This window comes from Salvelinus alpinus, chromosome 18 (genome assembly GCF_045679555.1).
Source record: "Salvelinus alpinus chromosome 18, SLU_Salpinus.1, whole genome shotgun sequence".
In the NCBI taxonomy this organism is placed as follows: domain Eukaryota; kingdom Metazoa; phylum Chordata; class Actinopteri; order Salmoniformes; family Salmonidae; genus Salvelinus; species Salvelinus alpinus.
In genome coordinates, this window is record NC_092103.1 from 6,936,421 (window position 1) to 7,007,677 (window position 71,257).

The 71,257-nt window shown below is 43.1% G+C and overlaps 4 protein-coding genes across 7 annotated transcripts in view; all 4 read right to left on the bottom strand.

The window, feature by feature from the left end:
* The window catches only part of ambp (alpha-1-microglobulin/bikunin precursor), a 6,267-nt gene extending 1,653 nt beyond the window's left edge, over positions 1–4,614 (bottom strand). Inside the window, exons 1-8 of the mRNA XM_071349875.1 lie at positions 4,402–4,614; positions 3,600–3,742; positions 3,395–3,471; positions 3,021–3,137; positions 1,183–1,284; positions 837–898; positions 481–568; positions 1–102 (exon numbers count right to left, since the gene is read on the bottom strand). The exon at positions 1–102 is cut by the window's left edge and continues 66 nt beyond it. Of these exons, the coding sequence (XP_071205976.1) occupies positions 1–102; positions 481–568; positions 837–898; positions 1,183–1,284; positions 3,021–3,137; positions 3,395–3,471; positions 3,600–3,742; positions 4,402–4,515 (805 nt within the window). The 5' untranslated portion in view covers positions 4,516–4,614. The remainder of the gene's footprint in view (positions 103–480; positions 569–836; positions 899–1,182; positions 1,285–3,020; positions 3,138–3,394; positions 3,472–3,599; positions 3,743–4,401) is intronic.
* A 1,004-nt stretch (positions 4,615–5,618) lies between these two features.
* On the bottom strand, positions 5,619–11,763 carry ptgdsa (prostaglandin D2 synthase a). 4 transcript variants are annotated; one of them, XM_071349879.1, is made up of 7 exons: positions 11,521–11,763; positions 7,649–7,791; positions 7,417–7,493; positions 7,090–7,200; positions 6,272–6,373; positions 6,116–6,141; positions 5,619–5,999 (listed from the first exon to the last, which is right to left on the bottom strand). In XM_071349879.1, the coding sequence occupies exons 1-6, from the start codon at positions 11,614–11,616 to the stop codon at positions 6,116–6,118; spliced, it is 555 nt and encodes a 184-aa protein (XP_071205980.1). In that variant the 5' UTR covers positions 11,617–11,763; the 3' UTR covers positions 5,619–5,999. The 4 variants fall into 4 exon arrangements, with proteins under 4 accessions (XP_071205980.1, XP_071205981.1, XP_071205978.1 ...); XM_071349880.1 differs by having other exon boundaries at positions 5,619–6,024; positions 11,521–11,720; XM_071349877.1 differs by having other exon boundaries at positions 6,260–6,373; positions 11,521–11,720.
* Positions 11,764–21,410: 9,647 nt separating this feature from the next.
* On the bottom strand, positions 21,411–54,529 carry LOC139543617 (long-chain fatty acid transport protein 4-like). Its single transcript, XM_071349881.1, has 13 exons — positions 54,193–54,529; positions 50,698–50,859; positions 44,276–44,670; positions 39,140–39,298; positions 38,764–38,833; positions 36,152–36,243; positions 35,641–35,750; positions 29,766–29,975; positions 29,195–29,321; positions 28,692–28,829; positions 28,147–28,311; positions 25,771–25,917; positions 21,411–25,478 (listed from the first exon to the last, which is right to left on the bottom strand). Exons 2-13 carry the CDS (start codon positions 50,856–50,858, stop codon positions 25,321–25,323), a joined length of 1,932 nt encoding a protein of 643 aa, XP_071205982.1. The 5' UTR covers position 50,859; positions 54,193–54,529; the 3' UTR covers positions 21,411–25,320.
* Positions 54,530–56,649: 2,120 nt separating this feature from the next.
* On the bottom strand, positions 56,650–59,338 carry swi5 (SWI5 homologous recombination repair protein). Its single transcript, XM_071349873.1, has 5 exons — positions 59,072–59,338; positions 58,292–58,337; positions 58,012–58,115; positions 57,651–57,745; positions 56,650–57,336 (listed from the first exon to the last, which is right to left on the bottom strand). The coding sequence occupies exons 1-5, from the start codon at positions 59,173–59,175 to the stop codon at positions 57,272–57,274; spliced, it is 414 nt and encodes a 137-aa protein (XP_071205974.1). The 5' UTR covers positions 59,176–59,338; the 3' UTR covers positions 56,650–57,271.
* Between the last annotated feature and the right edge of the window lie 11,919 nt (positions 59,339–71,257).

Consider the following 71,257-nt stretch of genomic DNA (forward strand, 5'->3'; position numbering starts at 1 on the left):
CTCCATAGGTGAACAGCTGACAGCCCATACTGGTGGAGTTGTAGAAGTAGCGCTCCACCATCCCGAAACAGGGACCTGCGTCCGGCTCTGCCTTACAGGACTCTGAGGAGAGGTGTACAGTAGCAGTGTAGCACTGTTAGTCAGACAGCCTGGTAAGTGCAGTGCATTGTTGGTGCTAACCATAGACACAGGGATGGACTGGGACCAGAAATCTGGAATTTCAAAACACCGGATTTTCCCCCCTGAGGACCCTGTTATTAGCCAAATAATTATAATTTGCCAGAATTTCCCTATGGCCAGTCCATCCCTGCATAGACATACGTTATGTAAGTCACTGTATGGAATATACGGTATATGTAATATACATAATTGGTTCTATCAGCTTCCAGGGATTCACTGACTAGACCCACACAAAGCGTAGGCTAAACCTTACATTTAGAGGTCAATGGTATAGCTAGCAGGCCCATCATGCACTCTCACCTGCACTCCGGAAGACCATGGTGTCATCACCCATACCGGAGCCCTCTACAGGGGCAGGATCAGGGAGGACTATGTTCCTCTTAGCTCTCTGGAGACAGACAGGTGAGTAGTTAGCATTGTTGGGGTCAATTCCCTTTCAATTCCAGTCAATTCAGGAAGTTTCCTGAAATTCCAAATCCAATTCAAATGATCTTCCATGCTTTTCAATTAAGAAAATGTGGAATTGGAATTGGAATTGGAATTTGATCAAATTTCTTCAATGCCTTTCACCAAATCCACTTTTTAATTAAATCTCCGTCTCTGATACGGGGTACAGCCTCAACATTGAAACTTGAATCATTGAATACAGGAAGTACCGGTGCCGTAATCTCAGACTGAGACTCTGCTGCTACAGGCTCTGCTCCTGGTATACACTCGCCTGTGGAGAGAGACAGCAGGGGTTCAAAGGTCAAAGAATGTTCAGACACATAGTGGATGTCACAGGTGTGTTTGTGTGTGTGTGTTTGTGTGTGTGTGCCTGCCTGTGTGTGTGTGTGTGTGTGTGTGTGTGTGTGTGTGTGTGTGTGTGTGTGTGTGTGTGTGTGTGTGTGTGTGTGTGTGTGTGTGTGTGTGTGTGTGTGTGTGTGTGTGTGTGTGTGTGTGTGTGTGTGTGTGTGTGTGTGTGTGTACATGTGTGTTTTGCTCACGTTTGTTTGCCTGTACCTTTGTTCTGTTTGATGATGACTGTGTCATCAGCCATGCCCTGCTCCCTCACCAGCCTCCTGAAGTCGTCCAAGATAGTGGTCCGCAGTTCCATGGTGCGGCCTGAAGGAGGCAGCATTTTAATTTAGTTCTGCTGCAGAATATATAGTACTAACCATAAAAATAAAATCTATTTTGACGATAATAACATTATAGCTGTGAATGGCCTGGTCCCAGATCTGTTTGTGGTCCTGCCAACTCCTATAGTCATTGTCATATTTCTGTTTGTGCTGCTTCATGCCAAACCACAGGTGAACAGGTTGATTCGGTCCCCCCAATAATTTCTTAAAAAATAAATAATAATTATATATCAGGACCAGTCAAAGGTTTGGACACACCTACTCATTCAAGGGTTTTTCTGTATTTTTACTATTTTCTAAATGGTAGAATAATAGCTAATACATATTATTTCTGGGGGTTGGGGGGGACACCTGGAGGTCGGGGGCCCCCGAGATAGCATATGAACACATCATCAGCAATGGCAAAATCTGTAGAATTGCAGGAAATTTGCTTTAACGGTCGATTTTGGGCACAAAAAAACCATTCCAACTCCTCCTCTTTCTCAATTTTCTAATAGAAATGGGGTGTGCCTTTGGTGCTTCATTGATGTGTCTGTCTGGTCATGTGCTACCCAGTAGCTCCTCCAATATTTGTTGACCTCATTTCACAGGATTTGTTTTTGTACGGAAGCTGTAGAGATCGGTAAGAAATGGCACTTCTGTATCCATATATCTGATTCATCACATGTTTTTTTTAAGCATTAAATTACCTGGTATGATGGTGCATTAACAGTTATACAGTTTAAAGCCGTTATTTATGTGTTTTTGCCCAAAGTTGACCTGTATAGTAACTGTCCAGTTCTTCCAGATCTCTATGGAATATGACCTATAGTTAATTACAATAGGAGTGAAAAAGTTTTCCATCCAAAAAATGATAATTAAGTATGTTAAAAAGCAACTTTTCTGTGTTGGAATGGTGTGGGCATACCCCAACCACCCATTGGTGTGGGCTTATACCAGTCATTAAAAATATCTATGCGAGTAGACCACTGATTGGCCAGCTCATCCTCCTCAGCAGGATGACATCATCCTCTATGAGGAAATAGAAAGCATTTTTTAAACGGTCTGCTTGAGGTGTTTTTTTTAAAGTGTTTTTATTTCTCCAATTTATGCTTTGGCCAGAAATACGAGTTTAGGATGAGTCAACAACATTATTTGGGTTTGAGTTAACAGAATATGAACTTTTAAAAGTTATATTATTACTGGACAGTTACAAAATTTTCTCTCATCCTCATGGCAAAATATGAAGAATAGCATGAGATGAGCTATACATTTTCTCTCTTCCCCATGGCAAAATGTGTAGAATTGCAGGAAGGTTGCAGTTTTCCCTCAGAATCATGACAAAATGTGTAGAATAGCATTAAAAAAAAACTCCCCCTCAAAATCTTTTTTCGTAATACGGCATAATAAGTCATGCCAAACTGTGTAGAATTGCAGGAAATGCATTTTAAAATGTCAGAAGAAAACCTGGTCCCACCATCTACTGTTAGACCCATCCAATATCTGCAACACAATTTTGCCCTTGCACAAAACATGACAAACGACCACCATAGCTGGAACCAGGCTAATAAAGGGGTTTGATTAATCTCACCCGGGCGCACGTGTAGGGTTAGTTAGGGTTAGGGTTAGGTCAAGGGAACATCGACAGATTTGTACGGATATTTGTACCAGCAACCTGTCGGGCTACTGGCCCAACACTAACCGCTAGGCTATCTGCTCCATATTAGTAATGACACTCACTGTATAACTTGGCAGACTTGGTCTTCTCGCCACCTGTCTTCTGTTTACTCATCATGACGATGGCATACTCATCATAGTTAGTGTGAACGACATAGGCATCAACATCAGCCCCCCACTCTGCATGGAGGAGAACACAAACATACAGTACATACTGTCAATGACCTGCCATCTTTGACTTCATAAATATGGTTGGTGAGACAGTGGTATCATTTTTCACCTCCCAGTCTGAGAGTATTAGAACAGTGTAAGCCATTGGCTGCAATTCTATCTTGCATATCAGAGGGGACACGTTTTTTCAGATCTACAAGTGCCCAGGAGGTAAGGGATATGACTTGATTTGGGATTCAGGGTACGAACAGACATTAAAGACTCACTGGCAACGTGGTAGGTGAATCTTCCAGGTGTGTCTGTTAGCTCATAATCACCAGAGATCTGCTTACATGTCCCGTGCCTACACACACACACGCACACACACACACACGTACGTACATAATATATTTAGTTAAGCTATGGTGAATCCAGTAGCAATATTAGAGGCAGTTCAGAGACACACGCATATGTGTGTGTGTGTAACCTCACTTTTTCATGCTGCGTTTCATGCTGACTTTGCCTTCAGTGTCTCCTGCCTGCAGCTCCAGTATGCCGATAGCTGCGTCTCCTCTGTGGCGCTGCATCCAGGGACAGGTGGACGCTACCGCAATATCATGCCACTTCCCCATGAACTGACCCATGAAAAGAGAGAGAGAGAGAGAGAGAGAGAGAGAGAGAGAGAGAGAGAGAGAGAGAGAGAGAGAGAGAGAGAGAGAGAGAGAGAGAGAGAGAGAGAGAGAGAGAGAGAGAGAGAGAGAGAGAGAGAGAGAGAGAGAATTAAGACAGACAGAGAATATATATGCACTACTAGTCTCTCATGACTAGTCTCACATGACCTGGATTTGAACCATATTTAAAGCTTTTTTATCAAACTGTCCCCATTTCTTGTTATCCTCAGACAAATTATTGCTTTAATTTTTGGTCTAATTCTCATTTCTGGAAAAGGCTTAAAATAAAGGTTCAAATCCAGGTCATGTGGCATGATTAACCAAAACGTAATTTGGTTCTGGGTTCCAAGATGGAGTTTTTTTACAGACCAACAATGCAGTATTTACAGATGTTAACAGGCACCCATAGAAACACTTTAGACCGTACAAGCTGACCAAAAGCAAACACATTTTGACCTCTCAACTGAATCATCCAGTACACACCATTTTTAAACCCGCAACTGGTTATGGCTATGCTATTGAAGAATATTTGAGAGAAAGCAAGAGAGACAGAGCAAACTCCTTGGGAAGGCTACGAGAAAGGGAGAAAGAGCAACCTCGATGACTAAGAGACTAACTCTTACCTTGCTCAGGTCAAAGTTCTCCTGTGTGGGGAAGAGAGGTTCGGCAAGCACTGGCACCCCATGGAGGGGGTCCACCAGGACCAAAAGGACCACAAGTATGACACCCTGCTGCATTCTGTCTGTGTGTCTCCGATACGAACCTCCGACTGAGTTTCCTCTGAGCTCCTGGATCTGCTGGGAGAGCACACCCACCCCTCCAACCCTCCACCTCTGATCCCTCCATCCCTCCACTGGACTATTCTAGCAAACCAGAGAGCATTGACCCATATGTATTTACCCCTTTCTATACCCCATCAAACTCCAGCAGAAAACAAACAGCAAATAGAGCAAAGTTCTCCTTATCTGACTGTTTGTCCCTTTTTCTGAAACATTGGACATCAAAGTGGAATTTAACAGGGGGAAAAATCATTACATTTCAGCGCCACAGAGTTGTAGCATGTATAGCGAAATCAATTATTGCTCAAGGACTGAACCCTGTGGGACCCTGTAGTTACCTTAGTGTTCTGAAAGTTCTTCATCACAAAAACATGTAACCTGTTATGTATGTGGTATGAACATGAGTTTGCTCAGATAAACATATGGAACTAAACCCATATAAACACACCTACCATACCAACACACTCACACATACAGCCATGCACGCGCAAACTCTCTCTCTCTCTCTCTCTCACACACACACACACACACACACACACACACACACACACACACACACACACACACACACACACACACACACACACACACACACACACACACACACACACACACACACACACACACACACACACACACACACACACACACACACACACACACACACACACACACACACACACACACACACACTCTCCCTCCATGGGTAACAATATTGATTATTGGGTTCTGGATCCTGATTGGCCCGCTCTGATTGATCGATGTCCCAAGCAGCAGTAGAGCATGGCAGAAATTTAAATCAGTGTTGAACTATACTCTGAATATATGTCGCCCAAACTTGAAAGAGACTGACGTTTCTTCTGTATCTATCTCACCTTCTCTCCAATTATATCTATCTCTCTCAGTATCTCCTTTTCAGTCAGAGTCTCTCTCCCCAATTTTACATTTGTCTCTCTCTCTCTCTCTCTCTTTAATCCCTCTAACACTCTTATGCGTTGAGGGCTGCGATCCAACAGGCAGGGAAAAAGACAAAGAGGTCACAGACACCACGTAGCACCATAGGCAGAGGAACACTAGCATTTATTCAGCCATAGCAGTGTTATACAAGACAATGATGTCCCTTGTTTATCGGATTCAGAAAGGAAAAAACGAATTTAACAGTCCGTTGTACTGAGGGGACAAGAGACGGACAGACATCAGAGAGGACGTTGGTAATCAAATAAGACGGACTGTCTAAAAGCGCATCTGGCATTAGTCGTTATACTATTTCACCCTTGTGAGGTAAAGCGTGTTGAGGTTCTGCTGTTGCCCTGTGAAACGGTGTGGTGTAAAGGTGAAACCAATCCCGATGCTGTGCTCCGATGGAGAGACAAATGTCTAATAAGTGCTGGGAAACCGGTGCGGCGAAGCAAACCAATGAGTAATCACCATGTTGCTCGGATCTGACGGAGAGCACAAGAACAAAACCTGCGGTTTATTGAAATATCAAGAGTTCCGGTAATTGTAGTCAGTCGTCAACAACATAGATTGTCTGTAGAAAGGATGTCCAGTGACTCACCTAGCGTCCAGAAGGAGGGCAGTTCTCTGCAAACAACAAAGAGCACGACAATGTTGTGACACACTGTCTGCTTTCAGTCGTACAGCTTAGAGACGAGAAATGTAGGGACTCTGGGTGTCTGTGTGTCTGTGCGTGTGTCCATACTTAGGCTACTACCTGCAGGTGGTGGGGTCAGAATGGCGTCCTTGGGAAATCCATGAGATGTGGCAAAGTCTCGAAATTTCTGAATCACTTCAGGCTTTACCTTCTGAGAACGGCCTGCAGGCAGACAGACGAATGGCAACGTTTAATGCAAGCTAACATGCATTTCAACAAATACAATGTACAGTCTCACTCCAGAATTAGACATTCCATGTTTCTCCAAGCGTCAAATTTTGAAGTTGCTCCAAATTTCGAGGTATAGGGTTAAGGTTTTGGATAAGGTTAAAACAGTATGTTTAGGCACTCATTCAGAATGGTTAAGGTAAGGGTTAAGGTTAAGGGTTAAGGTTTGGAATAGGAAACGTTTTGAAATAAATACGAGTGTCCACTACTGGGATTGAACACCTGACCTTCTGATCTGGAGTCATGCGATTACATCTAAAGTTATGGGATTACGCTCGTCCACCACCCTGGTCCACAATGCCCTCGCAAAACCCAAGCCTACTTGATGGTAATAGTTGCCAAAAGTGGCCGGTTTTGAAGGCATTTTCCCTCAGGACATGGCTAGACGTCCAATTTCGAATGTGCCTGATTTATGAGCATATTGCCCCATTCTAAGCCTATGTAACCGAGAAGGTTAGGTGTACCTTGCCCTCCGGTCTTTGCGATAAGCTAACAATAAGCTAACTTAAACGATCTTCAAACTTCACATAGAGACGTACAAAAAGAGTTCATCTGACACTGGGTAAGTAGGAAAAAAATGGTATTTTGGCGCATGAGAGACCCTGGTTTAAAGCTGGTGAGTCACACCTCTACCTGAAGAGCAGACGTACCATAGAGGGCCACCTGTGTGTACTCTCTGTCCATCTTCTTGTGCTTCAGGACCAGTGCATATTCATTATAGTTGGTCTCCACTACTGTGATGTCCTTTACTTTGTTATGGCCTTGAAAAACCACAAATATATTCTCTCATTATTTTCAACAACAACAAAAAAGAAGACTTTACAATACCAACGCAATGATCACCGACTCCGTACAGCAGGGGTCCCCAACTACATTCAGCCATGGGCCGAGTTTGTCTGGATGGGATGGTCGGGGGGTATAATTACTGGTTTGTCATTGAGATGCACAGCATTACTGCTGGCAGGCAGAGGACTCACGGGTGCTGAAATAGGTGAAGGCGCCAGGTATCGCTGTCTTCTCATACGTGTAAAGCTTACTGCGGCATCCTGATGATCTTCACACAAGCAAAAAAGAACATATGATATGAATGTGCATTCCCCTTTTAAGTACATGTTCAATGCCCTGACCAGGATGTCAATCCCGTAGTTATTTTTGCCAGAATGCCAATGTCCATTCTAGTGTTGTGTTTAATGATGTCTTCCTGCCCACCTCTGGGTCCACATGGTGAGGTTGACGTTGCCGTTGGTCTGTGGATTCAGGATGCCCATGGACACTCTCAACTTGTCTCTGTATGGGGCAGTAAACCCTGGGGAGTCATACGCCAGGCCCACACGGAACCACTTCCCTGCAAACTGAATACACAGAGAGAGAGAGTAGAAACCATCGAGAAACCTAGATATAGAGAAAAAACAGACCGACAGAGAAGGTAGAACGGGTACTATATATGTAGGAAGTGAAGCCTGGGGAGTCATACGCCAGGCCCACATGGTACCACTTCCCTGCAAACTGAACACATAGACAGAGTCAAACCCACAAGTCAACCGACCAGAGTGGCTGTACCAGAGCCCTACCTAAGCCTGAGGAGTCATACACCAGGCCAACACGCAGACAGTACTGTTTGTATTGCTTGCTGATTTTGTGATCAAGGGCTCCCTTACAAAAGAGACATGGGTCTCAATGGGACCTGCCTGCCTAAATACAGGTTCAATAGATAAAGAAACACACAAATGGAGTCAAACCCACTGGAGTTGCTCTATCAGAGATACTCTATAAGAGTAACCCTACCCAGTCATACGGCATTTAGTGCAAACTGAACATAACATACAGACAGTAGGCTACACATGGGGAGTCAAACCTGTCTGAAGAATACGTGGATAGAATAGTATATGTACAGCAATAGTTGAACAGGATGTACTTGACTAGAACACAGTATATAAATATGAAATGGGTAAAACAGTATGTAAACATTCTTAAAGTGACCCTTATTAAAGTGTTCCATGTCTATGTATATAGGCCAGCAGCAATTTGTCTCTTTTAACAGTGTGAACAACAGGAAGAGTTTCTAAGTCATTTACAGTACCAGTCAAAAGTTTGAACACACCTACTCATTCATGTTTTTTCTTTATTTTTACTATTTTCTACATTGTAGAATAATAGTGAAGACATCAAAACTATGAAATAACACATATGGAATCATAAGGTAACCAAAAAAGTGTTAAACAAATCAAAATATATTTTATATTTTAGAATCTTCAAAGTAGCCACCCTTTGCCTTCATGACCGCTTTGCACACTCTTGGCATTCTCTCAACCAGCTTCACCTGGAATGCTTTTCCAACTGTCTTGAAGGAGTTCCCACATATGCTGAGCGCTTGTTAGCTGATTTTCCTTCACTCTGCGGTCCAGCTCATCCCAAACCATCTCAATTGGGTTGAGGTCGGGTGATTGTGGAGGCCAGGTCATCTGATGCAGCACTCCATCACTCTCCTTCTTGGTCAAAAAGTCCTTACACATCCTGGAGGGGTGTTGGGTCATTGTCCTGTTGGAAAACAAATGATAGTCCCACTAAGCGCAAACCAGATGGGATGGTATATTGCTGCAGAATGCTGTGGTAGCCATGCTGGTTAAGTGTGCCTTGAATTCTAAATAAATCACAGACAGTGTCACAAGCAAACATCCCCACACCATCACACCTCCTCCTCCATGGTTCACGGTGGGAACCACACATGCAGAGATAATCCGTTTACCTACTCTGCGTCTCACAAGACACGGCGGTTGGAACCAAAAATGGCAAATTTGTACTCATCAGACCAGCAGACACATTTCCACCGATCTAATGTCCATTGCTCGTGTTTCTTGGCCCAAGCAAGTCTCTTATTATTATTGGTGTCCTTTAGTACGGATTTCTTTGCAGCAATTCGACCATGAAGGCCTGATTCACGCAGTCTCCTCTGAACAGTTGATTTTGAAATGTGTCTGTTACTTGAACTCTGTGAGGCATTTATTTGGGCTGCAATTTCTGAGGCTGGTAACTCTAATGCACTTATTCTCTGCAGCAGAGGTAACTCTGGGTCTTCCATTCCTGTGGCGGTCCTCATGAGAGCCAGTTTCATCATAGTGCTTGATGATTTTTGCGACTGCACTTGAAGAAACTTTCAAAGTTCTTGACATTTTCCGGATTGGCTGACCTTCATGTTTTAAAGTAATGATGGACTGTTGTTTCACTTTGTTTATTTGAGCTGTTCTTGCCATAATATGGACTTGGTCTTTTACCAAATAGGGCTATCTCGGGTATACCACCCCTACCATGTCACAACACAACTGATTGGCTGAAACGCATTAAGAAGGAAAGAAATTCCACAAATTAACTTTTAACAAGGCACACCTGTTAATTGAAATGCATTCCAGGTGACTACCTCATGAAGCTGGTTGAGGGAATGCCAAGAGTGTGCAAAGCTGTCATCAAGGAAAAGGGTGGCTACTTTGATGAATCTCAGATATAACATATATTTTGATTTGTTTAACACTTTTTTGGTTACTACATTATTCCGTATGTGTTAATATTTTAGTTTTGATGTCTTCACTATCATTCTACAATGTAGAAAATAGTAAAAATAAAGAAAACCCCTTCAATGAGTAGGTGAGTCCAAACTTTTGACTGGTACTGTAGATAATTATCTCATAAGGAAGTTAGTTCTATATCTGTGTCTGTCCATGGGCCATGGGCCGAGGGAACTTGGCGTGCATTGCTAGTCATTCTATCTGTTTTGCAACCCTGCTGTCTGCCTGACCTTTGACCCTAGCACTGTTTGCTTTGGGTTCAGCCTCAGCCTCTGTCCTAATGCGGTCCCGTCCCGACCACACGGATACAACGTTCCGTTCCCTATCAGACAGCCAATGAGTACTGAACATGTGGGGTCGGGGAACATGTCTATGACTTATTTAAATAATAGACTCACGGACTAGAGGTCCAGGTTAAAGAGAAACTGCCCCTAAAAACAACTTCTCATTTAGAAAACAGACTACGTAGCATTGATATGAGTCAAACATTTATTCCACTGTCAAAATTAAGTATAACGTGTAAATAGGATAATTTTGGTCATAAATTCAGTGTTGTAAAAAAAAATGTTTTGTGAGTTTTGTGGTCGGGAATGAATCACAACATAAATGAAGTTTAGGTTTGTTTCAATCCTGCCCACAAGCCCACAGCTGGCAGCACACAAGTAATCATCAATTCGGAGTGCAGCTGCACACAACCCGATTGTAATGCCTGTGGAACAATATGTTAATAATCCAATAGCTCCAAATTTCAATGACTTAAAACCTCAAACCAATTATAAATTGTAGAAATTAATATACACATTTTGAAAGCATTTAAATGAGAAAACTCAAAGCTGTCCATCATGAAAACATTGACACATTTATATTTTGTAATTTATTGACGGCCCCTAACAAGCCCCGTATATAGGCTATCCAAAGTCAAACCAATTTTGCCACGCTTGCACACCAGCCGCATGAAGCTAATCGGCTAAATAATAAGGAAAACTCTTCCCACCTGCGAACACACACGAGACACCACATCAAACCACACCCTGAAAGCAACTCATGTTTGAATTCAGTCATGACCGCTAGCATTTCTTAATTAACCAAATCTAAAACAGGAAGTGCAGTTGCCCTTTAAAGTTATGCGTCACCTAATGAAAAACCAATACAACAGTATGCCAAGAGGGTTTACTAATTCCCTCTAAAAATGTGCTTAATTATTTCCCACAAAGATTAGATTACCCAGCTAGTGTGATGTGAAATGTCTTGTGGAAGCAGAGCAGGCCCTTCACTGATGCACCCTGGGTAATTAAAGCAAGCAGTTGAAAGAAGGAAGCAGCATGGACTCTGATATTGCTCCTTCTGACATTGCTCCTTCTGATATTTCTTGTTTCTTTTTGTTGTCGTTGATTATTTGTGTATTAGTATTGTACTGTTAGATATTTACTGCACTGCTGGAGATAGAAGCACAAGTGTTTCACTGCACCTGCTTTAACATTGCAATAAATAAACTTTGATTTGATTTGAGTCTGGTCTCACCCTCTGCAGGTCGAAGTCTCTCTGAGGCTGCACGTCTCCATGGACACCCATCAAACACACCATCGCCGTGGCCATTGTCACAAAGGTGATCCACATGGTTGGTTGCAGAGGAAGAGAAGGAAGGAGAGAGAGGAGGAGCGAAAGACAAGTACCCTGTTCTGGAACCAAACTGAACTGTAAAAGAGTCAAAAGCTGGACTGGAGCTGGACTACAGTGGCAATGCCAATTTTTTTCCTCAAGTCCGCCCATTATTTGCCCAGCCAATCATTGATCAGAAGCTGAAGACAGTGCTCTGCTGCAGCAGGCAGAGAGGGAATGATGCCACGTTCACGTGCTAGTCGGAACTAGAAAACACAGACATTTCAGACTTGCTAACCGGTTGTAGTTATAAATGTGTCGCGTTCAACCAGTTAGCAAGTTGGACATTTGTGAGTTTCCTAGTTCCCGACAAGCACGTGAATGCGGAATGATAGACAAGTTGGCTCCTGAAACCTTGTTGAGCATTCCTGAAGGACATTGAATTCCTGAATTCCTGACAGGACAGAGGAGTGCTTCAAATACCATCCTTCAAATACATCAGTTAAACTATTCAGACAGATAAAGGGGCATTTGTGCTTTTTTAAACAATTATTCAATTCACTGTTTGTCTTTTTACCAACCAAGAAGCCTTTGTTTTTGACCGAGTCATACACTGGGCAACACTGTCAGAAGAGCAACATGTCATTTTACAATATTAAAGAAAAACTAAAAAGACAACAGTTTAAAGGTCCAAAGCAGCCATGTTTATCTCAATATCAAATCATTTCTGGGTAACAATTAAGTACCTGACTGTGATTGTTTTCAAATAAAATGGTCACAAAGAAACAAAAGTAGCTTCTTAGCAAAGATAAATTTCTCAAGCAAGAATTTAGCTAGGACTGTCTGGGGGTGGTCTGAGTGGGAATGAAAAAACTGAAAACTAGCTGCTATTGGCAGAGAGGTTTGGAACTCTCTTTTTATTGGTCTATTAACTAATTTACCGCCTGATGATGTCACCAGGCAGGCCAAAACTCCATCCCACCAAAACAGGCAAAAATTTCAGGCGGTCTTTTCAAACAGCTCTTAGACTATCAGGGCATTATCAGAATTTTCACAATTTCACTGTATTATTCCAACCTCATAATGTAGATATATACCGTATATAACACACAGGACAATCACTTTTTTGACTGCACTGGGCCTTTAAATAATTTGTATTAATATTGATTAACCATTGCCAATGTTTTTGTATGCATGCTTTACAGCCAGACAGTACTACTTAAAGTGGCAAGAAAACTATTTGAACCCTTTGGAATTACCTGGATTTCTGCATTAAATGGTCATCAAATTTGATCAAATTTTCATCTAAGTCACAACAATAGACAAACACAGTCTGCTTAAACTAATAACACACAAACAATTATACGTTTTCAGGTCTTTATTGAACACACCGTGTAAACATTCACAGTGCAGGTTGGGAAAAGTATGTGAACCCTTGGATTTAATAACTGGTTGACCCTCCTCTGGCAGCAATAACCTCAACCAAACGTTTTCTGTAGTTGCGGATCAGACCTTCACAGCGGTCAGGAGGAATTTTGAACCATTCATCTTTACAAAACTGTTTCAGTTAAGCAATATTCTTAGGATGTCTGGTGTGAACTGCTCTCTTGAGGTCATGTCACAGCATCTCAATCGGGTTGAGTTCAGGACTCTGACTGGGCCACTCCAGAAGGAGTATTTTCTTCTGTTGAAGCCATTCTGTTGTTAATTTACTTCTGTGTTTTGGGTCGTTGTCTTGTTGCATCACCCAACTTCTGTTGATCTTTAATTGGCGGACAGATAGCCTAACATTCTCCTGCAAAATGTCTTGATAAACTTGGGAATTCATTTTTCTGTCGATGACAGCAAGCTGTCCAGGCCCTGAGGCAGCAAAGCAGCCCAAACCATGATGTTCCCTCCACCATACTTTACAGTTGGGATGAGTTTTTGATGTTGGTGTTCTGTGCCTTTTTTCTCTCCACACATAGTGTTGTTTGTTCCTTCCGAACAACTCAACTTTAATCTGTCCACAGAATATTTTGCCAGAAGTTCTGTGTAACATCTAGGTGCTCTTTTGCGAACTTCAGACGTTTAGCAATGTTTAAAAAAAAAAAAAAACTTCTTCCGTGGTGTCCTCCCATGAACACCATTATTGTTTAGTGTTTTATGTATCGTAGAATCGTCAACAGAGATGTTAGCATGTTCCAGAGATTTCTGTAAGTCTTTAGCTGACACTTTAGGAGCTGTTGGAAAAGTCATTAGCCTAGGGGTTCACATACTTTTTCCAACCTACACTGTGAATGTTTAAATTATGTATTAAATATAGAAAAGAAAAATACAATAATTTGTGTGTTATTAGTTTAAGCACACTGTGTTTGTCTATTGTTGTGACTAAGATGAAGATCAGATCAAATTTTATGACCAATTTATGCAGAAATCCAGGTAATTCCAAAGGGTTCACACACTTTTTCTTGCTACTTACTGTAATTCGTTTTTTGGAGTATCTGTACTTTAATTTACTATTTATATTTTTTACTTTTACTTCACTACATTCCTAAAGAAAATATTGTACTTTTTACTTCATACCTTTTCCCTGACAACCCAAAGTACTCCTTACATTTTGAATGCTTAGCAGAACAGGAACATTGTTAAATTCAGGCACTTATCAAGAGAACACGTGGACATCCCTACTGCCTATGCTCTGAGGGACTCACTAAACACAAAAGCATCTTCTCAGTGTTGGAGTGTGCCCCTGGCTATCCGTACACTTTAAAAAGAAGAACATGGTGCCGTCCGCTTTGCTTAAAATAAGGAATTTGAAATTACTCATACTTTTACTTTTACTTTTGATACTTAAGTATATTTGAGCCATTAAATGTACTTTTGATACTTAAGTATATTTAAAACCAAATACTTTTAGACTTTTACTCAAGTAGCATTTTACTGGGTGACTTTCACTTTTACTTGAGTAACTTTCTATTAAGGTATCTATACTTTTACTTAAGTGTGACAATTGGGTAGTTTTTTCACCACTGCTTCTCTGCCACACCACCTTCTCTGCCACACCACCTTCTCTGCCATTGCTTAATAATGTTGTTCCTAAATGCCACAACAGAACAGAAAAACAGAAGACAAATAATCTAATCAAATGTTATTTGTTACATGCTTCAAACAGTGGCTTGGGAAAGTATTCACCCCCATGGCATTTTTCCTGTTTTGCTGCCTTACAACCTGGAATTAAAATGTATTTTTCTGGGTTTTGTATCATTTGATTTACACAACATGCCTACCACTTTGAAGATGCACATTTTTTTTTATTGTGAAACAAACAAGAAATAAGACAAAAAAACAGAAAACTTGAGGGTGATAACTATTCACCGCCCCAAAGTCAATACTTTGTAGAGACAACTTTTGCAGCAATTACAGCTGCAAGTCTATTGGGGTATTTCTCTATAAGCTTGTCACATCTAGCCACTGGGATTTTTGCCCATTCTTCAAGGCAAAACTGCTCCAGCTCCTTCAAGTTGGATGGATTCTGTCACGTTCCTGACCTTATTTTCCTTGTTTTGAATTTTTTTAGTATGGTCAGGGCGTGAGTTGGGGTGGGTTGTCTATGTGTGTTTTCTATGTTGGGATTTTGGGTTCGGCCTGGTATGATTCTCAATCAGAGGCAGCTGTCAATCGTTGTCCCTGATTGAGAATCATACTTAGGCAGCTGGGGTTTCACGTTTGGTTTGTGGGTGTTTGTTCCTGTGTCAGTGTTTCGCCACACAGGACTGTTACGGTATGTTCGTTTGTTGTTTTGTATCGTGTATTGTTTTCGTGTCTATTAAATATCATGGAAACTTACCACTCTGCAAATTGGTCCTCCGATCCTTCTCGCCTCTCCTCGTCCGATGAGGAGGACGAAATAGACTGCCGATACAGATTCCACTGGTCTACTGCAATCTTTAAGTCATACCACAGATTCTCAATTGGATTGAGGTCTGGGCTTTGACTAGGCCATTCCAAGACATTTAAATGTTTCCCCTTAAACCACCCGAGTGTTGCTTTAGCAGTATGCTTAGGGTCAGTGTCCTGCTGGAAGGTGAACCTCCATCCCAGTCTCAAATCTCTGGAAGACTGAAACAGGTTTCCCTCAAGAATTTCCCTGTATTTAGCGCCATCCATCATTCCTTCAATTCTGACCAGTTTCCCAGACCCTACCGATGAAAAACATCACCACAGCATGATGCTGCCACCACCATGCTTCACTGTGGGGATGCTGTTCTCGGGGTGATGAGAGTTGTTGGGTTTGCACCAGACAGCGTTTTCCTTGATGGCCAAAAAGCTATATTTATGTCTCATCTGACCAGAGTACCTTCTTCCATATGTTTGGGGAGTCTCCCAAAAATGCCTTTTGGCAAACACCAAACGCGTTGGCTTTTTCTGGTCACTCTTCCGTAAATCCCAGCTCTGTGGAGTGTATGGCTTAAAGTGGTCCTATGGACAGATACTCCGATCTCCGCTGTGGAGCTTTGCAGCTCCTTCAGGGTTATCTTTGGTCTCTTTGTTGCCTCTCTGATTAATGCCCTCCTTACCTGGTCCGTGAGTTTTGGTGTGCGGCCCTCTCTTGGCAGGTTTGTTGTGGTGCCATATTCCATTTTTAATAATGGATTTAATGGCGCTCCGTGGGATGTTCAAAGTTTCTGATATATTTTTTTACCAAACGCTGATCTGTACTTCTCCACAACTTTGTCCCTGACCTGTTTGGAGAGCTCCTTGGTCTTCATGGTGCCGCTTGCTTGGTGGTGCCCCTTGCTTAGTGGTGTTGCAGACTCTCGGGCCTTTCAGAACAGGTGTATGTATACTGAGACCATGTGACAGATGATGTGACACTTAGATTGCACACAGGTGGACTATTTAACAAATTATGTGACTTCTGAAGGTAATAGGTTGCACCAGATCTTATTTAGGGGCTTCATAGCAAAGGGGTAAATACATATGCAAGCACCACTTTTCAGTTTTTTTATTTTTTGAAACAAGTTTTTTTCATTACACTTCACCAATTTGGACTATTTTGTGTATGTCCATGACATGAAATCCAAATAAAAATCAATTTAAATTACAGGTTGTAATGCAACAAAATAGGAAAAACGCCAAGGAGGATGAATACTTGTGCAAGGCACTGTAAACAACAGGTGTAGACTAACAGTGAAATGTTTATTTACAGGTCCTTTTCCAACAATGCAGAGTTAAAAAAGTAAAATAGAAACAGTGACACGAGGAATAAATGCACAGAAAATAACTAATAACAAAAACAAGTTTTGAAAAACACAGCTCTAGACAGGGAGTACCAGTACCGAGTCGATGTGCAGAGGTACTAGGTATTTGAGGTAGCTATGTACATATAGGTAAAGTAACTAGGCAACAGGATAGATAGACTGAGCAGTAGCAGCAGCGTATGTGGTGAGTTTGAAGGTGTGTGTGTGTGTGTGGCATCAGTGTGAATGTGAGCGCATGTTATATGTGTGGGGCGTATGCAGTGTGTCTGTGTGTGTGTGTGTGTTGGTGTGTTAGTGTAAGTCCAGTACCAGTCAAAAGTTTGAACACACCTACTCATTCAAGGGTTATTCTTTATTTTTACTATTTTCTACATTGTAGAATAATAGTGAAGATGTCAGAACTATGAAATAACCCACGTGGAATCATGTAGTAACCAAAAAAGTGTTAAACAAATCAAATATATTTTATATTTGAGATTCTTCAAAGTAGCCACCCTTTGCCTTGGTGACAGTTTTGCACATTCTTGGCATTCTCTCAACTAGCTTCACCTGGAATACTTTTCCAACAGTTTTGAAGGAGTTCCCACATACAGAACCAGTCAAAAGACTGGACACACCTACTCATTCTACAATGTAGAAAATAGTAAAAAATAAAGAAAAACCCTTGAATGAGTAGGTTTGTCCAATCTTTTGACTGGCGCTGTATGTGTGGGTGTGTGGGTAGAGTCCAGTGTGTGTAAATAGAGTCAGTGCAAAAAAAGGGTCAATGCAGGTACTCTGGGTAGCCATTTGACTAGCTATTTAACGGTCTTGTTTAGCAGTCTTGTGGCTTGTTCAGGGTCCTGTTGGTTCCAGACTTGGTGCACTGGTACCGCTTGCCGTGTGGTAGCAGAGAGAACAGTCAATGGCTTGGGTGGCTGCAGTCTTTGACAATCTTTTGTGCTTTCCTCTGACACCTGGCATAGAGAGAGGTCCTGGATGGCAGGGAGCTCGACCCCAGTGATGTACTGGGCCGTACTCACCACCCTCTGTAGCGCCTTGCAATCGAGTGGTTTCCGTTTTTGTACCAAGCGATGATGCAGCCAGTCTTGATGGTCTCAATAATGCAGCTGTATAGGTTTTTGAGGATCTGAGAACCCATGCCAAATCTTTTCAGCCCCCTGAGGGGGAAGAGGAGCTACCGTGCCATCTTCACAACTGTGTGGGTGTGTGGTGGACCATGCTAATTCCTTGGTGATGTGGACACAGAGGAACTTGAAGCTCTCGACCCGCTCCACTACAGCCCCATCGATGTGGATGGGGGGCGTGTTCGCCCCTCCATTTCCTGTAGCCCACGACCAGCTCCTTTGTCTTGCTGACGTTGAGGGAGAGGTTGTTGTCCTGGCAACACACTGCCAGGTCTCTGAACTCCTCCCTGTAGGCTGCCTCATCGTCGTTGGTATTCAGTCCTACCACCGTTGTGTCGTCAGCTAACTTGATAATGATAAATAAAAAGTGCATCATGTGGCTAGGTCGGTGAGAAGAAGAAGGGGTTATTATTATTACTTATACCATGGCATTGTTGAATACTCGTTTCTGATTGGCTTGAAGGGCGTTCTAGAGCATGCATTATTTCCCTATAACGCACAGTATATTTGCCCAGTAGAATTCAATGGCTATAGTTCTTGCCTGTTCTATGTTTGAGCTGCATTTGAAAGCAAAAGTCAAATTGAAAACATTATTGGCATTGTTGAATTTGATTTTCATAATAGTAAGCTAGGACTGATCGTTTGGTTAGCTAGTCTGTTTGTTTGGTTACTGTCACTAGCTACTTCAGTGGATGTTGAACACACTTCTACCTGCAAATGAACACATTCCTAGCCGTACATTTGTTAAAGTATAGCCATGGTATAAAAGGGACAATCAGCTCGGGGCTCTATGTGTGCCTTGGAAAATAAAGCAACTCCGTGGAAGGTCAGTTCCACTCCGAAAGTCTGTCGTGGAACAAACCTTCCACGTCGTTCATTATTTTCCAGAGAACGCATAGCCCCTCGTTGATTATCCCTTCCTAAACTGGAGTGATCCTCTCTGAGACCAGAGAGATACAGAATTATGCCCCAATCAATCATTAGATAGGAGAGGGATGTTGTGCTCTCTCCACACACACAACACACATAACCCCACAATAGGTTTAGATGTCTGTCGCAGTTCTCTTGAGACATAGAGAGAAACTCAATTGCGTACTCCTCGCGTCCGCTCTCCTCGCCTCCTTCTCAAAACCCATTGGATGAGAAAGCCAGAGGTCCCGCCCCTCTGACCTTCTCCTCCAATGGGTTTTGAGAATGAGGCGAGTAGAGAGGATGCGAGGAGTACGCAATTGAGATTCTCCCAGAAATCACATAGCATATTCATTGCAGATTTCTAGTACTACATTCTACTTCCTTTTCCCAGTAGCATCGGGGTTTCATGATTGGCTCATGCATACCATATAACATGGTATCGAGCATTATTTACTGGCTATTTGAGAGACTTCACTTCATTGAGCATACGCTGAGGACAGTGCTCAGCTGCAGCAGGTAGAGAGGGAACGATAGGCAAGTTGGTTCCTGAATCCTTGTGGAACATTCCTGAAGGACATGGAATTGCTGAAAATTCTTTATTACAATTCTGAGAGGAGAACAAAGAAGACCCAGCTTCAAATACATCAGTCGTAGGATTCAGACAGATAAAGGGACATTTGTGCTTTTTTAAACAATTATTCAATTCACTGTTTGTCTTTTTACCAACCAAGAAGCCTTTGTTTTTGACTGAGTCATACACTGGGCAACACTGTCAGAAGAGCAACACGTCATTTTACAATATTAAATAAAAATAAAAAAGACAATTTAAATCCTATTTATTAATATGGATTCACCATTGCCAATATGTTTGTATGCATGATTTATAGCCAGCTAGTCTTTTATAGGCAAGAGGATATCAGCATCCTCACTACCCCATGATAGGTTTCGGTGTCTGATGCAGTTGTCTTGACTGATCAAGGGCTAGTGCATAGAGAAAACAAGAAATATCGAAATATGGTTAACTGCATACTTGGAGTGTGTCTGAAAGTGGGCATTGCAAAAGAAGTGGATGGATCAATAGCGACGGGTGTAACATCAGTGGATGGATCAATAGAGACGGGTGTAACATCAGTGGATGGATCAATAGAGACGGGTGTAATATCAGTGGATGGATCAATAGCGACGGGTGTAACATCAGTGGATGGATCAATAGAGACGGGTGTAACATCAGTGGATGGATCAATAGAGACGGGTGTAACATCAGTGGATGGATCAATAGCGACGGGTGTAACATCAGTGGATGGATCAATAGAGACGGGTGTAACATCAGTGGATGGATCAATAGCGACGGGTGTAACATCAGTGGATGGATCAATAAGCATGACGGGTGTAACATCAGTGGATGGATCAATAGAGACGGGTGTAACATCAGTGGATGGATCAATAGAGACGGGTGTAACATCAGTGGATGGATCAATAGCGACGGGTGTAACATCAGTGGATGGATCAATAGAGACGGGTGTAACATCAGTGGATGGATCAATAGAGACGGGTGTAACATCAGTGGATGGATCAATAGCGACGGGTGTAACATCAGTGGATGGATCAATAGAGACGGGTGTAACATCAGTGGATGGATCAATAGCGACGGGTGTAACATCAGTGGATGGATCAATAGAGACGGGTGTAACATCAGTGGATGGATCAATAGAGACGGGTGTAACATCAGTGGATGGATCAATAGAGACGGGTGTAACATCAGTGGATGGATCAATAGAGACGGGTGTAACGTCAGTGGATGGATCAATAGCGACGGGTGTAACATCAGTGGATGGATCAATAGAGACGGGTGTAACATCAGTGGATGGATCAATAGCGACGGGTGTAACATCAGTGGATGGATCAATAGAGACGGGTGTAACATCAGTGGATGGACCAATAGCGATGGGTGTAACAGTAGCACTCCATTATCGGTTCGACCGGCCATAGCCAGGTGTACCGCGGGTCAGCTTACATTGCAGGTTAAGAGAACTAACGTAGCAGGATAGGAGAATTCACGTAGCAGGTTAGGATAATGAGGTTAAGGTTCGGAAAAGGGTTAGGGTGAGCTAAAATGCGTAGCAGGTTAGGAGAATTAACGTGACATGTTAGGAGAATTAACGTGTCAGGTTAGGAGAATGAGGTTAAGGTTAGGAAACGGATTAGGCTTAGCTAAAATGCTACAGTTGTCCACAATCGAGTCGTGGTGAGGCCAAATCAGCCCCGCCAAACAGTATTGAGTGGCAACAAACCTGCCCAATTAGCTGGTTCGCTTTCCATATACCCACTTCTGTTGATCCTCCCACGTCTGTTTACAAGCCCATTTTCAGACACACTCCGTCTATGCAGTTACCCATGACTCCAAAAATCACCTAACATATTCAATGCAGGCTTCTAGTTCTACATCCTACTTCCTGTTTGTCAGTATCATCGGGTCTCATGATTGGCTCAAGCATACCATACAACTGATATGAACCAATCATAAAAAAGCAACGTATAGAGCATTATTTATTTACCATTTGAGACTCGTCACTTCAACACAATATACAACCAAGGTAAACAAAGTAAGTTTCCATTCATCAATCTGTTTTATTCATTATCCATCATCCCAGTAACCCAGTACTATAGAAGAGCAACGCATTGATATTTCAACAATATATTTTATAAATAAATCAGACATTCGTTGATACAGTTTGTTAGTAGAACATAATAATAATGTTTACTCCTATTGAATGAGGGTTCACTGGTATGGTCGGCAGCGGCCAGGATGATTTTGCTAGGAAACAGCGCCCCCCTCTGGTTAAAGACCTGACCAACACCCTGTCCCTCTCGCACATTACAATACCTCCCATTGGTTTGTGACACATTTGCCCTGTCCAGAAACAACTCCTAGCCTCTTACCGCTTAGTGAGTAAGTTCTACACAACTTCCCTAGGAGCTAGAGAGTTGTTGCTGGACATCACCAAACAGAGTAAACTGATCACCTCAGAGAGTCTGTGACACTCACACTGTTGTGTGAGTGTCACAGACCCTCTGAGGTTATCAGGTTATCAGTATGTCTCTCTATTCAGTGTCACAGGAATAAGATAGCAGTACTAAAGACAACACTGACATTGGGATGTGTGGGTACTATATAGGCCTATTCTCTGTACATGCGTGCCCACAAGGCATTAGAAACAGCGGCATCAAAGTTACAGTGCAAAGCAACAGTATTGATGTAATGGCTTGTAAAGTTAAGCACGTGGGCATTATTCATACTAATCTCAAGTTTCCACATATTTTATTCTGCTGGGGACAGAGCAGTCTGGGGACGAGACTGCTTGCTGTTTGGGGTTTTAGGCTGGGTTTCTCTACATCACTTTGTGACATCTGCTGATGTAAAAAGGGCTTTGTAAATACATTTGAATGATTGATTGACTGGGGACAGATTGACAAGAGATATATTGGAATGGAATGTAGTTCTGGTGGAATGTAGGACTAAACCTGTATCTTAAGCGGTTGTACTGTAGCGATCCAAACAATACACTCTGATATTGCCATACTCTCCTTCGACTTTCATCTGTGTGTGTGTCACATTGTGACCAATGCAAGACAGGTATGAAAACAGAGAGGGCCTCCGCACAACAGACTGTATAGAAGGGCTGGAGTTTGGCGCCCTCCAGTGGTCAGGGGCTGTCATAGGTGTGGGTGCTGGTCAACGGTCTAACAGGCAGACAAAGTCGTGGAGCCCCTTCACTCACTTCCAGAATCCTGATACATTAAAGCTTTGACTTCACACAGAGAAAATAACAAACAAACAAACGCAACGCATAGCTCTGACACAGTCAATGCACATTCAAATAAGGAATAATTCATACTTAAAAAAATTATAATTTAAATTCCCCCAAAAAGGAAGTGGGAACCACATGAGGTGCATCTCAATAGTCTAAAATAGATCCCGCTCCTTGTCTCCTCTCCTTTAACACAACAGGTTAGGTGAAAGCAATACGGCTATGGCTGTTTTTCACTTGTCTCCACTCCTTTCATATCAGTGCAGATTTAAGGAAAGTAGACAAGCGAGGAAACCACTTCAGACTATTGCCCAATGCCCATCCAGATTCCTCTGGGGCTGCCCAGTCATGCGCCACCTTGTGGTCATACTATCCTATGACACCCCAGGATCAAAAACATCATAGCAGCATTCTCATAAATAACCCCCAAAATGTATATATTCCTCTTTTCAACATAATTATTGGTCTAATTGTTTCCTTCTTTGAACATTTTTCCTCTAAACATTGTGAGCAACAAAACGATCATCACTAATAATAAATACACAAAATGATGGACAGAGCTGGAGAGCAATGTCATCACTTCCTCTTCCTCATCATCCCGGTGTGCACGTACGTGTAAGACGACAGACACGCCAGACAGGAGACAAAGGGGAGGAACCTGGGATAGATAGCAAACTGCACTACCCATGATCCTCAGCTTGGTAGGAGAGTCATTCTCCCCTGGCCTCCAAAATCGACTTCACACAGACAGGATATTTGGCTTGCCAAACAGGCTCCTGATTTGTTTGCTTGTTTCGAGAGGACATGGAGACAGAGCGTACACTGACACTCGTCGGAGTGGAGACAGTACTAGTGCATTATGTGCTCTGAGAAAAATAACAGCGTGACAGAAAATGTCTAGCCATAAAAGAAGCAAGGATCCAAACAGAAGTGTCTGGGTGGGATGAGAGTGTGAGGTACTTGGTGGGAGACGTGCCCAACGGGAGTGAGGGGGTGGGAATAACATGACGGAGAGTTGAATGAATAAGTAAGGATAGAGATTGAGGGAATAGGGTGCTACGGGAGAGAGACTGAGGGGAGAGACTATGGGACAGAAGGGAGTAAGGGGTGAAGGAGTAGGGTGTTATGGGACAGGGCCTGTGAATCTGAGTTGGTAAACTCACAGTGAAGGCACAGTGCTCTGTTCAGTGTGTGGATCATTCATGCTGCTGAAGAAGATGAAACAAGAATGAAGAAGAACAAACAACGATGACGAAGAGAATGATCTTTACCCTTTCCTCTCAACTCTTTTGGATCGTTTGGTTTGCTGCACCAGAGTCTGAGAGAGTGTTGAATTCCTTCTGTAGCACCAGATTACTCTGCTCATATTAAATCCTCAACAACACCTCTACAGAGACAGACAGAAGTCGGTGCTTTTCAATTCAGCTCTCTCTTTGTCCGGCTTTAAAATATCCACTATGCCATACCATTTAGGCCCAACCTGCACAATACTGACAGAAACCCTCCCCATCTTATCAGAACATTCAGAAACAGAATCTTCTACCCCAGAATCAGAACCTTTCAGAATCAGAATCTTCTATCCCAGATTCAGAACCTTTCAGAATCATGTTTGAAACTGTGAGAGTTATGTGTTCCAGCGAATAGAACCCCGTAAGGTAGTGGGGGGGGGGGGAGGTCAGGAGAAAGCCGAGCGCAATCGTGGACATAGCATAACATGGTTAGCATTTTGATTAGCATTTTATTAGGAACTTGATGTTAAACATCATCGTTTATTTTTAAATATGTAAAGACTACTCTACAAATTAAATATATTTGGTGTAATGCAGACATATTTCAATATTATAGAGAGCTTCTTCTCAGATCACCTTATGGCTGGCTGAGTATTGATCTGCCAATGCTGGATCCCAGTTTCAACCACATGTGAATCTCCCTCCACTGACATACAGTACAGCAAGCCTAGAGGCTGTATGTCTAACATGGATGGGCAGACCTCACACCACTAAAACCAATCTGTCATTTTGTGTCACAACAGAAGCCACTGGTCACTGACTGGGCATGGTTCAGGCCGGGCCTCAGATGGAGTGACCTCATCAACATTAGACAGACAAACCGACAGACCAATAGGAGTGTTTCCTTTGTTCAATTCACGTTCCTTCATTGTGCCATGTTCATGTTCCTCTAACTAGGTCTTTTTTAAAGATTTGGAGTAAGTTATTATGTTTCTGCATTCTGGAGACATGCCACATGCCCCTCTCAGCGAACAAGTTCTGTCCTTCCAGCGAGCGCTCCTCTTGGTCCAGGTCAGGTGAAGCTCTGGGGTAGGGGGGGTGAAGGGTCGGAGGAAGTGCCTCAGGGGTCAAAGGGCAAAGGGCGCTCTAGGTGTATCATGGGATATGGTGTCAGATTGGCTTGTCATGTGTTCCAGATGAGACCCAGCTGCCCCTTTCTGGTTGCTGAGGTAACGAGGGGCGTGGGCTTAGAGAGAGCAGAGAGGGGAGTTAGAGTTTTCCTGGGGGGAGGGAGAGTGACTTCAGGTATAGGGGTGTTTCTGTGTGTGGGGGGGTGGATAGGGGTGGTTTAGGGATATTGGCTGGGGGGGGGGGCAAAGAGTGACCAGATCAGATCTCACATTTACAGTTTCTGCTTCCCTGAGATGATGCTGCTGTAGAGCTCCTGGTGCAGCTCCACATAGCGCCCCCTGCTGGGGTCAAGGAAGTACAGTTTGTTTGACGTCATGCTTGGGTCAAAGCCCTCCCGCCGCATCTCTGTCTTCTGGAACTTATAGGTGCCTGGAGGAGGAGAGTGAGGGAGAAGAGGAGAGGTGGTAGAGCGGTAGAGAGGTGAATTAGAGACCAGTGGATGCTGCAGAGGGGAGGACGGCTCATCTCCTGAAGTGTGCACTCGTTCACTACTTTCCCACAAATCTAAAAGCATTGGATTGCTGGAGGCATGGGCTAGTGGGAGTTTCCACCACATTTCTTATACCAGTAAATTCATTTCAAAGCAGTAAAGGGAAGTGAACAAATGCACACTTTGGGAGGAAGGAGAGATCATTGGGACACAGCTCCAGACTGAACCCACCTGTCTTGTTGACCTCGTTGAGGAAGCGTAGGAAGACGGGTCGTGCGTATGGCGGCAGGGCTTTCTCCAGATCCTTCCCAAACTTTTCCAGGTCTGTAGACCTCTCTGGATCTGCTACGGCAGCCATCCCAGCCTTCCCCTCGGCTCCTGAGGCAACATAAAACCCAAAAGCTTTTATTTTTTTATGGTACGGCCATTTAATTAACCTTGATTTAACCAGGAAAGACCACTGAGGTTATACAACTCTTTTGAAAGGGCGACCTGTACATACAATTAGTGAACGATCAAGTCATTCACATCTGTTGTAACAACCAAGAGACGGCTGGAATTTCCTTGGAGGAAAACATGCTTTAGTGATGACATCATGGGTCAAACATTCCAAACCCTGTCTGCTGCTGCTCAGTGCTCACCACATTACCGCCAGTAGGCTACATGGTCGGTCGGCAAAACTCACTCAAGCAGACAGACGTGACTAACAACATCCTTGAAAGCGCAAAGCAAAGCACACGCCCTTGACACGCCCTTGGCACGCCATTGGCAGTCACAGCACTGTAGTTCCTCCTCTCCTCCCATCACCAGAAGCGGGGAGAGTTTCACACGGCGACTCAGTCCGACGCCACTCGCAGAGCAGCAAAGTGCTTCATTTGACACATTTTGTTTGGTCACATACAGAAGAAACATCGACTGGCTGTGTGGCTGGGTTGTCCACAGAAGGCAGAAAAGTGCCAGGGTAGCTACGAACCTTTCTGTGGGGAAACGATAATGCTCAAGAGATGGGGGGAGGGCATGGGTTTTATGCAGTTGTTTGATGAGTTTTGATAACATGGATTTATGTCCCCACTGCTGAAAAAAAGAGCTGTGTTGACCTAGGGTGGTCTAGCATCCTTAGGTAATATATATAGGAGCAGGCTCAAGGGGGTGGGGGTGTCCACGTCACCCAGTTCAATAGCCAAACACGCACAGGATGCACAACCAGAATACAAAATGGGGAATTTATTAGGGAGATTTGCATACTGTGGGAAAGGGGGGGGGGGGGGAATTCAGAGACCAGTTCAGAGTCCACAATCCATTCTAGTTGTCCGTTCCGTTCTCCAGGGGTAATCCTAAACCTCGGGTCCTCAGCCAAACTGGTTCGGTACACAGTGGGGGGGGGGGGGTAATCAGACAGTCCAGGTCACAAAGGTAATATAGATCGCACGCCTCTTCCTGTTTGTGCAGCCCACTTCCTCTTTTATCCCCAAGCACTCCACGGCTTAATGATCCACAGGCTTGCCTCGTTGGGGCAGGAAGTCCATATAAGGCTATACATGCCCCTCTCTCCCTGCCGCCTGCCACAGTATATATACCGTTTGGTTCTGAAAATATGAAATATACTTATTCATGTCACTGAGGGAGAGAGGGGAATGTATAATGTTTACATTCTGTCCGGATGTGTCATTGTTAGCTATCAGGGATCCTATGGGAGGAGAGACACAGTCTGGTACGAGTCAACATGACAGCTGTGAGTTGGGGAGGAGTGAGCACTTTGGGGCAGAGGTCAGGTCAAATGAAGTGAGGAAGAACAGATCTCACTAAGGTTCTGTCGAGCAACAGAGTTGCATTGGCTGTTCAGATGTGTAGGAGGAGACTCAGCCTAGGAGAAAGGGTTAAATACCAGCGCTTGTGTGATTATGTATTTTGTCTTTATGCAGCTGTATCGACCCAATGTGTGAATAAACTTGGTTTGAGCTTTATTAATAAGCATCCGTGAGTTTTAATAGGTTAATTTAGAACCTAACAATACTGAACAAAAATAAAAATGCAACATGTAAAGTGTTGGTCCCATGTTTCATGAGCTGAAATAGAAGATCCCAGAAATGTTCCATACGCACAAAAAGCTTATTTCTCTCCAATTTTGTGCACAAATTTGTTTACATCCCTGTTAGTGAGCATTTTATCCTTGGTCAAGATAATCCATCCACCTGACAGGTGTGGCATATCAAGAAGCTGGTTAAACAGCATGATCATTACACAGGTGCACCTTGTGTATAATAAAAGGCCACTAAAATGTGCCGTTTTGTCACACGACACAATGCCACAGACGTCTCAAGTTTGTGGGAGCGTGCAATTGGCATGCTGACTGCAGGAATGTCCACCAGAGCTGTTTCCAGATAATGTCATGTTAATTTCTCTACCATAAGCTGACTCCAACGTCGTTTTACAGAATCTGGCATTAGGTCCAACCAGCGTAACAACCGTAGAGCAGAATTTATTTCAATTGACTGATTTCCTTATATGAACTGTAGCTCTGCAAAATCTTAGAAATTGTTGCATGTTAGGTTTATATTTTTGTTCAGTATATATATATATATATATATAAGATCTGTGTTACTGTACCTGGGACCCCGACTCCGTAGACCACCACGTCCTTCATGTCCAATAGACGACTCAAGGTCCCCTCCACTTCCGTGGTCGACACGTTCTCTCCCTTCCAGCGGAACGTGTCCCCAGTACGGTCCTTAAAGTACATGTAACCATACTGGTCCATGATGAGGACATCGCCTGGAGGGAGACAGGGGTAATAAGCATAAGAATGTGTGTGTGTGTGTGTGTGTGTGTGTGTGCATGCATGCGTTTGTAAAGTACAAGTAACCATACTGGTCCATGATGCCTCAACACCAGAATGTGTGTGTGTGTGTGTGTGTGTGTGTGTGTGTGTGTGTGTGTGTGTGTGTGTGTGTGTGTGTGTGTGTGTGTGTGTGTGTGTGTGTGTGTGTGTGTGTGTGTGTGTGTGTGTGTGTGTGTGAGTGAGTGAGTGTGAGAGAGAGAGAGATAAAAATAGGGGAAAGTGAGAAAGAGGGAGAAAAGGAGAGAGAGAGCAAGAAATTGATTGATTGATACAGGGGGGGGGGATCTAATGATAAAGTTTAGTAGCATTTTACCTGACAGATAGGCACTGTCTCCCTTCTTGAAGACGTTGTTAGCGATCTTCTTGGTGGTGGCTCCTTCGTTCACGTAGCCATCAAACCTTCTCAGGGGATCATTCTGAATTATCCTACCAACCAACTGGCCGGGCTCACCTAGACAGACAGACACAGAGACAGAGACAGAGACAGAGACAGAGACAGAGACAGAGACAGACAGAGACACAGACTCTATTACATAAAGCAACAGGCCTGGTCAACTCAACTACTGCAAACATAAGAAACACAACATTTTAGTCACATCGACCTTTTGTGCAACCTTGCTGCTTTTGTTAACAAATGTTAACTTAACCAAGTAAACACAGTGTGCGGTTGTCCATTCCACCAGTTTGCTTTGGGTTTCGCTTCTCCTAATGTACATCGGTGAACTAAAATGTGACTTTAGGTGGGCAAAACTAAATATTCAAGCACTGTAAAACAGGTATAAATAGGTATAGAATGGGTATCGGGCGGTGACATACCAGGCTTGCATGGGATGCAGACTCCATCGGGCCCTCTAATGAGCTCCATAGTCTCTTCGTCCACCTTCACCAGTCTGATGGGGTAGATGAAGGGGAGGATCTGGCTGTTGAACCCGCACGCTCCCGTCTGGTGGATAGATAACATTACTACAACGTTACCACAAAACAACTACTGGTCAACCCGATTCAACTACTGTTGAAGACAAACAGTGCACTGAAACTCTGTTAACCTCACAGCTAATAGCTACAAAGGTCAGACGAGGCAAATTAGCGGGAGAATGGAGATACACAGCATGCAGTCCCAAATCAATAAAGAGTGACAACTAATACACTACTTTAACTCCTGACGATTAAATACCATATAATAAACTACAAGACGACTGTAGTTCTTTGAGCCCCGTGACGCCATATTTAAGACCAGGCAGCGTTACAAAGTGGATGTTGATCCCCATGGACTAGATACTATAGTAAAAGACAAGAACATGCTCTGTGAGAGCCAAAAGGTCTAGCTACGCCGTATCATTTGAGATATGGGTTTTGCTCGAACCAAAATGTCCGCCTCGCGCCTCACCATGTTGCCGAAGTTGCCCAGGCTGCAGTTGCACTCTGTGGCTCCGTAGAACTCTGCTATCTGTGGCACGTTGAAGCGAGAGGTGAACTCCTCCCAGATGGACTGGCGCAGGCCGTTACCCAGCGCCATGCGGACCCGGTGTTGCCGCTCTATGTCCTTCACTGGCTGGTTCAACAGGTACCGGCAGATCTCCCCGATGTACTGGACAATCTGGGGAACAGAGGCAATCAGTCAGTCAATCCATCAATCAATCACCAGCACAGCGAGACGAGGGGGTATGAGTGAGGAACTACAACACCTGGCCACACACCACTCTTAACACCCTTGCTTTATTATTCCCCAAATCTTCTTGAGCTACACTACCGTTCAAAGGTTTTGGGGCCACTTAAGAAACGTCCTTGTTTTTTGTCCATTTAAAATAACATCAAATTGATCAGAAATACAGTGTAGACACTGTTAATGTTGGAAGTGACTATTGTAGCTGGAAACGGCAGAATTTTTATGGAATATCTACGTAGGCGTACAGAGGCCCATTATCAGCAACCATCCCTCCTGTCTTCCAATGGCACGTTGTGTTAGCTAACAGCGCCAACTGGCTCTAACCAGAATAGAGAGAGGAGTGGGACAAGTAAGAGCAAGAGCAAGCAAGAGGACAAGTACATTAATGTCTAGTTTGAGAAACAGACGCCTCACAAACCCTCAACTGGCAGCTTCATTAAATAGTACCCGCAAAACACCAGTCTCAACATCAGCAGTGAAGAGGCGACTCCGGTATGCTGGCCTTCCAGGCAGAGTTGCAAAGAAAAAACCATATCTCTCTCCAGTGTCTGTGTTCTTTTGCCCATCTTAATCTTTTATTTTTATTGGCCAGTCTGAGATAGGGCTTTTTCTTTGACACTCTCCTAGAAGGCCAGCATCCCGGAGTCGCCTCTTCACTGTTGACGTTGAGACGGATGTTTGTGGGTTCTATTTAATGAAGCTGCCAGTTGAGGACTTGTGAGGCGTCTGTATCTCAAACTAGACACTCTAATGTACTTGTCCTCTTGCTCAGTTGTGCACCGGGGCCTCCCACTCCTCTTTCTATTCTGGTTAGAGCCAGTTTGTGCTGTTCTGTGAAGGGAGAAGTACACAGCGATGTATGAGATCTTCAGTTTCTCGCATGGAATAGCCTTCATTTCTCAGAACAAGAATAGGCTGATGAGTTTCAGAAGAAAGTTCTTTGTTTCTGGCAATTTTGAGCCTGTAATCGAACCCACAAATGCTGATGCTCCAGATACTCAACTAGTATAAAGAAGGCCAGTTATATTGCTTCTTTAATCAGAACACCAGTTTCCAGCTGTGCTAACATAATTGCAGAAGGGTTTTCTAATGATCAAATAGCCTTTTCAAATTATAAACCTGGATTAGCTAACACAACGTGCCATTGGAACACAGGAGTGATGGTTGCTGATAATGGGCCTCTGTACGCCTATGTAGATATTCCATAAAAATCATGCCGTTTCCAGCTACTAAAGTCATTTCCAACAATAACAATGTCTACACTGTATTTCTGATCAATTTGATGTTATTTTAAAGGACAAAAAAGTTGCTTCTCTTTCCAAAGCAAGGACATTTCTATTTGACCCCGAACGGTAGTGTATCTTTGGGTACTTCTGTAGAAAAATAGACAACAACCCGCTTTTATAATGCTGTCTACAACCTTTTGCAGAGCCCTTACCCAAAACATTACTTCGGATTTCACTACTTAGACATCCTGAACAGATTTCTACCAGACCCCTAATCCTAAAACCAAACCTCCCTGAGCTATCGTTGAGCTTTTCTGTAGATTATTTTATTTTTATTTTTTTTTCACCTTTATTTAACCAGGTAGGCTAGTTGAGAACAAGTTCTAATTTGCAACTGCGACCTGGCCAAGATAAAGCATAGCAGTGTGAACAGACAACACAGAGTTACACATGGAGTAAACAATAAACAAGTCAATAACATGGTAGAAAAAAAAGAGAATCTATATACAATGTGTGCAAAAGGCATGAGGTAGGCAATACATCGAATAATTACAATTTAGCAGATTAACACTGGAGTGATAAATCATCAGATGATCATGTGCAAGAAGAGATACTGGTGTGCAAAAGAGCAGAAAAGTAAATAAATAAAAGCAGTATGGGGGGTGAGGTAGGTAAATTGGGTGGGTAGTTTACAGATGGACTATGTACAGCTGCAGCGATCGGTTAGCTGCTCGGATAGCAGATTTTTAAAGTTGTTGAGGGAGATAAAAGTCTCCAACTTCAGAGATTTTTGCAATTCGTTCCAGTCGCAGGCAGCAGAGAACTGGAAGGAAAGGCGTCCAAATGAGGTTTTGGCTTTAGGGATGATCAGTGAGATACACCTGCTGGAGCGCGTGCTGCGGGTGGGTGTAGCCATCGTGACCAGTGAACTGAGATAAGGCGGCACTTTACCTAGCATAGCCTTGTAGATGACCTGGAGCCAGTGGGTCTGACGACGAACATGTAGCGAGGGCCAGCCGACTAGGGCATACAGGTCGCAGTGGTGGGTCGTATAAGGTGCTTTAGTAACAAAACGAATGGCACTGTGATAAACTGCATCCAGTTTGCTGAGTAGAGTATTGGAAGCTATTTTGTAGATGACATCGCCGAAGTCGAGGATCGGTAGGATAGTCAGTTTTACTAGGGTAAGTTTGGCGGCGTGAGTGAAGGAGGCTTTGTTGCGGAATAGAAAGCCGATTCTTGATTTGATTTTGGATTGGAGATGTTTGATATGAGTCTGGAAGGAGAGTTTGCAGTCTAGCCAGACACCTAGGTACTTATAGATGTCCACATATTCTAGGTCGGAACCGTCCAGGGTGGTGATGCTAGTCGGGCGTGCGGGTGCAGGCAGCGAACGGTTGAAAAGCATGCATTTGGTTTTACTAGCGTTTAAGAGCAGTTGGAGGCCACGGAAGGAGTGTTGTATGGCATTGAAGCTCGTTTGGAGGTTAGATAGCACAGTGTCCAAGGAAGGGCCGGAAGTATATAGAATGGTGTCGTCTGCGTAGAGGTGGATCAGGGAATCGCCCGCAGCAAGAGCAACATCATTGATGTATACAGAGAAAAGAGTCGGCCTGAGAATTGAACCCTGTGGTAACCCCATAGAGACTGCCAGAGGACCGGACAACATGCCCTCCGATTTGACACACTGAACTCTGTCTGCAAAGTAGTTGGTGAACCAGGCAAGGCAGTCATTAGAAAAACCGAGGCTACTGAGTCTGCCGATAAGAATATGGTGATTGACAGAGTCGAAAGCCTTGGCCAGGTCGATGAAGACGGCTGCACAGTAATGTCTTTTATCGATGGCGGTTATGATATCGTTTAGTACCTTGAGCGTGGCTGAGGTGCACCCGTGACCGGCTCGGAAACCGGATTGCACAGCGGAGAAGGTACGGTGGGATTCGAGATGGTCAGTGATCTGTTTGTTGACTTGGCTTTCGAAGACCTTAGATAGGCAGGGCAGGATGGATATAGGTCTGTAACAGTTTGGGTCCAGGGTGTCTCCCCCTTTGAAGAGGGGGATGACCGCGGCAGCTTTCCAATCCTTGGGGATCTCAGATGATACGAAGGAGAGGTTGAACAGGCTGGTAATAGGGGGTGCGACAATGGCGGCGGACAGTTTCAGAAATAGGGGGTCCAGATTGTCAAGCCCAGCTGATTTGTATGGGTCCAGGTTTTCCAGCTCTTTCAGAACATCTGCTATCTGGATATGGGTAAAGGAGAAGCTGGGGAGGCTTGGGCGAGTAGCAGCGGGGGGGGCGGGGCTGTTGGCCAAGGTTGGAGTCGCCAGGAGGAAGGCATGGCCAGCCATTGAGAAATGTTTGTTGAAGTTTTCGATTATCACGGACTTATCAGTGGTGACCGTGTTACCTAGCCTCAGTGCAGTGGGCAGCTGGGAGGAGGTGCTCTTGTTTTCCATGGACTTTACAGTATCCCAGAACTTTTTGGAGTTAGAGCTACAGGATGCAAATTTCTGCTTGAAAAAGCTGGCCTTTGCTTTCCTGACTGACTGCGTGTATTGGTTCCTGACTTCCCTGAACAGTTGCATATTGCGGGGGCTCTTCGATGCTATTGCAGTTCGCCACAGGATGTTTTTGTGCTGGTCGAGGGCAGTCAGGTCTGGAGTGAACCAAGGGCTATATCTGTTCTTGGTTCTGCATTTTTTGAACGGAGCATGCTTGTCTAATATGGTGAGGAAGTAACTTTTAAAGAATGACCAGGCATCCTCAACTGACGGGATGAGGTCAATATCCTTCCAGGGTACCCGGGCCAGGTCGATTAGAAAGGCCTGCTCGCAGAAGTGTTTTAGGGAGCGTTTGACAGTGATGAGGGGTGGTCGTTTGACCGCGGACCCGTGGCGGATACAGGCAATGAGGCAGTGATCGCTGAGATCTTGATTGAAGACAGCAGAGGTGTATTTGGAGGGCAGGTTGGTCAGGATAATGTCTATTAGGGTGCCCATGTTTACGGATTTAGGGTTGTACCTGGTGGGTTCCTTGATGATTTGTGTGAGATTGAGGGCATCAAGCTTGGATTGTAGGACTGCCGGGGTGTTAAGCATATCCCAGTTTAGGTCACCTAACAGAACAAACTCTGAAGCTAGATGGGGAGCGATCAATTCACAGATGGTGTCCAGGGCACAGCTGGGAGCTGAGGGGGGTCGGTAGCAGGCGGCAACAGTGAGAGACTTATTTCTGGAGAGATTAATTTTTAAAATTAGAAGTTCGAACTGTTTGGGCATAGACCTGGAAAGTATGACAGAACTTTGCAGGCTATCTCTGCAGTAGATTGCAACTCCTCCCCCTTTGGCAGTTCTATCTTGACGGAAAGTGTTATAGTTGGGTATGGAAATCCCAGAATTTTTGGTGGCCTTCCTAAGCCAGGATTCGGACACGGCAAGGACATCAGGGTTGGCAGAGTGTGCTAAAGCGGTGAGTAAGGCAAACTTAGGGAGGAGGCTTCTGATGTTGACATGCATGAGGCCAAGGCTTTTTCGATCACAGAAGTCAACAAATGAGGGTGACTGGGGACATGCAGGGCCTGGGTTTACCTCCACATCACCCGAGGAACAGAGGAGTAGTAGGATGAGGGTGCGGCTAAAGGCTATCAAAACTGGTCGCCTAGAGCGTTGGGGACAAAGAATAAAAGGAGCAGATTTATGGGCGTGGTAGAATAGATTCTGGGCATAATGTGCAGACAGGGGTATGGTGGGGCACGGGTACAGCGGAGGCAAGCCCAGGCACTGGGTGATGATAAGAGAGGTTGTATCTCTGGACATGCTGGTCTCAATGGGTGAGGTCACCGCATGTGTGGGGGGTGGGACAAAGGAGGTATCAGAGGTACGGAGAGTGGAACTACGGGGTCCATTGCAAACCAAAACAATGATAATGATAACTAGCCTGAACAACAGTATGCAAGGCATATTGATATTTGAGAGAGACATACAATAAGGCATAAAGTGATTACAGGTCTTGATTGGGAGAGCTAGCTAAAACAACAGGTAAGATAACAGCAGCAATAACAGGGTGCTAGTCTAACACAGCAACAACAGGTAAAAATGGCGACGACTAGGCAGAGAGGGTCGGATTAACTACACACAGATCCTGAGTTAAAGCACAGAGCCGATAAACATCAGCCCAGTGGAACAATAAGTTAACAACACTACCTTCTAACCCAAACTAACTCAAAACATGTACAGTATCTCCTCTCAGTCTCTACTGATCCCCACTTTCCTTTTCTGTACAAATTTATCCTCCAGTCTCTGAGCTACTCTGTACTCATTCGGCTACTGAGTTAGATAGCTCACCATGCGGAGTGTGTGTGTGGCTCACCGTGCAGTTGTACTTGGCACAGTCATCCCAGAACCGGGAGGCAGAGAACTTCTTCTTGATGACCACTGTCATGCCATGGATCAGGCACTGCCCCACTCCGACTATGTTACCTGGGCAACATATGTATATGTTCAGTGTTTCAGAGGTAACACACACACACACTGACACCTATAGCCACAGAAAGTAGTTTGTGGGGTGTGCGATGCTGAATTTGTTTTTATTTTGCCTGCGCTATTCATTAAAAACAAAGTTCTGAATATTTGTTTTTATTCTGATTTTTCAGGCGGTGCTGCAGCAACCTCAGCACCCCTACTTTCCGCGGCGATGACTGACACGCACACACACACACACGTGCACGCACACACCCACACACACAAATTTAGCTTCACCCTCTCAAGCACACACTCGCACCTACGCAGGCACGTACACAGACACACACAGGCATGTGCAGACACACACACCACGTGCAGACACACACACCACACCACACACACACATGCAGCACTGTTACCTGCAGAGTGGTAGAGTGGAAGGCAATCGTACATCACGTCATCAGACGTCATCCCGAAGCCATAGTATACCAACGCTGCCATGCGGTAGTACCTGACAAGCACAGGTGGGAGAAAGTTAGAAGAGAGGGGGAAGGAGTGGTGGAGTGAAAGAGAGAGATCCAGTGCCTTTTTGACTTTTTCCACATTTTGTTTTTGTTAGTCTGAATTGAAAATTGATTAAATTGAGATTTGTTGTCACTGGCCTCAAAGTGGATTTGTGTTTTCCGAAAGTTTTACAAATGAATTAAAAATGAAAAGCTGAAATGTCTTGGGTCAATAAGTATTCAACCCCTTTGTTATCGCAAAACTAAATAAGTTCAGAAGTTAAAATGTGCTTAACAATTCACATGATAAGTTGCATGGACTCTGTGTGCAATAATTGTGTTTAACACGATTTTAGAATGACGTCCTCATCTCTGTACCCCACACAGATAATTGTAAGTTCCCTCAGTCGAGCAGTGAATTTCAAACACAGATTCAAGGTTTTCCAATGACTCGCAAAGAAGAGCTCCTATTGGCAGATGAGTACACATTTAAAAAGCATACATTGAATATCCCTTTGAGCATGGTGAAGTTATTCATTACACTTTGGATGGAGTATCAATACACACAGTCACGACAAAGTAACAGGCGTCCTTCCTAACTCAGTTGCCAGAGAGGAAGGAAACCGCTCAGGGATTTCATCGTGAGGCCAGTGGTGACTTTAAAACTGTTACAGAGTTCAATGGCTGTGATGAGAGGAAACTGAGGATGGATCAACAACATTGTAGTTACTCCACAATAACAACCTAATTGACAAAGTGAGAGGAGGAAACCTGTACAAAATGTTTAAAAAATCCTAAACAAAGCACTAAAGTAATACTGCATGGGCAAAGCAGTTCACTTTTTGTCCTGAATACAAATGGTTGAGTACCACTTTCCACATTTTCAAGCAAAGTGGTGGCTGCATCATGTTATGGGTATGCTTGTAATCATTAAGGACTGGGGAGTTTTTCAGGATAAAAAAGCATGGGCAAAATCCTAGAGGAAAAACTGGTTCAGTCTGCTTTCCACCAGTTTTTCCTCTAGGATTTTGCCCGTGCTTAGCTCCTTTCATTTTCTGTTTTATCGTGAAAAACTGTTAATTCACCTTTCAGCAGGACAATAACCTAAAACACAAGGCAAAATCTACACTTTAGTTGCTTACCAAGAAGACAGTGAATGTTCCTGAGTGGCCAAGTTATTTAAAAAAAAATGTTTACCCCCTTTTTCTCCCCAATTTCGTGGTATCCAATTGTTATTAGTTACTGTCTTGTCTCATCGCTACAACTCCCGTACGGGCTCGGGAGAGACGAAGGTCGAGAGCCATGCGTCCTCCGAAACACAACCCAACCAAGCCGCACTGCTTCTTAACACAGCGCGCATCCAACCCGGAAACCAGCCGCACCAATGTGTCGGAGGAAACATCGTACACCTAGCGACCTGGTCAGTGTGCACTGCGCCCGGCCCGCCACAAGAGTCGCTAGTGAGACAAGGATATCCCTACCGGCCAAACCCTCCCTAACCCGGACGACGCTAGGCCAATTGTGCATCGCCCCATGGACCTCCCGGTCGCGGCCGGCTGCGACAGAGCCTGGGCTCGAACCCAGAGTCTCTGGTGGCACAGCTAGCACTGCGATGCAGTGCCTTAGACCACTGCGCCACCCGGGAGGCCTCCAAGTTACAGTTTTGACTTAAATCTACTTGAAAATCTAAAGCAAGACCTGAAAATGACTGTCTAGCAATGATAAACAACCAATTTGACAGAGCTTGAAGAATTCTGAAAATAATAATAGGCAAATATTACACAATCTAGGTGTGGAAATCTCTTAAAGACTTACCCAGAAAGACTCAGCTGTAATCACTGCCAAAGGTGCTTCTACAAAGTATTGACTCAGGGGTGTGAATACTTATGTAAATGACATATTACTGTATTTCATTTTCAATAAATGTGCTAAAATCTATAAACACATGTTATCATTTTGTCATTATGGGGTATTGTGTGTAGACGGGTGAGAGAAAAAAAATCTATATATTTTTTTAATTCCGGCTGTAACACAACAAAATGTGCAATAAGTCAAGGGGTAGTAATACTTCCTGAAGTCACTGTAGATAGATAGACAGATAGATAGATAGATAGATAGATAGATAGATAGATAGATAGATAGATAGATAGATAGATAGATAGATAGATAGAATAGAATAGAGAGAAAAGAGAGAATAGAGAGAGAAAAGAGAAAATAGAGAGAGAGAGAGAGAGAATAGAGAGAGAATAGAGAGAGAATAGAGAGAGAATAGAGAGAATAGAGAGAAAATAGAGAGAGAGAGAATAGAGAGGGAGAGAGAGAATAGAGAGAGAGAGAATAGAGAGAAAAGAGAAAATAGAGGGAGAGAGAGAGAGAGAATAGAGGGAGAGAGAGAGAGAGAGAATAGAGAGAGAGAATAGAGAGAGAGAAAATAGAGGGAGAGAGAGAGAATAGAGAGAGAGAGAATAGAGAGAAAAGAGAGAAGAGAGGGAGAGAGAGAGAGAGAAGAGGAGCTACTTAGTGCCTACCTGCTGTGAACCACGATGGCAGCTTTGGGCATCCCAGTGGTCCCAGATGTGTAGATGTAGAACAGACGATCTGTAAGACAGAGACAAGAAATCAATAAACACATACAAAAACAAATAAGGGAAAAAACAGTCAAAATAACAGAAATACAATAGAAAACAGTGGACAAACCAGTACAACTATGGGCTTGACTGATCTTGCCTGGCTAGCGCAATGGAAGTAATGGAATAGTCCCAAATGTGAAAACACTGCACTTCAGACAGGTTCAATCAAATGATCAAAATATTTGTAAGAATAAACTATTTGAGCCCAGGTCTAGCTCCTTATACAGTGTCTGAGTGTGATTGGATGGATTTTTTGAGTGACAGATTGACTGACCTGTGAAGCAGCGGTCTGGGCGGCTGGGCAGGTGGGTGGGGGCCGCGTCTAGAAGAGGCTCCAGGCACTCTGTCCCCACAGGAACACGTTTGGGGTCCCAGTCCCCTGAACACAGCATCTGCACTGTCTTCCCCATGGAACTGTGTACCTCACACATGGCTGGAGGACGGAGGGAGAGGAGGGAGGGATGGGGAGGGACAGAGGGAGGGAGTGGGAGAGAGCAAGACAGAGAGAGAAATGACAGGAGAGAGTGAGTTGAAAGTTAATTTCACAGAAACACAAATAAAAAACCCTACTCAGTCTGCATTCTCTCAGCAGGAAAAATGTGCTGACTGCATTTGGCATGTTTAAACGCAGAGGGATGCAGGGTTTCCAATTACTTAAAGATATAAACCAAAGGATAAAGATAGACTTGATATAATCTGTATGCTTTATCATTAGTCTGAACAGGACCCCACAATCTTTACATAGTCAATAGTCATGTGTCCTTCCTCTTCTTACTATAGATTAAACATCTCTCTCTGGCATCCTCCATCTGTTGAGGCTCCTCGTCTGTGTATTCCAGTTCAAGTAAATAAGGCTGGCCTGCAAATTAGAACACTTCCTCCTCGTATTCGTAGTCAGACATGCTAGTAGTTTGAAAGAAAAAATGTGTTAGCAAGCTAGTGGACACGTTGTTGTGGACTGGCTAGACTGCTTCTGAACCAAATGAAATCAAATTGCATTTGTCACGCGCCGAATACAAAAGGGTATAAACTTTACCGTGAAATGCTTGCTTACAAGCCCTTCCCAAGAGAATGCAGACCGATGCAGAGTAAAAAAATAAATAATAATACAATTTTAACAGAAGAGGAATAAAATAAAATACACAAGAATGGAGTTATACACAGGGAGTATCAGTACCAGATCAATGTGCAGGGGTACGAGATATTTGAGGTAGATATGTACATGAAAGCAGGGTAAAGTGACTAGGCATCAGGATAGATAGATAATAATAAGTGGTAGCTGCATCATGTTATGGGTATGCTTGTAATGGTTAACGACTGAGGAGTTTTCACAGGATAAAAAAATAGTGTCTGCTTTCCACAAGACACTGGGAGATTAATTCACCTTTCAGAAGGACAAAAAACTAAAGTGAGTAGGTATCAGGATAGATAATAATAAGAGTAAAATAAAGAACAGAGTAACAGCAGCATATAATGACTATAAAAGTGTGTACAGTATGTGTGTGTGTGTGTGTGTGTGTGTGTGTGTGTGTGTGTGTAGCGCAGTAGCCAGAGGAACGAGGAAGTACAATATGCTTGCGCCAGAAATGATCGCTTGAGTTCAACAAAATGGATTATAACGTTGTGGATAAAGTTATGTACGACACAATTTTATGCATACAACATCTAAAGACCTGCATCACGATATTGAGAGCTTTGCTGTTTGTAAAAGGACGCATTTGGTTGGTTTATGAGCCTTGTTCATGTTTTTGGATGCCCTTGTACTCCAGAATGAGGCTAAGGTAGTCAATTGCTGGTGGGGTAAGTTTCTCAAAACAAGTGAAATTGCAACAACAACAAAAAACTGTCTGGAACCTTCTATATTACAACATTTCATTTACATATAAAATACAGATTAGGGTCCTAAATAGTGAAGGTGGAAACTATCACTGCATAATTCAAGAACATTCTGTGCCAGTTTCCCAGACCCAGATCAAGCCTACTCTTAGACTTAAAAGCACTTTCAATGGAGAATATTTATTGAACATGCTTTTGAGTCTAGCGACTAGGCGTAATCAACAGTGCATTCGGAAAGTATTCAGACCCCTTGACTTTTTCAAAATGTTGTTACATTACAGCGTTATTCAAAAATGTATTAAATTGTTGTTTTTCCTCATCAATGTACACACAATACCACATAATGACAAAGCAAAAACTGGTTTTTAGAATTGTTTTGCTAATTTATTAACCTCTACGGGATGGGTGTCCCTAAACCGGGAAGATGTTGCTAACGTACGCTAATGTGACTAGAATGACGTTGTTTACAACAACCAACTTTCCGGGACATAGACATGTCTTATATGGGCAGAAAGCTTCAATTATTGTTAATCTAACTGCAGTGTCCAATTAACAGTAGCTATTACAGTGAAAAAATACCATGCTATTGTTTGAGGAGAGTGCACAACAACAACAAACATTTATCACGGCAACTGGTTTGATACATTCACCTCTGAAGGTAAATACATTCAGAAATCTTGCTCTGATTTGTCATCCTGAGGATCCCAGAGATAGAATGTAGCATAATTCTGTTTGATCAAATCAATTTTTATGTTCAAATGTAGGAGCTGGGGTCTACAGTTTGACCCCACTGCTGTCTCTGGCTCCACACCCACCCCGCCCGGCCATCTAGATGTGTGAAAGTTAGTGTATAAGCTAATGATCCACCATGTATGACATTCCTGGGAGTGTGTAAACTTTATTTTTCATTACCATAGCATTTTTGTATGTTCTCTATAGTTATGTACTTGAAAATGTATCAATTGACCAATTTGGCACATTTGGGCAAACTCCTGTCAGACTTGATACAAAATATTGTGCAGTAATGTAATTCTTCACTGGATCAGTCTGAAACATTGCGCACACACTGGTGCCATCTGGTGGCCAAAATCTAAATTACATCTAGACCTAGCCTTTATCTTGCATTTCAAACACGGAAAAAAATATAGCATGTTTTTTGGTTTGTATTATCTTATCAGATCTAATGTGTTATATTCTCCGACATTAATTTCACATTTCCACAAAAAAAAGGTACGATCCTTAAGAGTTAAATATTTAAAACTAAAATATCACATTTACATAAGTGTTCAGACCCTTTACTCAGAACATTTTTGAAGCATCGTTGGCAGTGATTATATCCTCAAGTCGTCTTGGGTATGACGCTACAAGCTTGGCACACCTGTATTTGGGGAGATTCTCACATTCTTCTCTGCAGATCCTCTCAAGCTGTCAGGTTGGATGGGGAGTGTCACTGCACAGCTAATTTCAGGTCTCTCCAGAGATGTTCGATCGGGTTTAAGTCTGGGCTCTGGCTGGGCCACTCAAGGACAATCCGAGATTTGTCCCGAAGGCACTCCTGCGTTGTCTTGGCTGTTTGCTTAGGGCCCCAGTCTGAGGTCCTGAGTGCTCTGGGGCAGGTTTTTATCAAAGATCTCTCTGTACTTTGCTCCATTCATCTTTCCCTCGATCCTGACTAGTCTCTCAGTCTCTGCCGCTGAAAAACACCCCCACAGCATGAAGCTGCCACCACCATGCTTCACAGTAGGGATGGTGACAGGTTTCCTCCAGATGTGACGGTTGGTATTCAGGCCAAAGAATTCAATCTTAGTGTTTAGTCTTTAGGTGTCTTTTGGCAAACTCCAAGCGGGCTGTCATGTGCCTTTTACTAAGGCGTGACTTCCGTCAGGCCACTCTACCATAAAGGCCTTATTAGCGGAGTGCTGCAGAGATGGTTGTCCTTCTGGAAGGTTCTCCCATCTCTACAGTGGGTTCTTGGTCACCTCCCTGATCAAGGCCCTTCTCTCCCGATTGCTCAGTTTGGCCGGGAGCTCTAGGAAGAGTGGTTCCAAACTTCTTCCATTTAAGAATGATGGAGGACTCTATTTTTGGGGACCTTCAATGCTGCAGATTTTTTTTGGTACCCTTCCCCAGATCTCTGCCTTGACACAATCCTGTCTCGGAGCTCTACAGACAATTCCTTCAACCTCATGGCTTGGTTTTTGCTCTGACATGCACTGTCAACTGTGGGACCTTATATAGACAGGTGTGTGCCTTTCCAAATGATGTCTAATCAATTGAATTTACCTCAGGTGGACTCCAATCAAGTTGTAGAAACATCTCAAGGATGATCAATGGAAACAGGATGCACCTGATATCCTTTTCGAGTGTCATAGCAAAGGGTCTGAATACTTATAAAAAAAACAAAATACCTTATTTACATCTTTAAGACATTTGCAAACACTTCTAAAAAGCTGTTTTCACTTTGTCAATATGGGGTATTGTGTGTAGATTGATGAGGAAAATGTCATATTTAATCAATTTTAGAATTGAAACTAACAAAATGTGGAAAAAGTCAAGGGGTCTGAATACTTTCCGAATGCACTGTTTGTCTGCAAAACCAGCCCGTGGTGTATACAATTTCCTTAAAACAAAGACTTTCAGCCAGAGGTGGCACCACAGGTCCCAGAGTGGTTTGGCAACAAAAAGAAATTGCTGGGCCCCGTAGTTTTTCATGATCTGGTAACCTAACCAGTTAAAACTCCGGACCTTATACAGTATAATGTGATTAATCTGTTGTAAAAAGGTTTAATATGGGCTATGATGGGACCACAGTTTTTCTAATCAGGTCACACGGTTTAAAAAAACTCCTGGAAAAACTCCTCGCCTCGGGGAGGATGAAAACCCTGTCAAACTGCAGCAACCTTCATATGAATTATATTTTAAGGACTTGCGGGGGTTCCTATACACAGACGAAGCAACATGATTGGACAATAAAACTTACAGGGCTGAACTTGCTTTATGCAGGTTTGCAACTGTAGGTCAAATAAAATATGAACTCATTTTTGCTCGTGTCTGTCCGGAGCACAGGCGGCTAGTGGCACCGTAATTGGGGAGAACGGGCTCATAGAAATGTCTGCAACGACATAAATGGTTTTTAAATGTGTTTGATACCATTCCATTCACTCCATTCCAACCATTATTAAGAGCCGTCCTCCCCTCGCCTGCCTCCTGTGGTCGTGAGTGATGTGTTATCAGGCTTGCTAAATAAATACTGGCGGAAAGTGGAGAGCGCCCCTTGAGCTTTGTGCGTTGTGCCCGGCCCGCGCTACCTGCAATTTCCGTGAATCTGATTGGTCATGGCATGCAAAGAGCCTGCAGCAACACTCCGATGTGAAGGACAGAGAAATTGTGCGTGAGTCGAAGAATCAGGAGTCAAATCGCTTTAAAAAAGCAGTACTTTGCTCCTCTTTTATACGCTTTGCGTCGATATATTGCCACACGTTTTCTGGCGGCCCTGCTTCCAGCAACCTGTCACTCAACCAATCAGTCCTCCATCCATCCACTCCCTCCACCCCCCCCCCCCCCCTCTCCTCACCCTCGGTCAGCTCGCTGCCGAACACCACAGCCTTGGCGTTGGAGATGGTGACACAGTGCACCAAGGCCTCCAGCCTCAGGTTGAAGTTGATCAGGGCCGCCTCCACACCAATCTTGGCCATGCCCAGCCAGAGGCCCACGTACTGGGACCGGCTCTCCATGAAGAGAGCTACCACATCCCCTTCCACGAAGCCCCTCTGGAGCAGCAGGTTGGCCACGCGGTTGGAGTACTCGTCCAGCTGCCGGAAGGACCACTTCTCGCCGGTGCCTTCAAAGATGAGCGCTGTCTTGTCCCCGTGGCGACGCACGGTCTCTGCGAAGATCTTCGGGAGGGTATTTCGTTCCCGCAGGTGACGCTTGACGTTCCATTTCACCTTGATGAGGACGCCCGCTGCACTGTGGGGGAGAAGGAGGTGAAGGTTGGGTGAGAATATGACGACAACAACAACAGCTCAAAGGTGCTAAGAGTCTAAAGAGAACAACAATGTTAATCTGAATGTTGAGACATTGTAGTAAACTGGGCCGTGTTCACTAGGCACCAAATAGAAAGAAACAGTTTGAAACAGGGAGGGACTACCTAAACTTAAGTGCCCTAATGAACACTACCCTGATGTTGTTCTGCATGTTTTTTCCTGACTATTTAGCAGTGGACGTGATGTACATAGTGATAAAGCAAAAACACCTGTCTCTGTTTTGCATCTGGTATCAAAGTTCAAATTGAGAAATTTCTAGAATTCTATGCTGTATTCTTAAAAGTCCAATGCAGCCATTTTTATATCAATATCAAATCATTTATGGGTAACAATTGAGTATGTTACTGTGATTGTTTTCAATTAACTGCTCCCGAGTGGCACAGCCATCTATGGCACTGCATCTCAGTGCTACTACAGACCCTGGTTCGATCCCGGGCTGTATCACAACCGGCCGTGATCGGGAGTCCCATAGGGCGTCGCACAATTGGCCCAGCGTCGTCCGGGTTAGGGGAGGGTTTGGCCGAGGTAATCCGTCATTGTAAAATAAAAATGTGTTCTTAACTGACTTGCCTAGTTAAATAAAAAGTAAAAATTCTAACTAAACCAAAGCATGGATTGCTGTCACAGCATGTAAGCAGTCTATCGACAAGGTAAGGAAAACAATTTGTCATTTCGTAATTTGGGTGAACTATCCCTTTTAATGTACAGCTCGAACTCCTTATAGAAAACAAGGTTAGAGTGTTTTTTATTAGTGAATTTACATTCATGAATATGACATTTTGGCATTAGCAAAATTTAAGAGGTACATTTTTTTTTCTTTATCCTTATTATAGTTAAGGAAATCCCGAGCAGTACATTCTCCCATAACAAACAAAAGTCATCAAGAATATCATCAATTGTAAATCTACAAACATCTTGCCTTAATCTCTTCCCATGTAGACCATGACAAAATAAATGCAAAACTGTTTCTGGATGCTCATCGCAACAAGTACAGCTAACGATAATATGTCTTTTGTTTGTTCCTTCAGGTAATGATTCGCAGGGTAATACTTATATATCATTCTGAAAGAGACCTCTTTGACCTTGTTAACAAGCAGGTATTTGTGTGGTAATAACCAAACCTTCTGTCCAACAGATAGTATTGACAAATGTATTCCAGTACATTGTGACATCAAGAATAGATACAACATTCCTTTGAAATAAAGCACGTATAAATCTGCTCTTGTTCTGAGGGAGCAAGTATTTTCTACACAAAATATCCTTATTGTTCCAAATGAAATACCTATGCGGGGGGAAAGTATGGTTATATATTAACGACCACGCTAAGAACACTTGTCCATGAAAAGCATTTTGTAGGAATCTGGTCAATGTTGTAGTTACGAAGCAAAATAAAATTGAAGTCACCGAAACGGGAGAAGTAATGAGGGATGAAATTCCAAGTTGAAGTTGTATTATTTAAGCAATGTCCAATTTACCTTAAAAGTAGTATTCAAAGTAGGGAAATCCACAAAATGTACACCACCATATTCGTGCGTTCATAACGACAGATTTCCTAGTATAATGTGTCCGATTTTTCCATATGACGTTGAAAAGCATCTGGTCAACAGATTTACCCATTTTGTTATCAAGATGGAGGGACTGAGCTGCGTAAGTAAGCCTGGAGCCTGGAGCCCCTCAGATTTAGAAAGCAATATTGGTCTGCAACCATTGGTTCAACTTCTTTTCGTTTTTTTTTTGCAATAATAGGCTTGAAGTTTAATGAGCATCTTTCCTGTTGATCCTAAACTATGGTAATCCCAAGGTATGTTACTTTTCCTTGACTGGAATGTTGCAGATAGAAGCTAACAATTCACACTTAAGATTTAGGCAAACACCAGGGGCCTCATTTATCAATCGCGCGTAGGCACAAATCTGTGCGTTAACCATGCGTGGGATCATTTCCACACATATCAACAAAGTACTGAGTAAACGGTCTGAATACTTGTAATAAATGTAATATTGACGTTTTTTTTAAAATTTTATAAATTAGCCTTTTTTTTTGTTGCTTTGTCATTATGTGGTATGTGGCTGTAACGTAAGAAAAATGTGGAAGAAGTCAAGGGTTCTGAATACTCTCCAGATGCACACTATATGTTGGTATGTCATGGCTGAGCTGTGCTGATCTGCAGCAGTCTAACCTCAGCTCTTCTCTCTGTACGGTGTTATCCGTTCATATAACCATGTTGTCACACCCTGATCTGTTTCACCTGTCCTTGTGCTTGTCCCCACCCCCCTCCAGGTGTCGCTCCACCTTCCCCATTATCCCCTGTGCATTTATACCTGTGTTTTCTGTCTGTCTGTTCCAGTTCGTCTTGTTTGCCATTTCAACCAGCGGTTCTCTCTCAGCTCCTGTTTTTCCCCAGTCTCTCTTTTTCTCGTCCTCCTGGTGTTGACCTTTGCCTGCCCTGACTCTGAGCCCGCCTGCCTGACCACTCTGCCTGTCCCTGACCTCGAGCCTGCCTACCGCCCTGTACCCTTTTGGACTCTGCCCTGGCTATGAACCGTTGCCTGTCCCAGACCTGCCTTTTGTCTATCCCTTGGACTATAAAACATAGAGCGCAAACCATCTGCCTCCCGTGTCTGCATCTGGTTCTCGACCTTGTGTCGTTATACATGTATGCTTTCCTTTCAGAAATCTCATTCAGGCGAATGCCGCCTTCTTTATCAATGGTCCGATAGCAGGGTTTCAGTTGATTCTAGGTGCCGGGACCCTGTAGTCTGCTCGGGATTTAATCTGACCACCTACTCTTCATGGCCTACGAAGAAGCGACCGACGTGCATATCAAAGAGCATCTCTCCTCTCTCATTAGCACAAGTTTGACTTTGACGTTAAAGCGATGGCGTTGGGTTCACACTGACGCTTTTCCAGGGGCGGTCTGTGTGATGGCTTCTATGGGTTCTTCATTCCGAAGTGCACTAAATGTTCCATCCCTTTAAATCTTGTATGATTTGACCGTTTATGACCACTCCCATGTTAATTGTACTCGCATACACTCCCAAGAACTTAAGACGAGCAATGGAACATCAGTTGTCATCACTAGAATTAACACTGCCTTTGTCCTCTCTTTCATGTTATGCTAACCGCATGCTGACCACGGGCTGCACCTGGCGAACCTCTGTCGAACAATGATGCTAGCAAAAATGACAAGATACTGCAACTCATCATGGCTCCGGTTCCTTCGCCAGCGTTGCGGGCGAGCTCTGAGCTACAGACAGCCCACTCCAGCATGGACGCTGCTACTGCTTCTCAATGGGTCCCAGCTTACCGTCAAGATCATTGGCCTCTGCTGCTTACGAACAGAGATTGTGGAAGCCTAGATGAGTTACTGCAGTAATTGCTAATTGTGTCATTACTCTAAGCCCCGGGGTCTAATAGCTACATCGCTTCTCTTTTACTGAATTGCAATACTACTATATACAGTACCAGTCAAAAGTTTGGACACACCTACTCATTCCAGGGTTTTTCTTGATTTTTACTATTTCCTACATGGTAGAATAATAGTGAAGACATCACAACCAGGATATAACACATATGGAATCACGTAGTAACCAAAAAAGAGTTCAAAAATCATACAATGTGATTTTCTGGATTTTTGTTTTAGATTCCGTCTCTCACAGTTGAAGTGTACCTATGATAAAAATTACAGACCTCTACATGCGTTGTAAGTAGGAAAACCTGCAAAATCGGCAGTGTATCAAATACTTGTTCTCCCCACTGTATATGGCCAACAAGCCGACTCGTGGTTTTCAGAGAAGCTATCTCAGTATCCTCATTGTCACACATATGCAGTACCGATCATATTACATAGATCACGTAGGTGATCTTAAAGCTCTTAATGGCATGCGTCTGCCGTACACACGGTTCGTCGTCTGTTTTGGGGATTGGTATAGCATACCGTGATATCTGCCTGTTATTACATCTCACATGATGACCTCACATGCATGCCCTCGCAGTGAGCTGCCCTGAAGGAGCAGAGCCGAGCGCCACTGCTAATGTGGCTGCACGTATTGTCATCTTCCAATAAATGGTTTCCTGTCTGAAATTAAGCGCAAACGGTTCATACAGGAAACACGAGTGTTGCACCAGCTGATATTGCACCAATTTCATTCATCACCTTAATATAGCTGTGAAGACACACCCACACACTCTTAACACACACCCATTGCAATATTGTAATGGTAATGCTGGAGCATTGTACATTTGTATAGTGCACAATGTATTGTGTGATGTTTTGTTGTATTTATGATATAGATTTGTTGTGTTGTTTCTTGTTTCATTCCTGTTTGGACCCCAGGAAGAGCAGCGCCTTGGCATCAGCTAATGGGGATCCTAATAAAAACTAAATGGTGGTCTATTAGTCAACCAGGTTTACACACACATTCTCTGATGGCTGCCGTGCACAAGCTATGCGCTGGTGTTCTCGGTGACGTGCTAATGCTGTAACATGCGTTACTCGCTATGCACGTCTGTTTTCTGCTTTCCCACCACTCAGCCCAGCCTCCACCTGTTTGGGCTCTGCTTTTGTTTCGGTCAGGGGGATTGGTATAGCATAGCTTGTTTTCTGCCTGAATTATTATATCTTACATGACGCATGATCTGGCAGTGAGCTACCCCGAAGGAGCAAAAACTAACGCCAAGACTAACGTACAGTACTGCATGGATTGTCATCTTCGAATGAATGGCTCAACTAATACGTGACGTTTCCTGTCTGAACCATGGTGGACGCACAACCAGGCTAGAGTAGTACAACTCAGCTCGGCCCGGTTTGGCTCAGCAGTGTGTAAATACGGGTAACAACTGATTCCCCTTCAATGTTTGCAGATCTGTAAGGTCAACACCACTACACCATTCCAAACCGTTCAGATCTGCAAACATTGAAAGGTTACTTGGGGGCGAGGGGTAGTGGCTGTACCTGTCACCATGGTTTTATCTGAAACGTTGTTCCCCCTGCTGCTATTGGACCAGGTCTCTCTTGGAAAAGAGATGTTATCTCAATGAGGAAAAACCTGTATAAATAAAAGGAACAGCTTAAAACGCAGAGAAACCTTAGCACCTGTCTCTCTCGTTTGTCTGCGCTACGTCTCTGTTCTCTCTGAAATATTCCTCCATACCTGACCTGATTAACTCCTCAACTCTTCGCTCTGTCACACACTTTAGCTCGTCTTACAGGAACATGATCATTTTCTTGTAGGGGACATTTTGCACTCGGAGTCCTAGTCATATTTGTTGTTTAAAAAAAAGCTGTTCTGCAAAGCTGTAAACTTGTTTATAATAAGGAGCAATGACTTCCTGTTTTCGTTTCGCTCCACTTTTTGCTTTGCTTCCTGTCTTTATGTTTGGTTTTAATTTTGTTTGCTTGTTCTTGGGCAAATTTAGTGGGCCGCTCGTGGTGTGTTTCTTTTAGGTCCCAGTTGCTGTTGCTAGTCAGCTTTCAGTGGACACCCAGATGAGTGTCTCTCAGAACCCCTCTTAAAACCCCAACTGTTTAGTTTTGCTTGTTGTCAGTGACTCTTTGTTAGTTCGCCTTACGTTTTTGAGCGTCAATTTTTGGTTTTTCTTGCTGGGGAACGTAACACACACCCCTAACCCCCTACTCACTCCAGGTGTCTGCCAATGGTCTTGTCGAGCTAGCTGTGAGGTCACAACACAGAGAAACCTCAGGAGTCCTCGACACTCCCCCCCCTGTCGCACACGTTAGCTTGTCTTACAGGAATATGCTGCTTTTTTTGTTGGAGACAATTACACAACTATTTAGCCATGGTCAAATGATCTGTTGTTCGAAAGGTCTTAAAACCGAGCAGGACTGGCTCACGTTTCCATAAAACATGCTTCTGAGTGACTTGAAAAACAAACCCATTTACTTGCAGACAGGTACACACACACCACAGCCCACACTATACTCCCACTCACTGTACGTCTCTGCCGATGGTCTTGGCAAAAATGTATATGAACTTCCAACCTCCAGAGCCCAGGTAGAAGATGAGGATGGAGGGGAGGACTTGGAACCAGGGCAGGCCCACCAGGAGACGGAACACAAAGAGCAGGACAGTGCAGCAGGCCAGGCGCATCATCCTGGAGAGTAGGAAACACAAGTCACAATGTCAACCCATTCTAGGGCTTAAATCAATGGTCCCATGTTCCCATGTTCTGAACACAAGTTACTGTACAGTCAGTGGACGATGTGACGAGAGGGCATTTGCCTATCATGTTGCAAAGGACACCTTGATTTTTTTGAAAGGCTGCGAGGGACAAAAAATACGTTATAAATCATTATTATAAATGTTACAAAGCATAAACTAGACCTTTACTTTCATTTACTTATACTTCATTTTATTCTAGCACAGAGGTTGCACTTTCAATGAACCTGTGGTGTGTGGTTGTGGTAGTCTTGCCTTCCTTAGCTGAAAGCACTTTTTTTGTAAGTCTCTCTGGACAGGAGCGTCTACTGAATTAGTGATGTGTCAAATATAACCGAGCATAAGCCTAGACCCTGCCTAGACCCTGCCTAGACCCTGCCTAGACCCTGCCTACACTCTTGCCTTTGGCATTAGGTGAGTGTCGTCAGGTAGGACTATCTAGATAAGGAAGGCGACTAAAAACACGGCCGTTGACATTCGCTGCCTCCGAGCTTTTCCTGAGCAGCATTCACAGCTGGGTCTGGTGGGGTCTGGGTGGCTTTTCTCGATCAGAATAGAGGGGCCTCAAACGTTCTCTGTTCTAAATCTCTATAGAGGTTCTCTGTATTCCACATCCCTTTTCCCCTTTATAAATGTCTTCCTATCTATTTAGAACTTCCAGATTTAGACCTACACTACATGCCTTTATGGATAGGCTCTAAGCTAAATTACAAGTAAATGCAAGTAAAGGTCTAGTTCATGCTTTGTAACATCTCTAAGAATGCTTCATAACATGTTTTTCCTCACAGCCTTTCAAAAAGCAAGGTGTCCTTTGCGATATGTATTAGAGCGGGTCGAGAGCTTCAAGTTCCTCTGTGTCCACACCACTAAGGACCTATCATGGTCCAAACACACCAAAACAGTCGTGAATTGGCCCAGCGTCATTGTAAATAAGAATTTGTTCTTAACTGACTTGCCTAGTTAAATAAAGGTTACATTTAAAGAAAAAAAAGGAAAAAAAGAGGGCACGACAACGCCTCTTCACCCTCAGGAGGCTGAAAAGATTTGACACGGGCCCTCAGATCCTCAAAAGGTTATACAGCTGCACCATTGAGGGTATCTTGACTGTCTGCATCCCCGTTTATTATGGCAACTGCTTGGCATCCGACTGCAAGGTGCTACAGAGATTAGTGCGTACAGCCCAGTACTTCACTGGGGCAGAACTCCCTGCCATTCAGGACCTCTGTACCAGGCAGTGTCAGAGGAAGGCCCTAAAAATTGTCTAAGACTCCAGCCACCCAAATTATAGACTGTTCTCTCTGCTACCGCATGGCAAGCGATACCGGAACACCAAGTCTGTGACTAAAAAGCACCTGAACAGCTTCTACCCCCAAGCCATAAGACTGCTGAACAAATGGCTAACCGGACTATTTACATTGACCCCCTCTATTCTTTTATTATCTTAATTGTTTTGCACGGACTCTCTTGCACTCGCTCTTTGCACACTCACTAGACTCTACGCACACACTCACGCATACTACACTCCAACACACACACACTACATACTCTCTCACACACACACACACACACACACACATGCATATTGACGCCACACACACTCACACATAGACACACTTTCACACACGCTGCTGCTACTCTGTTAACTCTATATCCTGGTTGCCTAGTCACTTTTACCCATACTTACATGTACATACTGTATTACCTCAATTACCTCGTACCCCTGCACATTGACTCAGTACTGGTACTCCTTGTATACAGCCTTGTTATTGTTTTGATTGTGTTACTATTTCCCTTTGTATTTAAATATTTGTCTTACTTTTTAACTCTGCACTGTTGGGAATGGGCTCGTAAGTAAGCACTTCACCTGTTGTATTCGGCGCATGTGACAAATAAAATGTGATTTTTGATTTGTTTTTGCAAGGTCCAGTTTGGGAATGTCCTGACCACAAGGGCTCTCCAGGCCGGGTACCAGGCCTATTGATGTAAAAACAAAGCCAAAGGTGTCTCTGCCTATGACATATGTTGGTATCAAAGAATTATAAAATTGGCTGTCATATCAGTGTGCAGTAGGCTATGCAGTAGGCTACAGGAGAGAAATGTTGTTTGTTACAATTTTATCTGTCCAATTACAGCACAAGCTTGGGCTCACAGATTTACATAAAAATGTATTATTTACTGTTGGTACATACAGATCAGAACCAGCACAGAGCCAGAGGGCAGAGGACACCGGGGGGTAACAATAATTTGTTGACGTTGGTCCCTCTCAATGCTACCTGATATGGCCAGTGCCTTTTGTTAATGAGATAGGAACCTTTATCTGACGCTACTATCTATGCATCGGTGTCAACAAGAACACATGATTCTTATTTATAATATTTTCTGTTATGAGGCGGGAGCATGATCATGATAACAAATTATCGCATGCGTCAAAGTGCTCATCATCAGCGGATATTACACCATCTGGCCAGCATGGCTATAGGCTACATACATTTATAATGTAGCCTAGGCTATGGCCCACAGAAGAGGATTAAACATTGCTGCGATTAAATAATATGACTATTTAGGCTATAAATCATCATCCAACATCCGCAGGGGCTTGGAATATGAGAATGTTTGGCAACCTGCGCATCTATAGATGGTCTATAGCTATAGCCTACATCCCGGAAATTTAACGCGCGTACAATAGCATCACAGCAGCAGTACTGCGGTAGTAGGGAGAGAGAGAGAGACAGGCTCACTGCTGATGGGAAATAAAAAAGACTCGACCAACACCAGCAGCTATGCCATGTGCGCGACCCGACCAAGTATAATCAGAACCGTTACATCTCTAAAAGGTTTCAATCGTGTACATTCGATCGACCGTCCATAGTGTCGATCGATTTATGATAACATGATAGCAACATCAGCAAGGTTGCATGCGTCGCTGTAGTGCGCAACGAAATACACACTAGAATGGAGTGGTGGTGGCTATTCTGTAGCCTCTCAATTTAGTGTGTCAACGCTGCCCGATTTTCGGCCACACGCCCTCTTGGCACTGACAAGATATAATGTTAGGGTATTTTACATAACGGAATAGAATCGTCCAACAGATTCGAACCTGATCCATTCAAACACAGGCTTCCATACACTGGCAAGGTTGTTAAAGGACAGTTGGTGAAGCCTACGCTATTCGGACCTCACTAGGCTACTAAATAATCATGGAGCCGGAAACCAGACCATTGAGGGAAATAGAAATGACAAGTGCTGTGAGTGTTCTTCTTTGACATACCTTGTTTCACGTCCCCCACAATCACAATAATGTGCGTATTACACCGGACGTGGACCCCGTTTTGTTGTCTACAATTCCGCCTTGATCGGCTTAGCAAAGCCTTCCACCGCTCTCTGGCTTTTACTTGTGCGTTGGCACACACACACAACACACACACCAGGGTTTCAGCGAACTGCCCTTCCTCCTGTAGGATTATATCAAATTCGCCTGCCTCCTTGGTTCGACTTTGCCCCCATCTAAATCATCAGCTAATTCATATCGCCAGTATCATTTTTTTCAGCTTCATTGTAGCCATGAGCTCTCTCGCTACTGTAATTCAAATGACTATAATTTTCTTAGTTGAGCCCGCCCCCTTCGTATACCCTGTTATGTGTAAACGATGAGTGACATGACCTACAACCAATCACAGCGCCCATATTTTATAATTGACTCCGATAGAGGTGGAGCTTGCCGCAGAAATTCTGTCAAGGAAATGCGGCCCTGCAAACGAGTGGGTGCACGGCCGTTTCCACCCGGTAGTGACATGGGCCTGATGCGGGTCTATGAGACGCACGTAAAACCCTCACAGCTTCAAATCGTAGGGTAGGGGAGATCACCGTATACAGTCATACTGTGGGAGCCTCTCACTGTACCAGACCTGCGCATAACGGTAGTTCTATTCTGCCCATAATAAACCCAGGCCTCCACTAGAGCGCAGCACTGGTACTGTTCGGATATGGACCGAGGTAGGTGCAGGGTTCAATAAGGCATTCGTTTCACACCATAACCACATTCTTCTATGGCAGTATAGTTAGTTGTGCTGGAAATTGTTGTTAGGCTGCGAAAATTATCACAGGATAATACTTGATCATTTACAGAAAGCCCTTTAAAAAAAGAAGCTATATTTAGCTATTATGATAACATTATTATTTAATGAGGGTGCCTTGCGGTTGCTTGCTATTTTGCAGGCTATTTCTAAAGCAGGAAGTGTGAATAAAAAGTTGGCCAAGACAGTAGGCTATAGAGTCAGAGGAAACTAACCACTAGGCACACCACATCATTTCAACATGGAAATCCGGGTCATTTTTGGTTGAGACGTTGATTAATGGAATTTCAACCTTTATTCGCCCACCCCAAGTAAGCACAATAAAGTTGAAATGGGAACACAATGTAAGATATGTTGTATTTATACAACAACTTAATATGTTATCACTGTGCTTCAACTAAATAGCACCAAAAGACCAGTATTGTAGTTGAGATTACATTAAAAGTACATAGCGCAAGTGGGCAATGCTGTTCGAGGTTCTGCACAGATAGTTATGTTGTGGAGATCTCCACAGACCAGGAACCGTTGCGCGCTATCTTGAACATACACACTTTCTATGATTACATAAGACTTTTATAGTCACAGTAACCTCAAAATCTGACTGTGGATGGGTTACTCATTTTAAGGTTGAATAAAAACTCTGACATTAGTTTGTAAGATAGGCTATTTACAAAAGTCATATAGAATTGACAACTCAACCAACATTTAAAGGACATGTATCTAAGGCTTGGATAGTTTAATCTGACCCACTGGCTTAATCCTATTCTTTAACTTGTATTTTTAGTTTATTTGGAGATGTGTTCATTGCCCGTAGTTTATGCCTACCCATACCATAACCTCACCAAGCCACTCACCCACATGACACCATACACGCTGTCTGTCATCTGCCCGGTACAATTGAAACCGGCATTCATCCTTACTGCCAAATTCTCCAAATGTATGTCATTGTGTGTGACAAATCTGCACATTTTAGAGTGGCCTTTTATTGTCCACAGCACAAGGTGCACCTGTGTAACAATCATGCTGTTAATCAGCTTCTTGATATGCCACACCTGCCAGGTGGATGGATTGTCTTGGCAAAGGAGAGACCAAATGGATAGTTGTAGATAGATCAATTCTCCAGTAGGAGGTGCTGCCTATCCTTTCGTCTTTTCCGATAGTGGATAGAACGTTGACGATCTGATGTTGTTTCAAAGGTGCAAATTGAATATATTTTATACAAGGTTTGTCTATGTTGAAAATTGGTTACCGTGATGACAATTCTGTGGCTGAAATTTCACCCTCAAAACAAGTTTACATTGATGACTTTTTGCAAATCCAATGTACTTTTCACGTTGATTCCACGACACAATACATTGAAAAATTAAGTTGAAACAACTGGCTTGCGCCCATTGGGTATGCTCATTGACTCATGCAAAAGAGGAGATAAAACACACACACAAAGCCTACCACACTAATCATTGGATCATCTGGGCAATGCGGCAGCATTTCTTACAGCCACTATCAGCTCAAGACAAAACATCATCAGTGGTTTCCACAGATTATGACAAGGCACCTCTTATTTTATCAATCAGTGACAATCATTCTCCTCAGTGATCTTCAACAGAACTTTCTCCTCCAATAAACAAGTCCAACAAACCCTCTGAAGACACTGGCGGGACAATTCACTTTATCTCCGAACATGCATTCAAGACATCATTTGCAGTCAAAAACAAAACATACTGCACAAATAGTTGTATTTTACTGGACCTTGCCAGAACTTAATTTGCAAATAATACATTTATGAGGTAAAACTTGCCAGCACTACATTTGGAAATAGAGCAGACGTTAGTTTGAAAGTCAGTTTTCCCTTGTACTTCCGAAGCAGAGTATGCACCAATACTATAGTTAATGGAAATAAATGCATTACCTTCTTATAAAAGTGCAATGTAGGAGAGCAAGTAGATTCCGTTTGAAGTTAAGATTCATCCATTCTCTTAGTTCTTTGTCAACACTCAAGACCCATAAAATTGTGGGGGGGGGGGGGGGGGTTTAGTAAAAGAGAACGATGTGCAACAATGTCTACAGACTCTGTACTGTTCTGAATTTCCACTTTTGTTGTTGGCCCAGAGGGCAATTGTGTACGGTGTGCTGCCTACACACATGGTTATACCTATGTAGATTAGGCCATACCGCGCCAAACACCCACCAAAGAAAAGACTGTTGAAGAATGCAACTTAGCCCCCCTTGTTCTGGAGGGGGCAGAGCATAGGATGGGCACCCACTCTCTCTCCCTCAGTCATCCAGCTCAAGCCCAAATTGGCCGTACAGGTCTCGTGTGGTCACTCCTCTCAGGGCAGCTGCAACACACACACAAAAAACAGTTTGAAATCATTTCCAACACCATCTGTGCTTGCCTGACTTAATGTAACCAATGGAGCTTTCAGAAAAGTAGAATAGAGTTGAAATTATTTGAATAACTAAAGTAGAAGAGTTTAAATTATACTACGGTCAGTCCGTGAGATGTCCTTCACTATGGCTATTCTACTGAATGGAAGAAAAATATTTTACTACCACCAAAGCTGATTAGATTGTGGCAGAGTAGTTAGAGAATGTGAAAATCTGTGTGTGTTTTTGTATACGGTGTACACCTGTGTGTGTGTGTAGGCCTCACCTATCCTGCCTACTAGTGACTGTCCGACGTCTTTGATGTCGTTGTACTCATGTAGCAAGTCAATGTGCTGCTCCAACTCATCAACTCTGATCCCACTGTAGAAATCCACACACATTGGTTAGTCTCTCAACACACATGGTTTCATCTATACCGCCAATGTATTGTTTGTGAATTAATAACAGCATGGAAACAAAGTGTTAATGCTATTACAAATATTGGACAACACTATCAGATAACACACACAACCTAATCAACAAGTAAAAGATTCATTCCATTCAGTAGAATAACCATAGTGAAGGACATCTTAATGAATGACATTTAAACTCCTCTACTATTCAACTCTATTCCCCATTGTACGCACTCTTTCTCCAACAGTGTAATCTCTGAGTCTAACTTTGCCCGTCTCGTCTTCAGTTCCTTTATCTCGTCTTCAGGCTTGGCGGGGCCAGTACTGGAGGTCTGGACCTGGGGAAAGACAAGGACTAGGATGATGCCAAAACATGTTGTGGTGTGTGTGTGTGTGTGTGTGTGTGTGTGTGTGTGTGTGTGTGTGTGTGTGTGTGTGTGTGTGTGTGTGTGTGTGTGTGTGTGCGCGTGTGTCTGTGTGATATGCAAAAGCAATTCTACACCAGAAGACTTACAGGTGATTTGAAGCTGGAATGGACTTTGTGTCCCGAGTACGGGGTCCTAAGGGGGGGGAAAAGAAAACAAGTATAATATTTCCTGATATCCTATTGAATGAAATCACTGATCTATAACCTAGATGGAATAGTATCACATGCCACATCTCAGTGTGTATAAGAGTCTGGCCAGGTTATCAGGGATCTAGGCCTAAAGACCAGGTAGGTAGATTACGTTCAAGATCCTGACACAAAGTTATATCAAGTTGTGTTCAAGAGGGAATGGTATGATAAATGTGAAATAAACCTAGATTATTCAACCTAGAAATTGAAATGGTGCCACACTATGGAATTTGCTTTGCCACAAACTTAATTGATTAATGAAAATGCAACTAGTACTCTCTGCCAGTTTGTACCTTGATGGAAGTGCAGTTAGTTTGTGGCAAAGTTGGCACCATTCAATATATTGGTTTATTTCTCTAGGTGTACTTGATCATAGTATCTTAAAAGTAATCTGCCTGCCTTGTCGGGGGGGTACGTTGTAGAGTTTTCAAACGTGTAACGTTTTTGCTGAGGCAAGCGCAACATTCAGTAACGTTACACTACCGCCACCTAGCGGCAAAGATGAAGTATCACAACAACCTTTCAGCTAACAACTGAATAGACGCTAACTACGACACCATGAAAGAAAAGTACCTTGAATGGGGAGCAATTACAATAGTGTCACCCCGCGCTATAGAGGTAGCTATGACTCTGTCCAGTTAACAAGACTTGTGACTTTGTGGAACACTATTTTCGTACCTTTTATGAGCCCCCTTAGCTGTAGAGAAGTCCTTCCTCTTTGGTGTTGACAATGTTACATCCGGGACGTTCCCACATATTTCAGTACTCCGTTCTGTATCCATATCACTTCGAAGGATATTAGCCACATAAAATGACAAACTATGCGAAAACGACGTCTCAAAACTGGCTTTCGTGGGGTGTGTGTCTCGCCTTTTCCCTGTAGTTTACTTATGTAGTTGTCGACATCATTCTTTCCCGCGCTAAGAAAAAGTACGTCATACGCACTCACTGCATTTTCATTGGTCCTCAGCATTAAATGGGTCGATGTGTGATGATACTATTTGACCGCTAGGCGGCGGCATTAACCAAACTATTTCACCAGGAGACAGCCCAACAGCAAGTCAGAAGGTCTCAAGGACAATAAAATAAAAATACCCTTGTTGAATTATGAAAAATTCATATTGATATTGAATTAGATTTTTGACATATATATATTTTTTCATTTTTGCACTGTATATATAGGCCTAGCAAGTGTTTTCCCTCACAGCACAAATTCCATGGCACCCATGGTGATTATGTTGAATATAATGCTGTTGATGAACTATTTAACTAACTATTTAGCAGTATTATGGCGTGGGGGGGGTAGAAGCTGTATCATTATTCAATATCTACCCGGACTATCTGCATTGACCCTTTTGCACTAACCAATTTATCCTTGATCTGAAAATGTGGTCGGAGGATTCGTATGGAGGGTGTGACGTTAATACGGAGCCTCTGGATGCACTCAGAGGCCAAATCGAGCTCTGTACGGCATCGATGTGTGGCTCTCAAATGTGGTAAGATGTGGATGGCAACGTATAGCTCCACATTGACATCATTGGTTGACGGTAGATGAGGGCGGGATGTCCTGTATCAACACAAACTCACTTCCTGCGGAGGCCGTATCATCATAAATGCTGCACAGGCAAATCAGACGACATATTGACCATGCAGCGCCTTTAACAATTTTGACTCATCACATACACTGCTGTTACTCTTTATTATCTATCCTGTTGCCTTGTCATTTTATCCCTACCTATGTACATTACATATCTACCTCAATTGCCTCGTACCCTTGCACATCGACACGGTGCCGGTACCCCATGTATATAGCCAAGTTATCGTTACTCAATGTGTATTTATTCCTCGTGTTAACGTTTTTTTATTCGTTGTCTTTTTTTCTCTTTGCATTGTTGGGAAGGGCCGATAAGTAAGCGTTTCACTGTTAGTCTACACCAGTTATTTACGAAGCAGGAGACAAATAACAATTGATTTGATTTTGATCATAACGTAGAGTTGGTACTCTTGTAGCCATCTCAGGAAAGAGCGGTCACGCTTTATTTGGATAGTCCAGATAGTCCATCTGGAAATACTCTACTGATGGTCATACTATCAACAAACTATCTGTTGATAAGCAACTGCTTGCTAAGGTTAGGGTTATGTTTAGAATAATGGTTAAAGGTTAGGGTTAGGGTTAGTAAATGTTACTAATAGTCTGTATTGCATCTACAGATGGACGATCCAAATAAAGCGTCATGAACAAGCTGTCTTCTCACCTCACGGTTCACTAGGAAAATATCAGAGGAGAAAACGAGATGACATTTTTCATAAAAATAAAGAACTAAAAAAGCGTCCCATTCTGCGAGCCCTCTGGAGTTATGCTTTATTTATCAGTAGTTACAGAAAGAGGAGTGAGCAGAATGAAAAATTCAGAGAGGCACATTAGCCTCTTTCTCCTTTTAGAAATCAAGGGATCAGAAACATGTGGTAATGGTCCTGTGGTGGCCTCTCAGGGTCTGAAACTGTGATAATTATGCAACAGGTATGTGTGTGTCGGAAGGTGTGTGTGTGCGTATGTCAAGTTTGTGTGTGAGCTTGCCATGCGTGTGCGTGCAGTACATATGTGTGTGTGTTCTCACTGGCTACTCTCTCTCTGGTGCTGTGGAATATTCTAGCAGTACTGTACACTGAGTGTACAAACCATTAAGAACTCCATGACATGGACTGACCAGGTGAAAGCTATGATCCCTTATTGATGTCACTTTTTTAATTTTTTCTTATTTTTATTTAACCTTTATTTAACTAGGCAAGTCAGTTAAGAACAAATTCTTATTTACAATGACGGCCTACACCGTCCAAGCCCGGACGACGCTGGGCCAATTGTGCACCGCCCTGTGGGACTCCCAATCACGGCCGGTTGTGATACAGCCTGGATAAATCCACTTCAATCAGTGTAGATGAAGGGGAGGCGACAGGTTAAAGAAGGACGTTTAGGCCTTGAAACAATTGAGACATAAATTGTGTATGTGTGCCATTCAGAGGGTGAATGGGCAAGACAAAAGATTTAAGAGCCTTTGAGCAGTAGGTGCCAGGCGCACCGGTTTGTGTCAAGAACTGCAACGCTGCTGGGTTTTTCAAGCTCAACAGTTTCCTGTGTGTATTAAGAATGGTCCACCACCCAAGGACATCCAGCCAGCTTGACACAACTGCGGGAAGCATTAGAGTTAACGTGGGTCAGCATCCCTGTGGAACACTTTTGACACCTTGCCAGACAAATTGAGGCTGTTCTGAGGGCAAAACTGGTAGGTGCTACTCAATTTTAGAAAGGTGTTCCTAATGTTTTGTATACTCAGTGCCTTCAGAAAGTATTCACACCCCTTGAAATGTTTCACATTTTGTTGTGTTACGAAGTGGGATAAAATTGATTTCATTCAACATTTTGTCAATGATGTACACAAAATGTGCTCTGTAATGTCAAAGTGGGCGAAAAATTCTACCATTTGTAAAATAAAAAACCCCACTGGTTATATAACTATATAACCTGAATTGTGCAGTATTTCAAGCCGATTTAAGTCAAAACTCTAACTCGGCCACTCAGGAACATTCGCTGTCTTCTTGGTAAGCAACTCCAGTGTAAATTTGCCTTGTGTTTCTGGTTATTGTCCTGCTGAAAGGTCAATTAATCTCCCAGTGTCTGGTGAAAAGCAGACTGAACCAGTTTTTCCTCTAGGATTTTGCCTGAGCTTAGCTCTATTCCGTTTATTTTTTAACCTGAAAAACTCCCCAGTCCTTAACTATTACAAGCATACCCATAACATAATACAGCCACCACTATACTTAAATATACAGAGAGTGGTACTCAGTAATGTATTGTATTGGATTTGCCCCAAGCATAACACTTTGTATTCAGGACAAAAAGTTAATTGCTTTGCCACATTTTTGCAGTATTACTTTAGTGCCTTGTTGCAAACAGGATGGATGTTTTGGAATATTTTTTATTCTGTACATGCTTCCTGTTGTTGATCCATCCTTCGTTTTCTCCTATCACAGCCATTAAACTCTGTAACGGTTTTAAAGTCACCATTGGCATCATCGTGAAATCTCTGAGCTGTTTCTTCCCTCCCTAGCAACTGAGTTAGGAAGGATGCCTGTATCTTTGTAGAGACTGGATGTATTGATACACCATCCAAAGTGTAATTAATAGGGATATTCAATGTCTGCTTTTTTTTACCCCTCTACCAATAGGTGCTCTTCTTTGAGAGGCATTGGAAAACCTCCCTGGTCTTTGTCGTTGAATCTGTGTTAGAAATGCACTGCTCGTCTGAGTGACGTTATTTTGTAGATACTTGTAAGTGTGGGGAACAGAGATGAGGTAGTCATTCAAAAATCATGTTAAACAGAGTGAGTCCATGCAACTTATTATGTGACTTGTTAAGCAAATGTTTACTCCTGAACTTATTTAGGCTTGCCATAACAAAGGGGTTGAATACTTATTGACTCAAATCATTTCAGCTTTTCATGTTTAATTCATTTGTAAAAATGTTGAAAAACACAATTCCACTTTGACATTATCGGATATTGTGTGTATGCCAGTGAGGAAAAGTCAATTTAATCAATTTTAAATTCAGGATGTAATACAACAAAGTGTGGAAACAAGTCATGGGGTGTGAATACTTTCTGAAAGCCCAGTGTGTCTATGTACAGTATGCAGATGACTCAACACTATACACGTCAGCTACTACAGCGAGTGAAATCACTGCAACACTTAACAAAGAGCTGCAGGTAGTTTCAGAATGGGTGTCAAGGAATAAGTTAGTCCTAAATATTTCAAAAACTAAAAACATTGTATTTGGGACAAATCATTCATTAAACCCTAAACCTCAACTAAATCTTGTAATAAATCATGTGGAAATTGAGCAAGTTTAGGTGACTAACCTGCTTGGAGTAACCCTGGATTGTAAACTGTCACAGTCAACACATGTTGATACAACAGTAGCTAAGATGGGGAGAAGTCTGTCCATAATAAAGCGCTGCTCTGCCTTCTTAACAACGTTATCAACAAGCAGGTCCTACAGGCCCTAGTTTTGTCGCACCTGGACTGCTCTTCAGCCGTGTGGTCAGCTGCCACAAAGAGGAACCTCGGAAAATTACAATTATCTCAGCACAGGGCAGCATGTCTGGCCATTAAATGTACACAGAGAGCTAACATTAATCATTTGCATGTACATCTCTTATGGCTCAAAGTGGAGGAGAGATTGACTTCATCACTGCTTGTTTTTGTAAGAAGTGTTGACATGCTGAATGCACCAAGCTGTCTGTTTAAAATACTAGCACACAGCTCAGACGCCCATACATACCCCACAAGACATGGCACCAGAGGTCTCTTCACAATCCCCAAGTCAAGAACAGACTATGGTAGGCGCACAGCACTACATAGAGCCATGATTTCATGGAACTCTTTTCCACATCAGGTGTCTGAAGCAAGTAGTAGAATCAGATTTTAAAAACAGATAAAAATATACCTTATGGAACAGCGGGTACTGTGAAGAGATACACACACACACACACACACACACAGGAACAGACACGCATATGCACACACATGCTAGCACGCACACTGTACATTGTAACGTACATTGTAATATTGTTGTATGGTGGTATTATACATTTGGTACTGTAGATATGTAGTGGTGTGATAATGTTATATGATGTACTGTTTTATCTTTTGTTTAATACAAATACAAATACACTATGAGATCCCTTCATGGTTTCTGCTGCTACCACTGGGTGTATCTACCACTCTACATGTTCTGAGTGGTTCTGTATACCTGTTTAGCCTGAGGTGGAAATAGACAGAATGAAGTTGAGCAATCAATACGCCTTTATAAACCCACGTACCTCCCCCAGCTCGGCCGCAGAACAGGAGGATGACGTTTGTTGGCTTTGTAAAGAAAGGTCACGTCACGTCTCTGTTTGGGTGTTTTAAAGCTTCTGGCATCTGGTATCCATTTTGTAACAGATGGGCTTAAAAACGGCGATAGGAGAAGTATCTTACAGTTGAATTGGAGTTTGGATTCTTTCAGGTACGTTGGATTTTTGACAGAAATATATTCAGCACCAGTCAAAAGTTTGGACACACCTACTCGTTCAATGGTTTTTCTTTATTTTTTACTATTTTCTACATTTTAGAATAATAGCGATGACATAAAAACTATGAAATAACACACATGGAATCATGAAGTGACCAAAAAAGTATTAAACAAATCAAAATAGATTTGAGATTTTAGATTCTTCAAAGTAGCCACCCTTTCCCTTGATGACAGTTTTGCACACTTTTGGCATTCTCTCAACCAGCTTCACCTGGAATGCTTTTCCAACAGTCTTGAAGGAGTTCCCACATATGCTGAGCACATGTTGGCTGCTTTTCCTTCACTCTGCGGTCCAACTCATTCCAAACCATCTCAATTGGGTTGAGGTCGGGTGATTGTGGAGGCCAGGTCATCTGATGCAGCACTCCATCACTCTCCTTCTTGGTCAAATAGCCCTTACACAGCCTGGAGGTGTGTTGGGTCATTGTCCTGTTGAAAACAAATAATTTCCCCACTAAGCGCAAACCAGATGGGATGGCGTATCGTTGCAGAATGCTGTGGTAGCCATGTTGATTAAGTGTGCCTTGAATTCTAAAGAAATCACTGACAGTTTCACCACCAAAGCACCCCCATACCATTACACCTCCTCCTCCAAGCTTCACTGTGGGAACCACACATGTGGAGATCATCCGTTCACCTTCCACAAATTAGCTTTTAATAAGGCACACCTTTTAATTGAAATGCATTCCAGGTGACTACCTCATTAAGCTGCTTGAGAGAATGCCAAGAGTGTGCAAAGCTGTCATGTTTAACACTTTTTTGGTTACTACATGATTCCATATGTAATATTCCATAGTTTTGATGTCTTCACTATTATTCTACAATGTAGAAAAAGGTCAAAATAAAGAAAAACCCTGGAATGAGTAGGTGTGTCCCAACTTTTGACTGGTACTGTATATACAGTATCTACCATTTTTATTGAAATAACAAAGAAATACCAGAGCCAGAATTAAGATCAATGGACCAAACACTGACTAGCATACACACACACACACACACACACAAACTTAGAAACTAAGGGTCAGATCGCAATGTACTGAGGTGGAGAGGTGGTCCAAAATAGGGGAGGGTTGTCAAACATTTTGTTTTTGCTTTGGGGAGGGTTGTGTGGTTTTTGGGGGGCACAGGGGAGGGTAGTGTGTTTTGTCCCTAGTTTACATTTGCTCTTCTGCTCTTATCTTCCCTATAAACAATGGCTTGACTTAATTTTGATATTAATAAAGTTTAGAAACGTTTGTGAAGGTTTGGTATGGTGTGACGATTATTAAGCTTTAGCTACTGCAGGCCTATGATATGAAGGAAGTTGAACTTGAGGTGAGGAAGACTGTTTCAGGCCTACCAGAGTTACTCCTATAATAAAAAAATCGAACGATTATCTTAATACAAAATATTCTTATAATTTTTTGTTGTTGAATTAACCTCCTTCTGTACGTCTATATATGCATAGCAGACGCAGCATGCCACCAGCATACCTCTCTCTCTCTCTGGGGTTAGGCCTAAGCTTCTCCTCCTTTATATAGGCTATACATACTGTATATAGTATGTTGACACCTGCTCGTCTCATTTCAAAATCATGGGCATTAATATGGAGTTGGTCTCCCCTTTGCTGCTATAATAGCCTCCACTCTTCTGGGAAGGCTTTCCACTAGATGCTGGAACATTGCTGCAGGGACTTGCTTCCATTCAGCCACAACAGTATTAGTGAGGTCGGGCACTGATGTTGGGCGATTAGGCCTGGCTGTGCAGTCGGCATTCTAATTCATCCCAAAGGTGCTAGATGGGGTTGAGGTCAGGGCTCTGTGCAGGCCAGTCAAGTTCTTCCACACTGATCTCAACAAACCATTTCTGTATGGACCTTGCTTTGTGCACGGGGGCATTATCATGCTGAAACAGGAAAGGGCGTTCCCCAAAATGTTGCCACCAGGTTGGAAGTACAGAATCGTCTAGAACATCATTGTATGCTGTAGCGTTAAGATTTATCTTCACTGGAACTAAGGGGACTAGACTGAACCATGAAAAACAGCCCCAGACCATTATTCCTCCTCCACCAATTTTTACAGTTGGTACTATGCATTGGGGCAGGTAGTGTTCACCTGGCATCCGCCAAACCCAGATTCGTCTGTCGGACTGCCAGATGGTGAAGGGTGATTCATCACTCGAGAGAATGCGTTTCCACTGCTCCAGAGTCCAAGGGCGGCGAGCTTTACACCACCCCAGCCGACGCTTGGCATTGCACATGGTGAGCTTAGCATTGCACATGGCTGCTCAGCCACATAAATTAATTTCATGATGCTCCCGAAGAACAGTTTTTGTGCTGACGTGGCTTCCAGAGGGAGTTTGGAACTTGGTAAGGAGTGTTGCAACCAAGGACAGACGTTGACCACTTCACAATAACAGCACTTGCAGTTGACCAGGGCAGCTCTAGCAGGGCAGAAATTTGACAAACTGACTTGTTGGAAAGGTGGCATCCTATGATGCTGACACTTTGAAAGTTACTGAGCTCTTCAGTACGGGCCATTCTACTGACAATGTGTGGCTGAAATAGCCAAATTCACTAATTTGAAGGGGTGTCCACATACGTTTGGCCATATAGTGTATTTCTGTTTGTCGAGATTGACATAGTGAAACCTTGATACTAAAGTGCCCGAAGTCGGTATTCTTTGTTTATTGTTTGTGTGTGTTGCATTGGCACAGAAACCTGTTGGTGGAAAATTTGTTGCATATATTGTATATAATTATAAATTTGGCATCAAAATGTGGAAAATCTGATTTCCCCCCAGCTGATCATTGTCTGTAGCCATCTCTGATCGTAGTGTAATGAAACAGGCAGGGAGAGTGAGCTTGTCTGTGGTTTGGGTGAATCCTCAGCCTTCTGGCCAGCAGCCCTGTGTGGCATCCACTGTGCCACAAAAGCACGTTGAAGTGTGAAAGTCGATATCCACGTTTATAAACACAGGGTCGCTACAGTTATTATTTGTGGTTGGAAACATTATTTTGAGTTAATTCTATGAGGGTGTTTAATTTATTTTAGAGTACAAGGGGGGGGGGTCATGTGAAAATATGTTTTACTTTGGGGAGGGGGGTTCAAGATAGAGGACAGACGGAGGAGTGGGTAGAAGGTTATGAGGAGAGAGACACAGAGGATGGAAGAGAGGAGAGGGGAGGAAAGAATAGAGGAGTGGAGGCATTGGCTTTCATCATGTTTATAATTCATGATGCCCCCGCCCCCCCTGCACTGCATCTGAACAACACTTCACTGGTATTACTGCCAAAGATTATAAATCACATTGCAGACCCCCCCACAATGCAGAGGGGCACTTACTCTGGTACAGTCCAATCAGTCTTAGGGCCATGGACATTCATACTGTACTGAATACCACTGTGACTGTTAATGTGGATATATTCAATTAAACCACCATTTTGTACACTATCTTACCTGTTGGTTTGTAGCCTCTCTCTCTCTCTGTCTGTGTCTGTTTGTTGGTATCATCATGGCTGCCTCACTCCTGAATGATGTTAACACATGCAATACACCCTCTAGACTTAAGATGCTATCATTTCATCAGAGATCATATATGATCATTCAGATTGATTCACAATATGACAGATCACCAGTCTAGGAACTCTATGGGCTTGGAGAGGCACTTCTGACTTACCTGTTGGTTTGTGGCCTCTCCCTCTCTGCTTGTCTGTCTGTTCATGGCTGTCACTCTCCTGCTATGATCATGATAGCACCAAACACAGTTTTAAAACATGGAACACACATTCATGACCCATGATCACTGTGATTAAGTTGAAGACATCTAAGCTGAAAGTTCTCAAATTTGCCAGCTAGCCAACTTGCTGACCCTATGATGAAAACTAAGACAGTGATTGTGGAAGCAATTCTGTAGCTTGCAAGTGTTATTGGCTTCAAAACATTCACCATCAGTTGTTCACACAGCCAGAACCATACAGCATTAGCTAGTTAGATAAATAGCCAGGTCCTTCAGGGTTGACGTTGAAATTGGACGTCTATCCATATCCTGAGGACGTCAGGAAATACCTTCAATACCAGCCACTAGGGGCAATAGTGAGCACTTAAAATAAATTCAGTTTGGATTTTAATAGGGTGATGTGGAAACGGGTGGTGGCTAGGGGTAATCTCATGACTCTAGATCAGAAGGTTGTGTGTTTGATCACAGTCGTGGACTCTAGTTTTTTATTTGAAGCCTATCCCAAACCTTAACCCTTAACTTAACCCTTAACTTATCCCAAACCTTAACCCTTAACCCTTAACGTATCCCAAACCTTAACCCTTACCTTAACCCTTAACTTATCCCAAACCTTAACCCTTACCGTAACCCTTAACTTAACTTAACCCAAACCTTAACCCTTACCTTAACCCTTAACTTATCCCAAACCTTAACCCTTACCTTAACCCTTAACTTATCCCAAACCTTAACCCTTAACTTAACTTAACCCAAACCTTAACTTAACCCTTACCTTAACCCAAACCTTAACCCAAACCTTAACCCTTACCTTAACCCAAACCTTAACCCTTACCTTAACCCAAACCTTAACCCTTAACTTAACCCTTAACTTAACCCTTACCTTAACCCTTAACTTATCCCAAACCTTAACCCTTACCTTAACCATTAACTTCTCCCAAACCTTAACCCTTACCGTAACTCTTAACTTAATCCAAACCTTAACCCTTACCTTAACCCTTAACTTATCCCAAACCTTAACCCTTACCTTAACCCTTAACTTATCCCAAACCTTAACCCTTAACTTAACCCAAACCGTAACCCTTAACTTATCCCAAACCTTAACCCTTACCTTAACCCAAACCTTAACCCTTACCTTAACTCAAACCTTAACCCAAACCTTAACCCTTACCTTAACCCAAACCTTAACCCAAACCTTAACCCTTAACTTAACCCTTAACTTAACCCAAACCTTAACCCAAACCTTAACCCTTACCTTAACCCAAACCTTAACCCAAACCTTAACCCAAACCTTAACCCTTAACATAACCCTTAACTTATCCCAAACCTTAACCCTTGACCTAACCCATAACTTATCCCAAACCTTAACCCTTACCTTAAAAATGTGACATTTGGAGAAATGGAATGATACAGAGCATCAATTACTTCGGTGAGTAATGATGGTGGTGCTGCACAGTGCTTTGTCTCACACTCACTGCCACACTGCTTGTAACAACCAAGAGTGAGAATGAAGCAGTCAGTGGGGGCAGGGGGAAGTGACTTATGTTTCAGCAGCGGAGGCCTTTTCATAATAAAAGTTCCTCATCAAATCTGGTGACTCGTGTTTCAGGGCAGCCTTAAAGCTAAGGCAGCAAAAATGGAACCACATGTTTTGGAAATACATAACGAATGTTATATGAAGTTATCTTAGCCAGCAAGCTATCCAGCCAGCTAATGTTAGCTATTTTAGCCTGCTAGCTAGCATAGCCAGCTAACTAACCTAGCTAACCAACCACCAAAGTCCGCATAGAGCCCAACATTGTTAACAACTAAAGACCAAATAGCACAGGCAGGAACCCACAGAACACAACTTAAACAACACCAGCAGATCAAAAGCAAAGAGAGAGCAGAGAATAACAGATTGACGGCGGGGGCCCATCCGAGTTACTAAGCGAGAGCCAGGGAGAGAGGCTCTTCAGAGGGCGAGGCCATTTCACCGGGCCCAAGGAGTCAGTGAGGCGGGTAATCCAAAGTAGATAGATTCCAGGGGCAATACTCCAGAGGCGGCAGAGGGCACAGGAGACAAGGGGAACAGTCAACAAGCCGGTAATCGGAGGAAGGCTCCAGGCAGGTGGAAATAACCACACAACAGCACAGTCCCAAAAGGTTAACAAAACAAATAGGACGAAAATCAAACTAAGATCAGATGAGGTACTAAACAGTTAGAGCAGACAGGGATGATTTTCCCCTTTCGTGAGCCCGAGGCAAGAAGGCCTGTTGAAGCTGAACGTGCAGGATGCCCCACGTGTGGAGAATGCTCGCTGATTGGTAATACGATAGCTTGTTTACATCTCACTTCCTCGTGATTGGTGGATTGTAACTCACCACTGCCATAACTAGGCCTGGGATGTAATTACATGCTAGCATGGCTAGTGGCTAACGTTAGCCAGCTCGAGCTAGCTAGTGAGCTACCATGCAACTCAGTAGCAGAGTAGGTTCTCTTAATGATGGTGACAATAGTGCATTATAGATAATTCCGAAGTTGTACAAAAATGACAAGTAATCAGATCATGACTACAACTACATCTTTTGCCACAATGTGTAGTTACTTTGGTGAGTAAAAACTCATGATTCCTACCCTTTAAAGTAAATTACTCTAAACATACACACACAAACACACACACACGCACACACGGTCACCGTGGACTAATTTACAGATTCCCATCTCTCTCAGCCCTTCTCTCAAGGTTACATTAGAGAATGTAAAATGCTTGTGATCATTTAGTGGTGGTGTAACCTTAAGTTAGAGATGTGTCTCTGCCCTGACCATACTTTAAAATTGTGTTTGCCGAGGCTTCAGTTTCCGTGGAGACGGCTCTGACAAAGTGGTCCTTGGTCTTGATACTATAATCATACTACAATCATCCACTGCCCAGTATTATGTGTGCATTAAAGCTTGAGTCCTTGATTAAAATAATAACAAAGCGTCACCCTGCCTTTGTTTCGCTAAAAAGCTGAGGGATGGGCCTGGAGAAATGTAACCAATC

What these genes read in the sequence shown, in the direction of transcription:
- ptgdsa (XM_071349877.1), bottom strand. Translation starts at nt 11,616, where the DNA reads ATGTGGATCACCTTTGTGACAATGGCCACGGCGATGGTGTGTTTGATG. An exon ending in CTTCACCTATTTCAGCACCC is followed by an intron (nt 7,201 to 7,416) that starts GTGAGTCCTCTG and finishes TGGTTTTTCAAG; the next exon opens with GCCATAACAAAGTAAAGGAC. An exon ending in ACCTGCAGGTAGTAGCCTAA is followed by an intron (nt 6,142 to 6,259) that starts GTATGGACACAC and finishes TGTTGTTTGCAG; the next exon opens with AGAACTGCCCTCCTTCTGGA.
- LOC139543617 (XM_071349881.1), bottom strand. Translation starts at nt 50,858, where the DNA reads ATGATGCGCCTGGCCTGCTGCACTGTCCTGCTCTTTGTGTTCCGTCTC. An exon ending in ACCATCGGCAGAGACGTACA is followed by an intron (nt 44,671 to 50,697) that starts GTGAGTGGGAGT and finishes TCTCCCCCACAG; the next exon opens with TGCAGCGGGCGTCCTCATCA. An exon ending in AGACAGTGCCTATCTGTCAG is followed by an intron (nt 28,312 to 28,691) that starts GTAAAATGCTAC and finishes GTCTCCCTCCAG; the next exon opens with GCGATGTCCTCATCATGGAC.
- swi5 (XM_071349873.1), bottom strand. Translation starts at nt 59,175, where the DNA reads ATGGATACAGAACGGAGTACTGAAATATGTGGGAACGTCCCGGATGTA. An exon ending in GCTAAGGGGGCTCATAAAAG is followed by an intron (nt 58,338 to 59,071) that starts GTACGAAAATAG and finishes CCCCCCCCTTAG; the next exon opens with GACCCCGTACTCGGGACACA. An exon ending in GTCACTAGTAGGCAGGATAG is followed by an intron (nt 57,337 to 57,650) that starts GTGAGGCCTACA and finishes TGTGTGTTGCAG; the next exon opens with CTGCCCTGAGAGGAGTGACC.